Below are 72,089 nucleotides of genomic sequence, written 5' to 3' on the forward strand. Positions count from 1 at the left end.
AAGGTAAATCAGTCTTTTTACCAAAAAAAAAATATTTAAAATGTTTTTACCAAAAAAAATATTTAAAATTCCAATTATAGGGCAAATCAGTCTTTTTACCTTTATTTTGTACCTCACGTGCCTCACACAGTCACACGTGGTAAATTTAACGGTGCTGTGACAGAAAGTTGATGTAGGTACTACGTTGACAAGAAAATATAAGTCCAAGTATCACATTGATACGTTTAAAAGTTCAGGTATCATTTTGACAGTCATATGAGTCTCCAGACACTGTTCGTGTATTTTAAATGTCAGTTATAGGGCAAATCAGTCTTTTTACCTTCATTTTGTGTGTCACGTGCCTCACACGTGGTAAATTTAACAGTGTCGTGATGGAAAGTTGATGTAGGTACTACATTGACAAGAAAATATAAGTCCAGGTATTACATTGATACGTTTGAAAGTTCAGGTATCATTTTGACAGTCCTCAGAGTCTCCAGACACTGTTCGTGCATTTCCCCCTTTATTTTGGAGGCTTTTGATTGGTTGGATGACACAACAAGGCTTATATGGCATTATTTGATTGGTTGAAGCTGTGTGGAGCAACCAGATAATTCCTTGGAAATTAAAAGAAGATTCATGAAGCCTTTGTTGTCCCCTATATATACCCCACTCTCTCGACGTCTCACACCCCCTCTCCTCTCAGAAAAATTCCAACGTCCAAACTCTCTCTCTGCATTCTCTAGTTTCAAGTCTCTGCATTTTCAAACAAGGAGAGGAAGAAGAAGAAGAAGTCGTGAAGCTCCTAGCCGCCAACATTCACCTTGAAGACGTGAAGCCTTGAAGACTTGCTTCCAAGATTCAAGAGTCCAATGTCTCAAGCTCTCCATCTCCATCTCCATCTCCATTCACGGTGTAACCTTTTTGGTTTCTTTGTTTGAATTCGTATGAACTTGATTCTAGTTAACCTAACGTTTAGGGAAAAGTTTAAGCCCAATTTTATGTTTGAATAAAAATTTTGAATTCTATAAGTTGTGATTCTAAGTTGCTTATGTGAGTTTGTTCAATTGATTTTGCTTGATTGATATCTTTTATGTGTTAATCTTATTTGGGTCGACACTTATAGGATTTGCATGTAATTGGTGCTAGATTTAGGTTAATGATTGAACTAATAGTTTTGTAACCCTAAATCAAAAGTAGTAAAGGCTTTGGACAAAAGTCAAAATCAATTGAAGAGGACTGCAAATAGATGAACTTATTCATACTAGGTTGTGCACTCAAGTTGATAACCTTTCTCTATGCTTATTGCGTTGAACATGTATTGATTAGCTAGCTTTCTAGACTTTGATTGCATATTTAATAGGATTAATCTAGGTGCTTTCATTTAGATTAATTAGTTAAGGAAAGTAAAATATGGGAAATCATTTGCTTTGAATGTTTCACATGATCAACTTCTCTCTCATGACTTAGATGAACAACTATAGGATTTTAATTGAATTCAATCATATGGATTTGGTTTTGATTTTTGTTTCTTACATTCCACCCTTGTATATATGTTTGTACATTTTCTTTGTTTCATTTATTTTAATTTTTGAAACCCTAATTTTAAATCCCCCTTTATTTCGTTACTTTGTATATACCCTTCATTTTATTTTTGTAAATATTATACTTTGTACTTTTATTAATTCTTTATTTGTTTTACAATGATAGGTGTAATCACCGGTTAGAATGATCCCTATTTACCATATACTAACGATGACATTTTCAGGGTCAAATTGCGCGCTTACTTTTACCATATCAATGTCATTGTGGTGATAAATGCTTCCTATCAAGAGGAAAGAAGAGTGATTTCTTGGATTGGTTGAGATTACAAATGATTTGATTTGTCGTGGTTTGGATATTGCGTTTAGACTGCTGTTCGATTTGCAAACCCTTGCATCAGAAATCAGTGACTCCGATAATGGTTCATTTGCCTATTCGAAAGGTTTACCCTCTGAGCTTTTTTACGTGTTCAATCCCCTAACAGTAGAGTATATATGTCTGCCAGAACTCCTTAAAATGCTTCCCAATGTATTTTTTATGGCTTTGGGTGTGCGTCAACCTCAAAGGTGTATAAGATAGTGATTGGTATACCTCAACCAAATGAGAATTTGGAAGTTTTGGTCCATCCAATTCGGACTGATGAGTGGAGAAATGTAGCTACTACATCAATGCATCTCCCTACCCTTGAGGAAAGAGATGATTGCTTTGGAACATATGAAAGTGGGACTATCTATTGGTTAGGAAGTAATAGTGTGTTGTGGGGTTTTGATGCTGAGGAAGAGACTGATAGAGCCTTGGAACCTCCTACCCTTTTTGATATTACAAAAGAAGGAGATGTGGACTGTAAAAATATATATATATATATATATATATATATATTATTTCTGCATCTTGTATTACTCTTTTTGCATTGGACTTCATTTCAATTATTAGCACCTTATTTATTTCAATCATATTGTAGGAGAACTCATGTAAAGGAAAAATAACATTCTCTGCTATTGTACAACAACAAATCATTACAATTTACAGATAAACAATCTATGATGTATAACCAACCTGGACTAAGTAGGCAAGTAACAACCAAAATATTGTAGCCCCAACTTATTCTTTAAATGAACAAATCTAATCCAATCCTATACCCTATATTGTGAATAATTGCTCTCTAAAGAATCTCAAATATATAAAACAAGTGAAATCGGATTGGTTTGCAACCCAATCTCCCACACCAAAATAATCAAATCTATCACGCCCCGATTTTTAAACACAAATAAAAATCGATATATAACCCAATAATTATATATGCGTGATGGTTTAGCTATCAATACAGAATACCTGAAAAACTTTTTCCTTTTAAACCATATACAAACTGATGTCCTGAACCTACTATGTCAATACAGACCCGCTCCACCAAGTCAACTATTACACAAATTTACGAATTAAATTGCCACAAAAAAATAATAAGTAAATGCTCCTCAGAGCAACAACAACGGAAGTCTTTTCAACGGTAAAGTCACAAAATTGGTGCTACCTCAGCTTCAGCCCGATTTCCCTAACCTGCAGGATTTACCCATACACCATTGAATAGTGCACCGGGTTGCCACACAACAAATCCGGTAAGCTTATGAAAGCTTGTATGAGTAAACTCAAAACCACAAAGCAGAAACACATTCTTAAGTCACATCAATCTAAACAACAATAAGCACATAACTGACAACTACAACCATTTGTTTCATAACCTTCCATAACATGCTTACATAGGTCAACTCATGACTAAAACCACATGCTCAGATTCCTAACCTAGCATCCAATTACATAAATTCCAGTCAAGTGAAACCTCCTCAAGTAATGTTTGGAAATCTTTTGACACACAACGGCGAGTCATAAAGATTACACTCATTTCCTTCCCACCGGAAGCCTTTGTCATCAACATGACATCAAAGGTGAAAACAATGAATCATTTTCCTATTCTCACCAAAAAGCACAATCGTCACCACTATGGCCCTTAAGATTAATCTAACCATCAATCAATAAAATAAAGAAGAAAACAAGGAAATCACAATTCAAAAAAACCGAAACAATTCATAGTAACCCTTGAGTACAGTTTTAGTTCAGGAGGTCACATTAAGACAAGAAATTCAAGTCATAGTAATCATCATAACCCCACACTCTGACAGCTTGTAGGTAGCTCCGACCATCACAGCAGTCCTCTGGATCGTTGTTAACTTAATAACAATTCAACTCCGCTACCAAGCAGTCATCACACAGATTTCACCGGTCATCACACAAATAGCCATCATCCTACTGATCTTCACACAGATTTCGCCGGTCATCACAAAGATAGTAATCATCCAACTAATCATCACACAGATTTCGCCGGTCATAACATAGATAACAATCATCACACAGATTCATCACACTGATGTCATCAATTCATTACACAGATATTCCTACACAAGATTTATATGACAATCATCACAAAGATTCATCACACTAATGTCATCGATTCATTACACAGATATTCCTACACAAGCTTTACATGACAATCATCACAAAGATTCATCACACTGATGTCATCGATTCATCACACAGATATTCCTACACAAGCTACCATATCTTAAATCTCAATTAAGACTCATGGTATCTCAACACATGAAATTCTACAATCAAAACTCAATACACAATTTCACAATTCTTGAGCAATACTGAACTCATTTTCAAATATTGTTCACATCACAACGAAGCCACCAATACATATATATTTCAAGTAAATATATATATATATATATAATATATATATATACACACACATGTAATTATCCACTCAGGAATGCCACTAATACCAACTATAGTCATAGTTAACCTAATAACTCCAAGACAATATGGTAATTATGTTCATAACGAATATCTTGAGATATACTCACCTCTGAATCCCGCTGCATCTTCACACGCTAACCAAGAGAAGCACAAATCACCACAATCCGCTCAACACAAGTCTGTCAAGTACCTAAACACATACAGTCTTGATTCAGTGCACGAATCACAAAGTGATCAAAGTCCGGAACCCCCGTTTTGAACTAAAACCACAAAAGTGACGCCAATCGAGGAGAAACCACATTAGAGATGACCCAAAGTCTCCGAACACTTCTACAATCGATATGACAAAACCACAAGTGGATCGGATAGTTGGATCCTCACTGATTGAATAATCGAACAGTTCGAAACCGTAAAATCCCTAACATGCTCATACGATCTCCAAAAATTAAGTGTTGTATATCGAAATGCTCGTATCAACGAGTAGATCAAAATCAGGAACAGAAACTATCCCTGAGGTGGCTGGAAGACGCCAGAAACACCACCACAGTGGCGGCGCCGCCGCAAGCCCAAAGTCGAAATTTGACAAAACTTCAAACACAAAAGTTCTTCATCTCAACTCCAATTATAACTTTCATAACTACACCAAAGTCAAATTATAAGCCAAATTGTTGAATTTTACCTTAGAACAAAAAGGAGCCGATTGAACCCTAGATCTTCAAAGCTTCGATTCGTCCTCCACAAGTGAAATCGCTGCAACCCACCTTGAGAGAAACCTTCCCCAGCCTCTGGGCTACAAAATCCCTCAAGAAACATCAACTATGGTGGCCAGAATCGCCGACTCCGATCAAGGTGATTTTAGCTCCGGTGCGGCTTTTTCTCGTCGAAGATTCTCCTTCCACAGCTCGAATCTTGGTGAATTTCTTCCACAAACTTGTAGAGAAGATCGAGGCGAAAAAAAAAAAAACCACTTTGTTTGACATCCTATGGTGGCCAGACAGTGGAGAACGAAGCCGGCGAAGTGGAGAGGCGACTCAAGCTCAGGAGAGAGGAGAGAGAAAATATTTCCAAAAAGGGAAACTCTGATATTTTTCCAGAAATTTTCCTATTTAACCAAAATGGAAACTTTTTCCAATGGCCATAACTTCTTCATACGCACTCCGATTTCCGCATTCCGCATGTCCACGAACTCGTATCGACGCGCTCTACGACTTTTGTGAATGAAGTTTTCAGAGAAACCCAACGAATAAAAAGTCAACCTTTGCGACCACCCCTAAAATGACTCTTCCTGAATGATTATTCGTCCAAAACACTTACGCTACGTCCGCGAGCCACGAAACTGTCCAATAACCACAAATTAGATTCCGGAAAATTCTCAAAAAATAATAACGAAATTTCCGAGGTACTACAAAATCAAACACTACACATTTGTTATTCCCTAAGCAAACAACAAGATGCACATAACATTCCATTGATAAATACGAAAATACCTGCATTCACCCAAGAAATAGACATTATGTTTCATTCAGTCTAGTCATATAATTTTGCACTAAACATGAAAGGTTCAAAGAATTGTAGTGATTGCTAAATCAAGAAATCGATATGCAAAACAACAAGAGTTGAAGTTTAGATTGAATATGTCTTCACAAAAGAATCCTTTTAGAATTCAACTAAATGATAGAACCAGAGCATCTAAATGTTACTAGTAAAAAAAAAAACTGGAGTTTAGATTTAATATGTCTTCACTAAAGAATGCTCTTAAAATCAAACTATTTTGTTTGAATCATATTGTTCTTCTAAATAATAGAACCAGAGCATCTAAATGTTACTAGTAAAAAAAAAAACTGGAGTTTAGATTTAATATGTCTTCACTAAAGAATGCTCTTAAAATCAAACTATTTTGTTTGAATCATATTGTTCTTCTAAATAATAGAACCAGAGCATTTGAATGTTAATAGTTAAAAGGCACATATTTATGAAATTCTCAAATTAGAGAAACAAGTTACCTATGCAGTCATGTAACCTGCAAAGTTTAAATAAGGAAAACTATCAAAGAAGAAGAATATGGTGAAGGAGATAAATCAGGTGCTCTAGAAACACAAGTTTGTTATGCATGCTAAGATTGATTATACTACACAACCATTGTTACAGTTGTTGATGTTTCATAAAGGTTATTTGCCTGCTTTCACTCATGGGCTTATAAAAAATGTGCTTGGTAACATGACAACATCAACTAATGGAGCATTTGTCCATTATTCGATTTTTTCTTCCCTTACTGATGGTCTCCACGAGTTAAAGCCCCTAGTTGTCAAAACTACTAAAACGCTGGAGTACCCAGCTCAATCAATGTGAGGATTGACTTAAGATTGCATTTGACAAGGACCACAATGCATGTTTCTGCAATGAAATGTTTGCTGGAAAAGAGGGAGGTTGAGCACAAGTTTTTTAGTTTCGTATTTTGACACATTAGCTATAAAGCTTAGTTGTCTTTTATTTTTTTATGTTTCAACTAGTTTAACACCCAGTATGGCTCAAGTATTTGTACTGTATCTTAGAAGTTTGATGCAGGTGGATTGAATTTTAAATAAATAGAAAAAGATCATTTTATATTTAAAACAAATTTAAATAATGGCTAGTTTTTAATTGCTATTTTCTAATAGTTAGTTCTAACGGCTAGTACTTCTTCTATAAATATGAACAAATCATTAACTGCTATTTTCTAACTGCAAGTTTCCAACGGCTAATTTCTAATTGCTAGTTTACAATGGCTATTTTCTATAACGACTGGTACTTCTTCTATAAATAAGAGAAAATCATTCATCACTTTCTCTATCTCATTCTCATATTATCGATTTTTTAATTCCTCATTTATTTCTCATTTTGAAGCTATTTTTATGGCTCATCGTTCTATGGCTAGTCGCTATTTAGTTAATATGTACATGGAATAATGATGATGATATTGATGAAGAATATGAAGAATCGTTACTTGTTCGTATAGAAGAACATCTTCCCAACAACAGTAAAAAAGGAGAGGTTGTTAGGGTTCCATTATGGGCCATGGTATTGTTGATCGTGTTTTAATCCAGGGTCACGAAAGACTTTATCGTGACTACTTTGCCAATCCTCCAAAATATAGGGCTTGTCTCTTTTGAAGGAGGTTCAAAATGAAGCAAGTTTTTTTCTTTAAATTCATGATGTTGTGGTTGCACACGATATTTATTTTGTTCAAAGAAGGAATGCTGGTGAGCGTCTAGGTTTATCATTGCTTTAAAAGGTACAGCTGCTTTTTGAATGCTTGCTTATGATGTTCCAGCTGATTACATAGATGAGTATGTGCAGATTGGTGAAAGCACAGCTATAGAAAGTCTAAAAAGATCAGTCACATCAATTGTTGAAGTGTTTGACAATGAGTACATAAGATCGCCAAATAGTAATGACTTCACTAGGTTACTTGCAAAGGACGAAGAGCATGGCTTTCCTGGGATGTTGAGAAGCATTGATTGTATGCATTGAACGTAAAAAATTTTGCTTGGCATAGTATGTATACTATACATACCAAATTCATGAACCCACTATTATCAAGAAGTTGCAGCTTCACATGATCTTTGGATATGGCATATGACATCAATGAGTTAGAATGCTCATTTGTGTTTAATGTATAATTGAAGGACATGCTCCTCCTATTTGTTATAAAGTCGATGATAGATCATATGATATAGGATATTATCTTGCCAACAGTATATATCCATCGTGGGCAACATTAGTGAATATTATTCTCACAAGTAAATAAGAATGAACATTTTGCTAAGGAAAGATGTGGAGAGTGCATTCGGGGTGCTTCAAGTGCTTTTTGCAATTTTTGGGGGCCCAAAAAGATTTTGGGAGAAGGATACCCTAAAAGATATTATGAGCATGCATAATATGATTATTGAAGAAGAGCGTGACTACCCACCAAGATGTAGCACAAGGTAAGAAAATGCTTCCAAGTATCATATTAATGGTTCTAACAAGGGAAGAACACCATGAACACTATATATGTCCACACAATCTATGAAGAACAAGGCTTGAAGTATGAAACAAGAGTAGAGGATGAAGAGAAAGTGAAGTGGGTGTGGTTTTGATAAAACCCCCAAGCTTTCTGGAAGGAACCTAAGCTAAAAGAAGAGAGAAACTAAAACTGAATCATGAAAAATGAGAGAGAAGAGTTTCGTTCATCCAAAATGAGAGATGGGGGTTTTTATAGGATTAGGTCACTTGAAATGAAGGGTGGAAATCAAAAGAATTGATGGTTAGATGTAATGGACAAATGTGTAAGCATAAAATATGGATTTACTCTTTAACTCTACATAAAAATGACTTAGAAAACCCATATTTGGTGGAGGAGATAAAATAAGGGTAGGAGGGTCATTTAGCAAGGGAACAAGGAGAAAAGGGTCAACATCAAGCACATGGGTTTGTCATCTTGTCTTTTAAAATTCAAAAATCATAATCATCTTTCCCTCTAAGCATTAACCTGCTACTCTTTCATGTTAACCATCATGAGCTGCCATGCCAACCACATGCATGTCAAAAAGTGGCCAGGATTCTAGTGGTGCTGATTTTTGTCATTTTGCCCATATTTTTGCTCCCTTCTTCCTTCAATTAGATCTACCCAGACTTCAGAATTAGTCTTTGCCTTCTTCATACCAAATCTTCCTCCATCAGTGTAGATCATCCTGGTAACATTTTAGAGCTTAGTTCACTATGGTCTGGCCAAAAATGCTGTCGGAATCCGTACAGGTCCAGTTTTGCAATTTTCATCTTTTAATGCAGAAACTTGCACCAATATTTTGAAGGCCTTCCATTCCAAATTAGCTCTTGAACTCTTCATATGAAATGATCCTTAGGATTTCTAAAATATATCTCTAAAGTTTCAACAATTTGGAGTCATTTGATCTTGCTGCCGGCCCCTCCTTTCTTGTCTAGCTCGGTTTCTCCTAGCCGGAGTAGGAAAATGTGCTAACGTGACTTTTTAGTGCATTTCCATACTTCTCCATCATTTCCTAGCATGATAAGAAAAACATAATAGATATATATAAATAACCACAAAGGTTAAGAAAAAGTGAAAGATTAGGGGAATAATTACTAGGTAATTATGGACCTAAGAAGTACTTATGAGTTGGAAGAGTTTAGGGCAAAGAAATTAGAAAGTGAACACATAAAGGTAGAACAATTTATGTTGCTACTTGCCACTAAGCAAAAGCAAGTTATTCTTAGAGAAAAGGGAATTAAAATTCAGGCTTGAAGTGAGGATGCTAAAATAAGGGCCATGGATACTAGCGTCATGCCTCCAATTCAAGCAGAATACTTTATCAATCTTCATAAGGAAATCTTGGCAGAAAGAGCTGGTAGTGGTGGAAATCAATAGTCATTTGTTTTTGTTCTTTATTTTCAGTATTTCAAAATGCATTATCTTTTAGTTTTTCTTTTCAGTATTTTCAGTATTCCATGATGTACCTTGTTTATTTCAATTCAAATCTTTACTTTTGTTAAGAGACTCCAAACCTGAATATTACATCATGTACAAACAAAACCACATGCAAGTCCAAGAAGTATGCTGCTCATTAGTTCATTCTTTATGACAATTTACAATTATGGTTAAACAATTAAATATTGGAATAAAAGGTGTATCACATATTCACTTGAAATGAAATTCAATTAACTAGGACAAAGTTATTAGGTCTAGTTGGGCTGAAAAATTCATTAGTGATTGTATTGCTCAGAGTGTGCATTTTCATTTCAGCAACATAATTTGAAAACTTAAATAATAATAATTTGGAAATTTAATTGAGATCATTGTTACATGAACAAGAACTCAAATTACGAAATAGAACAGAATAATAATTTGAAAATTATTGCTTTCCATGTACTTTCTATAGGTGCTTGACAAGATCCTCTTGGAGTTGAATATGCATTTGTTTCTCTCTAATCCGATGATGATTTTCAATGAACTCCATTAGTGTTAGTGTATACTAAAGTGAAGCTAATATACATGAAATGCCAGCAACTCTATCATATAATTTTTTAATTTCATGCATTTGTCTTGGTCTACGAACACGCTCCCTTTCAATGAGTTTGGTACGGTTTGGTATTTTTTGTACCAAACCCATGGTAATCTTCCTCTCTCCTTACTCTTTCCTCTCTTTTCGTTTGATGTTTTATAAGTTTATGGGTTTGATGTATGTAAATATGAGTAGTACGTGAGTAGTGGATTTGGGGCTAGACCTAAGCCCTAGCCGAAATTGTGTATAAACATTATGTTTTGATGTAATTCATGAGCATGCTTTTGTATTTTTATGATGCTAGTTTACTTGTTCTTCATTTATGCTATTAGGAATCATGATCTATGTGTATGAATGTTGAAATCTCATGAAATAGGAGTTGTGAACTTAGCTTACTAAAAGCATGTGCAACATAGAAATGGTGATTTTACAATAACCAAGTAAATTGCTTGATTTCCTTTCAAATAGACCATAATGCATGTTTATGTGAACTTTGGTAAACCGATAACCAAGGAACGTTAGATTACATTTACATAGATTTTACCTTTAGCCGATAACCAAGGGATGGGTAAAAGGCAATGAGCATGTGGAATTGCTATTTCCAATAACCAAGGGTAGTTTAGTTCACATGTTAAAGCATATTTTTTTCTCGGTATCTCCTTGTTAAATCCGAGAAGGCCGGATTTCATCAAAAACATGACTATTTTGCATCTTATCACAAAGTTTGACATAATGGAGGCTAGGTGTGATGCCTTGGCTTCCCTCTTCATTCTTATATTGAAATCTCTTTCTTTATTTAGTTACTTTACATCCTTGTTCTTACTTTAATTTGCTGCCACTTTGAACCATTAAAAAATTGAATCACTACACAAACATTGTAAATATCATCTCCAGGAATCACAACCTCCAAAGGGTTTATGGTTTTTAGGCTTGTAGAAAGGTAGATGGCATGTGCTTTCTAGGTTTATTTTCGCTGTAATTTAGTTAGGTTGAGTTTCCCCCAATCCTTTAGATACGATACTTTACTTTTTCCCTTTACTAAAACTTAACCTTCTAATCTTGGGAGTAGGTAACATCACACAAATTTACACTTATTTTCATACTCATGATGCAACCAACAGTATTTTTTGAAGGTGTCTCATTTTTATTAACTTGTTCTTTGAATTTTTCCTTTTTGATCACTTCCTTTGCAGCCTTTCTCCCAATTGGCCTCTTCAAGGGTACAGGTTCAGGACCTTTTACATCATCATCTTCTAAATTGATTGAATCTGAAGTCTTACTAGAATGAGCCTTGAACTCTTTTCTTTCTTCGATTTCAATTTCGTTTGTTTTTTTTTTTATCCGATTTTGCTTTCGTCTCGATTTCTTTTTGTCTCGATAAAATCTGAGTTTGGTTTTCTGTACAGTTTGTTATTTCCGAATCATTGTGTTAATTTTGATTTGTGCTTCGTGAATTTGAGCTTTGATTATGTTCGATTAGCTATATTTTCTTGATTCTTAGTTTGTTGTGCAAAATTTGATCTATTTTTCGTTGTACTAAGGTTATATGATTCTGTTTTGAAATAATTTGATTCGTTTTTCTAGATTTTGATGAATTGATAACAAATTTAGGTGTGTTGGTGTGGATCAAGTTCATATTTGAGTGACAACTAGATATTGCAGATACTCGGATTTTGATCCTACATTATTCAACTTAAATTAATAAGATTTATAACTTCATTTCTTGAGGATCTGAAACCGGGATAGTCATCTATTTTTATAGAGTATATTTTATATACTGGAATGCGTTGTTAATCCTTCTTCAATTATGAATGCATTATTTCTATTATTTGGTCTCTATTCTTATCTTGTCACTTCTGCTGGATTTCATTCCCATACGCTTTTGTAGTCGTTTCTATGCAATTCCTTAAAGCTTTCCCTAAATTGTACTAAATTCTTAATGGTGTGCTATATTTTGTTGTTTGATGCACAGATGAGTACTATTTTTTGTGAAATTTCTTCTAAAAGGGATCGAACGATGTCGATATTGGAGGAATTCCGTGTAATGGTGGAAAACCTTGAGAAGTGGATACCACCATATACGATTATGAATTTTATCCATCAGCTAGTTTCAATCTCGTGTCAAGTAATTGTTTTTCCAGCTTTGTTGTCGGAGGCATATACAAGAGGAACCATCACTGTGAATAGTAGGAAGAATCTGGACAAGTTGTTCGAGTTTTTGGAGAATCCAAATCACATTGTCATTTCCTTAAGTGAAGGTATTTGTTTGTCAAGTTGTTTTAGATTTCTGAATTATTAGGTTTATTTATTGATTCGTTAAATAATAGTCCATCTGTAGTTCTCTGCAGGCCTTCAGTAATTACTGAGAAAAGGCCAGCATTGGCTCCAATTCAAGACTTCATGGCTAACTATCAGTATCACGTTAGTTGCGTATAATATTTTCAAGTTTTCTGTGTTTATGGCTATAAACTTATGAAATGTAGTTCCATATGTTAGAAAATGTCTACCCTGGACAGAATTTTAAATACTTTGTATAAAACATCAACTCTCCACTTAAACTACCCTTTTTTTTTCTTTTTTTTTTCAATTGGTAAGACTGTTACAGAGTAGAAGAGCTGAAAATTGCAATGAGTTGAAGGTTGTCCATTCTGGAAGTGAAGAATACGATAGATCTAAGTTGCTGAAGGATTTAATTTGGGAATTTATTAATAATCAAGCTCGACTTCACTAAAGGTTACTTGCTGAAGAGGTAAAGATCTGTCAGCAATTCAATGCAGAAGAGAGTGATGTTTCTAAAGCTTAGTTAGTTATGATGACTGATAAGTTATGCAGCCTTTTTTTTTTTAAGAATGAAGTTATGTTTCCTAAACAGTGAAACCTCCATGTAAAGCTAGTTATATTTCGTGCGTGTACTTCAAACTTGCCTAATTCTCTAATTTTAGAAAGGTGACACTGAGTTTTCTCGGGTTCTCAACACCTGATCTTCTATTGGTTTATGCTATATGTCCAATTCTTGTGAATTTGATGGAGACTCAATTTTGGCAGATGTTTATTTGTTAGTTATCAGCTTGCATTTGTTGATTTTTAACTTTTTTCTCACTGCACGCATAATCATCCACACACAAATAGATAAAATAACATAGATAAAAAAGCTGAGACTACCCAGCCAAATTTCAATATTAACATAGCAAAGCCCAGCACAAGGTCATTGTTCCCAAAAAAAAAAAAACCAAACAAAAACAAAGAAAGGTACAGAAACACATATCCCTAACAAGTACATCATAGCTTGGGGGAGTATTGCGCCAATTTCGCCTCTTGTCCATTGGTGAGCAAATTATTGATATAATTGTCTACTCCACTATTGTCTTCCATTGCTCGTGTGAAGGGGGCCTCCAATTTCTCGTTAAGGGTCTCTGGGTAGCTGCAACGAAACAATGGTCAAACAAATTCAAGGCAAGAACAACGAAATGGGAAAGAAAAAGAAAAAGAAAAGAAAAAATTCACTAGGAAGATGTGCTAACTTTCAATGCAAAACTTATTTAAATATATTTGTGTAATATTTAATCGGATTTTCATTCGCTAGTGTAATGATGCTACTTAGATTGGCTATTTCAGAGTTTAATTTATTTTAGTTTGTTTGTTTTTATTGATCTTTAAACAAAATGAAGCATCAATTATAATGTGAAGAAAATATTAGCCAAAGTAAAATGAGCATCTGGTAAAATACAAGGACCAAAAGGGTCAAAGGGATTGGCATGAACCATTTGACACGATAATGCCCTAGCGTCGCGGGGGGTTTCATGATCAGCATGATAATTTGATTGTCCTTGTTAACAAATTTGACTTTAATTGTAAAATTGCAACTCCATACAGTTCATCGACAAAATCAGTAGATATTAGTCATTAGGCACACTTATAACACCGTATACAAAAATTTACCAAACAATTTAGCAATGTTTTTATTAATCACAACATTTTTAAAGCACTATTTAACAAACATTGAGTTTTTTTTTTATAATTGATTATTCTCACAGCTAAGATTTTTCACCACTGATTTTTCTCACAATAATACTAAACTAAGCCTTCGAGTTAGAAAAGAAAGCCAAAAAAAATTTTCAAAAAATTCCATAAACAAACTAAGTCCATGAAAAATCTAAAGTCCATCAAAAATCTATATGTGGAAGGTAGTCGGGATTGTACAGGTTTCACGGTAGACCGGAACCAATACCTCGACTCTTCATGCTGCTGGTCCTGGATCGGAACCACATCTTCCTGTGAGTTCGAAAGCTCCCACCCTCCTCATACTGGATCAACTGTGGGGACAAACTATCATCATACTTCATATCTACATCATGATCATCATCATCATATACATATGAGCTGTGGACCGAATCATCATGTTGATGAGTAGGTTTCTCGATAATATGATTGTTGATCCCATGTTGCAGGTGCGCTAAAGAGCATCATCCAATACAAGTTCAAAAATGCCATGTTAGCAGTTGCAACATATTCCTGGAAAGGAAACTAGCCAGCAAATCGTAAAAAAAAAAAAAGACTTACCTCTTCTGCCATCACCATCATCGGACTCCCTATCTTTTAGAGAACTATCGATATCATCAACATACACATAGAAGCTATGGACCAAAGCATCATGATGATGCACAGGTATCTCGATCATGTCTTCGCTGATCCCAGTTTGCGGTTGCAATGAAGAGCTGACATCTAATACTAATTCAAAAATTTCATGTTAGTAGTTGCCACAAATCCCTACAAGGATACTGCCCATAAAATCAGGTATTTCGGTCAGAAAGCAATTCTCCAAGTCATCCAACGCTTCCAAATTAGGATCCCACTTTCTTTTTTGATTTTGAAGCAAGGTACGACAACTATTTACATCGAAACTTCTAAATCCAAGTTTGAATGGGCAAATATCAAGACAATGGTATACGAGGGGCTACCTGTGAAGCAAGTGAACCAAAATCCCCTGATATGTCCCTATCCGCTGCTGGTTCTTAATCGCCTCGGCGAGAAAGTCCTGAGAAAGCCTAAGGTAAGGCCTTCAAATAACCTGCAAAATACATATATTAAAAAAAATTATTATTAATATAAAAAATTTGTAAGTTAAAAATTTACAAGCTATAGGTAAGAAAGGTTTACATTGTCTGCATCATCCCAAAGTTCACCCATGAGCTCGTGGTACTTCTCCTCCTTGTTCTTGTTGCTAAGCATTGTGGAAATCGATGTTGCCCAGCCTATAGATAGAGGGAAACCCAAAGGTCTCTCAACATCATCGGGCTTGAACTGTTCCTTTCTAAATGTAGTGAGATGCTCTAGTGCCCAAACCATCAAAAAATACAAGTGGCCTTCTATTACCTCCTTCTTTTTGTCATGTTTACCCAAACAATAGTGCAAGTGTGCAAGCTTGCAAGCAACTAAATTTCCCATGCAAGGTTCCTTATTTCCCCAATGTCTGACAAATCCTCTAAATAGCTTAAAGTCGCAGTTTCATGCTCTATGGTCTGTAATAGTACCGTCCCTATGACATAGAGGACAAAGGCTTTAACATATTCACCAAATCTATCGTTGTTTACCTCTACATCATTGGATATAGTTTGGAATGCCTTTTGTAACCTTTCAAGCTTCACAGACTCACATGTTACCAAGTCGATGCCCCAACCCTTGTATGATAATGGACTGGTTGTTCTCTGGGTCTCTTTCAATTTTCACGTCTCCCTTTACCCTAGCTTGCCTTCTACCCAAAATCTAGTGATGTAAATGATGTCTTCTAAACCAAAAAATAAGGATTATTTGTTCCCAACTTTAAAACACATGCTTTCTTTGTCATATTATCTAACAAGAGCATCAAGCATTCTATTGTCATGGTGATTTCTGCCCAAAGTTTCTGCTAAACTATATAATTCAGGGAGCATCGTCCCCTCTAATGTCTCAAGGACCCTACGGTCAATATTCCATGCCAACAGCTTGCTAAATATTTCGTAGCAACAACTATTCTGTAAAAAAAAAAAATAATAAAAAATTACAATATAAGAAAAAGAACCTTGATATAACAAAAACAGTTCAAAATAAAGTAGACAATAATATACAAGGCTCATACAGTAAACTATGACCATATTACTTAGCCATTTACACAAGAGAACAAAACAAGAATCATAAGCCTCCATGTATATCCCACAGGTAGGGGTACTTAGATCACATTCAATCTAACCCTATCTATTTGAGAAATTGGAATCAGCTTAACATTGATGAAGTTGGAATCAATAATAAAGGTATAGTCATATATTTGTCTTACCAAACCACACCAAAACATTGTGCTGTAGAAAGGACAGATATCCTCTATAATTGACATAGCTTCATGAAATGATACAAGTTTCACAATACCACTAAGTAAAAAAATTTCTTAAATCTGGGGTGACTTAGGCTATGTTTGGTATGGCTGTACTTTTCAGAAAAGCTGGCTTCTGCTTATTTCTGAGAATAAGTAACTGAAAAGCAAAGCAGCTGAGTGATTGGTAAACTGGCTTTTTATAAGTGTTGTCAGTGGCAAAAGCAGTGGCAAAGTGTTTGGTAAACTCAAACTAACTTGTGCTTTTTGTTTGTGGAATGACCAAATTGGACATGAGAGATTATTTTCTTTGATTGTTTGGTAATACAATATTGTTCAAATGCTTTTGTTATTATTTTTAATCTTTTTGATGTCCTTATTAAGTTTTGTCAACTTTCAATTTTTATAAATCATGGTGACCATTGATTAATATTGGACAATTTTAAAAATAACTTATACAAATATATTATTAACATTAATGACAATCGGTTTCTGGTTCGCATCAAATAACCACAAAAAATATCATAACATATTCAAATGTTCACGTTATTACGTGCACTCATCAAACTTTGAGTAATGCTATTTCTTATTGTGTCAATTTCTTGTGCACCATCATTATGATATTCTTCTTCTACATCATCATCCATCTCTATCCCACCACTTGACCCATCACCTTCTCTTTCTTCACTGCGGACAAAATGTCTATCACGATGTGCATGTCTCCGTATATAATTATGAAGTGTCATGGTGGCAATAACAATCTTCACTTGCTTCTCAAATGAATAACCTTGCATGTCCTTTAAAATCTCCTTTTTTTTTTTTTTCCAAACTCCAAATGTGCGTTCTATAACGCTTTTAAGAGAAGAGTGTGCTTGGTTAAATACTTCTTTTTCATTTCTTGGTCTTACCTACGGTATTCTTGAAAATGTTGTCTTGGACCTTTGTAAGGTCCCAAAAACCCATTCATTTGAGGGTATCCCGAATCTACAACATAATATTTTTCTGCCAAATAAAGAAATATCAAAATTTTAACAAAACTTCATTCAAAACATCATAAAATTTGATCTAAAAATAACTATAATTAGATATAGTTACAGGGTGGAAGTTTCGGAAAATTCATTTCGGGATTTCGAAGAACCAATAGAAACACTCTTGTATCATTAGCAGACCCTTCCCATCCCGCACATGCAAAGATAAATTGTATATCAAAATTACATACCGCCATAACATTTTGTGTTGGTATTCCTTTTCTACCAATGAACGGTATTTGTTTTTGATGAGCTATTGAAGCCGGAATATGCACTCCATCAATAGCCCCGATGCAATCCTGTAAATAATTACGATATTTGTCAATTAATATAAGTAATTAAATTGTGAAATAATTTACAAGTAACACATGACAAATACCTTAAAATGAGGCATGTATTTGTTATCCCTCATTATCTCTGGTGCAGCACCATTAAATTCATTCTCCAACAACTTGATTATTTATTTACCTAGTTTACACAAATTATCTAGTGCTTGTCCAAAATATCTACAAATGGTTTCACCGGAATGTTGAAATCGTTCTCCTATTGACCTATTTCCACATCTTTATCCTAGGCACCACAATAACATTCCCACTACTTTAATATGACTTGTTCTGTTTGAACCCAACACCCCAAATTTAACTTCCAAATCACTACATAAACGATAAAATATTTCCTTTTGCATTCTAAAGACATTGTAACACTGACTGTCATTCCCTTATAATACTTCCATCATCCACTTATTACCTGTTTGAGAAGATACCATACACGGAGTTTTATGAACACAGTTCATGTAATAATGTTGAATGAGCATAGCATTAAGTTTTACACTTCGTAAAAATATCTCCTCCTCAACTTCATCTACTTTCGAATTGTTCATATTTCAATCCAAAAACCTGCAAATTTAAATGACTAAATTTGTAAATATGATAAATATAAACTAAATCATTAAAAAGCAGTAATGAACAAAAGATGTAAAGTACATTTTTATAATCCACATGCAGTATAATAATGTAGACTTTCAAACCAACCAATGAATATCCACATGATGAAAAACATGTAATAAAGTTCAATTCTCATAATTAAAAACATGTTGAAAGAAACACAAACATAAAACCTCAAACATAACATAAGACTATTTTTCGTTCACCTCAAATTTCAGCCACTCCAACTTCAAGTTAGGATCTTCCACAATACAATAAATCTCCCTCTTCTCCAGACTTAAAAACAGTCGAGTGGCAAAAAACCTGTCACGCACCGAATTTCAATCACAATAATGGGAACAAAATCAATCAAACACCAGGACTCTAAGCGTGATGGTTCGAACATCAAACAAAACAACTAAGAAAATTTTCCTTTAAACAAAGGCAACTAGCTATGTCCCAAACCCACAATGTAAAAACAGACTCTTTCTTTAGAGTCACATATTACATTACACAGAATTTGCGAATTAAATTGCGTTAACAATATAATAAGAAACCGCTCCTCAGAGCTTTCTACAGAGCGGAAGTCTTAACAATAGTAAAGCCACAAAATCAGCTTCCTACCCGATCAGCTGCTACAGAAGCTTCAGCCACGATTTTCCTAACCTGCACTATCAACCCCTACACGGTAGAATAGTGCACCGGGTTGCCACACAACAAATCCGAAAGCTTGTAAACTTATGAAAGCTTGTATGAGTAAACTCAAAACCACAAAGCAGAAACACATTCTTAAGTCACCTCAACCTAAACAACAATAAGCACATAACTCACAACTACAACTAAAACCGGTCTCTCTCCCCTTCAATTCTTTCCATAATTTCCAATGATCTTTGAGGGAATCCCATTTATTTTTCAGTTGTTTTCTAGTATATTCTTTTGTCGTTTCTTTAGTGAAATTACTGATTATATTCTCCCATCCCGCCGGATTAAAATGAGTATGTGGATGATTATTGTTATCCAACTCCTTGATACATAAGTCACAAAATACATCTACTAAACCCTCATTCCAAACAGCAGACTCTTTTCCCATCTAGCACAGATAAAAAGCATAATAAATGTTATGAAGAAAAGCTTTAGATGCATATAACAAGTACAGGTTATAGTATCTATTACTGCCCTACTTATGTTTTGGAATTTAACATGGAATCCTACAAGGTTTATCATGGATACTTTATATATAACAAGTACTGCCCTACTTCTACATATAACAAGTACAGCTCATGCATACAAGTAGAGAGAGAGAGAGAGAGAGAGAGACCGGGATGACCAAAGGAAGAGGGTATCAAATGTCATGGAGATCTCTAAAAGAAGCAGGAGAGACACATTTTCTCCCTCGGCATCAGAAAGTACAAGGGAAATAGCAATAAAGAGAATTAATTTCAGCCTATTCCTTTTTGTGAGTTCATATAGAAATCGAGATGACCAACAAGACCAATTTACAATGTTGATAATGTTATCTTTAAATACACTTCAATTAAGCCAACAATGGTAATTCCATCATACATGCTAAGATAACTTAGAATTCCTAGAATGTGAAGCAGGCATCTCAATCATCATCCCAAGACATATTGAAATCATGATGAAGTTACAACTTTCTGATATGAAGACTGGATTTATATATTGGAGGAAACATAGAAGTCAAGTAACCTAACCTCTTTGCCTAAATAATGTGTTGTATTCAAACTTATGAAATATCCCACGTCAAAGAAGTTTATGAAAGTATATTGTGCGCAATAAGTAGACAATTATGACTAATTGAGTGGCTTCATTGATAAGGCACTATATATATACAGAGACCGAGAGAGAGAGAGAGAGAGAGAGAGAGAGAGAGAGAGAGAGAGAGAGAGAGAGAGAGAGAGAGAGACAGAGAGAGAGAGACAGAGAGAGAGAGAGAGAGACAGAGAGAGAACCTCTAATTGTTCACTTTCAGCCTTTAGAACATCAATTAAATGTCGCAACTCCTTCACTTTAGCATTAGCTCTAGAAAATAAGGACTGCACCCAGAAACAAATGATTAGTAAATATCCACAAATGATATGATAACTATGCAGGATCTGCTGGCTACAAGATGCACTATAATACATAAACACAATAAATACATAATCTCAACTAGGAATATTAAGCAAATAAGATCCAGCTGTACAACATCTCAACTACTGAGACAACAGCATCCAAACAATAACATACATGCAGATCATCAATGTATTTGATATATGTTACACAAGCATTGCCTATTAACTTTAGTAAGGATCATGGCACAAAAATTCAATTAATGTTTCATTGAAACTGTAGCTACAAAGTTTAGACCTTGATTTAGAAGTTCTGTTACTCAATGGAGATGTTCCAAGTGTTCCCTTCCTATATGCTGACACTAAACAAGAGACCCTTTCCATGAAACTCCTGTAATATGGCAAAAGAGTTGAAAAGACAACAAAACTCTACTCTAAGACCTTGTCTTACTATGTGATACTGATGAACTCTCACAATTGAATAAGAGCATATGTCCAGTTAGTGCTACATCCAAAGTCTCACAAACTTGCTCACCGACTTGTTAAGTTAGAAGTACCGTACTTCTATAGATTTCTCAGCATGGCTTCTATTTTACAGTATAAGCTAACATCTATAGAGATTTAAGTTGTGTAAATCAAATAGATTACCAAGCTATGTCAGAACACATAAAATGAGGAGTTTTCATTTTGAAGTTACGTCCCAAAAGAAATTAGGTATTCTTCTCCAAGAATTGAAATGTATTTGGACACCCAACGAGGTAAAAAGGCGAGCTAGATGATTATAAGCCTACTAAGACCCTACTCCAATAAAGCCCAATGCCTTCAATGAGGCTTCCTTTTAGTGAAAAAAAAAAAAAGGAAAAGAAAAAAGGCAATAAAGAATGAACAAGTAAGGAAATATTCCCAATTCACTGTTCTAAGGCTACTCATACATTTGTGCTTAATGAAATTGTAAAAGATAGTTACTCTTTAACAAAATTCACCAAAATTATAGTATTGTAGCAAATATCATAATAAAAACGACCATTTCTAATAACCTGAACATAAGAGTTTTGGATAGTGATTGTTAGCTAGAGCAAATAATCCCTCTAGTTATAAGTTAGAACCAGCAAAGAATTCATAGAGACAAGAAGCAAAATCGTTTATAAAGACAAAATGAGATTAGTCTAAAGATGCATTCTTTGAAAGTAACATGAGCAAGCTAAGTAGAGTGCAAGTAATAGATAGCTGATTGGGATAGTAGTAATTTGCTCGTTTATGCAAAACATAATGAAGATGTTTGGTGATTAAGAACAACCCTCAGTAGATCTAGGAACAATACTCTATTCTACATAACCTTTTCCATCTTATTAGTCATTTTGATAGTTACAACTTTGTTTAAAAGTATATAAAATAAACTTTCATTTTATTCAGAGATAGCATTCTTAAGAGGAGCTCTGACACTACTACAAATCCAAATCTAATGATTTTCTTCTACTCACAAAAACATGCAAAACCCCGTCGGATCCACCCGCCAGATCTCAGCTAAGTCTTATGATTCTTTTCTCTCCTCTTGATTCTCGTCAATTTCAATTGCTACACATCACAATACCTAGTACACACACACACACACACATATGCTACAAATCACAATCTCTACCACTCATATTCGAAACTCAAAACGAAATTGATCTCAATTCAACAAAATCATCAAACTTTGAAACTGAAATAGATTAAAAATGAACCTGAATCAAATTGCCAAGGGGCCTTGCTTGATTGAGGCTTCGGTTTCCAACCCGAAATCCTGATGAGAAGCTACATAAGGCTGCGTCAGAGGGAGAGAGATCATGCGGCGTCTGTGATGAGGGAGAGAAGTTGATGCAGCGTAGGGATATGAGAAGGGTTTCATAGCAATGAGTAATTTCTTCAACCAATCAAGGGTAAATATCGGTATTATAGAAATTTCATTAATCTACAATCACTAGTGCCACAGTTCACTTCCGACTTCTGGCTTCTAAAAGCTGGGTTGATGCTGTCACGCCCCTGATTTTTAACACAAATAAAAATCGATATACAATCTCATAATTATACATGTGTGATCATTCAGTCATCAATATCAAATACCTGGAAACTTTTTCCCTTTAAACTACATACATATTGATGCCCCGAACCCACTATGTCAATATTGACCCGCTCCACAGAGTCATATATTACATAAGCTTACGAATTAAATTGTCAACAACAAAATAAAACGTAAATGCTCCTCAGAGCTTACTACAACGGAAGTTAAAAATAACGGTAAAGTCACAAAATTGTCTTCCTACCGTTAAGCTGCAAGCACGCTACCCCAACTTCAGCCACGATTATCCTGACCTGCAGGATTAACTCCTACACCGTTGAATAGTGTACCGGGTTGTCACACAACAAAACCGGTAAGCTTGTGAAAGTTTGCATGAGTAACTCAAAACAATCAACATAGCTCACACAGGAAATAAGGAAAACAACTCACACTTTGGTTCCTTAAAAACACACAACATAAAAAACAACTCACTCCTTGGTTTCTACCAAAGCGTAACATAGAAAGCAACTCACTCCTTGGTTTCTATCAAAGCATAACATAGAAAGCAACTCACACCTTGAATTCTATCAATCGTACCATAGAAAGCAACTCACACCTTGATTTCTATCAATTCGTTAATAAGGAAAACAACTTGCACCTTGTCCCCTTAAAAACCGTTAATAAGGAAGCAACTCACACCTTGTTCCCTAAAAACACGTAATCTCACGAGTTAGATATAACCTAGCACCGTTACCCCATGAATCACAAATGGCAGACAGACAAGAGCTCTAACTGAATTCGTAACCACTCGTCTGGCCAAAGACGTGATTACCTGATACTCTGCCCAAGGTCATAGACCTTCATTCCTCGGACTTCTTAGTACCTCGGAATAAAACATTGAAGAAGTCGCACAGGACTCAAAATGTTACACAAATCTCAACGCTTTTCAAAAAAAATCGAAATCAACATTTCCACAATCATTTGTTTTCCGAAAAGCCATGACACAAACAATAAAAAGCATCATTCATGCATATTGTTTTCATAAATCAACAAAATCCAACAAAACATATATATTTCACGTAAATATATATATATATATGTAGTCATCCGCTCAGGAATGCCTAGCTACTAATACCAACTATAGTTTGCAGTTAATAAACAACTCTCAAAACGATAAGGGTATTCCGTTCGTAAATGAACCTTGTGAGATTACTCACCTTGAAACTCCCGCTGCGTCTTCAATATAGAATAAAGCAGCCAAATAACCGTCCAAAAATACTTCGTTAAGTACCTAAGGAAGTACAGCCTTGATTAAGTCAACGAATCACAATTAAATAAAGTTTGAATCCCCAAATCGAACTAAAATCTCAAAGGTAAAGCCAAATTGAGGCGAAACCACTTCCGAGACCTCCCAAAGTCTCCTGAATACTTCCACGATCGATATGTCCAAACCACAAGTCGATCAAACGCTCGAATCCTTATGGATCGAATAAATCAACCGGTATGAAACCGTAAAAATCATAACAAATTCATACGAACTCCAAAAATTGCATATTATATATCGAAACGCTAGTATCGACGAGTAGAAGATATATAATACCAGAAACAGTCCCTTACATGGCCAGAACGCCACCACAGGCGGTTGCACACCGCCACCGGCCGAAACTCAATATTTCACAAAACTTCCAACATCAAAGATGTTCATCTCAACATGCTTATCAATTTTCATAATTAGCATGAAGTCAAAATCGAAGTGAAAAGGGTAGAAAACTACCTTGCAAGCCATGGATTACTGTTCAATCCAAGTTGAACCAAGTTTCACATGAATCGATCCAAACAACCACAACAGATCGATCCAGGAGGCTGCTGCGAGCTTCCCAAGCCTAGTTTGAAGCTTCACTGACGTCGGAGATTGGAGAACCGATCGGGTTTGAATACACATATCTTCGCCGCCTTCTAGCGCCGCCGTGGGTGAGAATCGCTACTAGAGGATGCCAGAGGGATGACTAGAGCAAGGAGGCGAACTGATCTAGAGAGTTTCACCTCCGGAGACCGCCAGAAAAGTCAGGTCGGGTTGGCCGGGTCCGGGTAAGGTTATACGGATATCTTCGATACTAAAGGTGCAGCCGAGAAAAAAAAGAGAGAGAAGAGGGCTTTCCGGAAATGGCAAATGGAAATTATGAAAGAATTTTCGGATTTTCTCTATTTATACTAAAACGGAAACTTTTTCCAAAAGCCATAACTTCCTCATACAAACTCTGATTGATGCGTTCTGCATGTTCACGAATTCGTATCAACGCGCTCTACAACTTTCGTGAAGGAAGTTTTCTGAGAATCCTGACGTATAAAAAGTCAAACTTCGCACGACCCTCTAAACTGTGAAATTCAAATAATTATACGTACGAAAACAATTCCACTTCACATACAACTTACGGATAAAGCACAATAACAATTATTCGTACAACTGGTCCATTATTAATTACGAAAATTAAATAACGAAAATCCAGGTCATCACAGTCTACCCTCAAAAGGAATTTTGTCCCGAAATTCACGCTTGCTGATCAATAAACAACTGTGGGTACTTCGATCTCATATCCGACTCCAATTCCCAAGAAGCATCAGCATCGTCATGGTGACTCCGCAATACCTTGACCAAGTCAACTTCCTTCCTTCGAAGTTGCTTTGTTGACCTATCCAAAATACGAACAGGTTCAACAACAAAGGTCGTATCCGCATGTACCTCAATCGTGCCATAATCGATCACATGTGACTCACCCTTGACATACTTCCTCAACATAGACACGTGGAACACATTATGCACACCAGACATACTAGGAGGTAAGGCAAGCCTATAAGCCAAATCTCCTACCCTCTCCAGAATTTCAAAAGGTCCGACAAACCTTGGTGATAGCTTCCCTTTCTTGCCAAATCTCACCACACCCTTCATGGGTGAGACCTTCAAGAACACATGATCACCTTCTTTAAACTCAACCTATCTCCTTTTCAAATCTGCATAACTCTTCTGTCTACTCTACGCTGTCTGAATCATGTCCTTAATAATCAAAATCTTGTCAGTAGTCTCCTGCACAATCTCAGGACACAATAATATCTTATCTCCTGCTTCTGCCCAGCAAATAGGAGATCTACATGGCCTACCATATACTCATATAGCGCCTCATATGGTGCAATGCCAATACTGGAGTGATAACTGTTGTTATATGAGAATTCAATCAATGGTAGATGATCCTCCCAACTTCCCTTGAAGTCCAACACACAGGCTCTCAACATATCGTCCATCACTTGGTTCACTCGCTCAGTCTGCCCATCATTTTGAGGGTGAAATGCCATACTCAAGTCTAAATCAGTTCCCATGGCCATTTAGAAACCGCTCCAAAATTTTGAAGTGAAACGAGCATCACGATCAGAAACAATTGACACAGGCACTCCATGAAGTTTCACGATCACCTCGATATAAAGCTCTCACAACGTGTCAACCGAATAAGTTACCGACACAGGAAGAAAGTGCGCCGACTTTGTCAGACGGTCAACGATCACCCACAATGCATCATGATTACGTTTGGACCTAGGCAGTCCAGTAACAAATCCATTGAGATCTGCTCCCATTTCCACACGGGAATAGGTAATGGCTTCAAAATACCTGCATGTCTCTGATGCTCAGCCTTCACACGTTGGCAAGTAAGACACTTGGAAGCATACCCTGCCACATCCCTTTTCATTCTATTCCACCAGAATTTCCTTTGCAAATCCCGATACATCTTGGTGCTTCAGGATGCACAGTATACCGCGATCGATGTCCCTTACAAAGAATCTCTCCCTTGAGGTCGACACGATCCTGAACATACAACCTATGTTTCATTCGCAAACCACCATCTGTTCCCACCGTCCACTCCGATGGAACACCAATGGACGAATCTGCAGCTAACTCTGCCAACTTCGCATGTGAGAACTTATCCTCTGTTTAACCCTGAATGATCCTGGAAATCAGGGTAGGCTGTACTGTGATACTTCCAGGGAAACTCCTATTCTCAACTCTTGCTTGTACAAGGTCAAACTCAGATGCAGTCTCTAACATAAGCCACTCCTGAACCATAACAGAAGCAACTATACCTCTGGGCTTCCTACTCAAAGCATCTGCCACTACATTGGACTTTCCTGGATGATACTCAAAGGTGACATCATAGTCTTTTATGAGCTCCATCCACCTTCTCTGTCTCATGTTCAACTCCTTCTGAGAGAACAGATACTTCAAACTCTTATGATCCGAAAAGAGTTCCAACTTCTCCCCCTACAAGTAATGCCTCCAAATTTTCAAGGCAAAAACAACTGCAGCCAACTCCAAATCATGAGTGGGGTAATTACGCTCATGAACCTTCAACTGTCTAGAGCCATAAGCGACAACGCCACCATGCTGCATCAACACACACCCCAAACCCTGATGAGACGCATCACTATAGATGACTAAACCACCACCACTCGTGCGAATAGTCAACACTGGGCTGTGGTCAATCTTCTCTTCAACTCATTGAATGCCCGCTCACATTCCTCAGTCCACACAAACTGGACCTCCTTCCTGGTCAACTTGGTCAAAGCCGAAGCTATACTAGCAAACCTTTCGATGAATCTCCGACAATAGCCCGCCAAACCCAGAAAACTATGTACCTCAGTAACTATAGTGGGTTGACCCCAGTTCATCACTGCTTCCACCTTAGAAGGATCCACAGAGACTCCATCCTTCGAAACTACATGACCAAGGAATTTGACCTCCTTTTGCCAAAATTCACACTTCTCGAATTTCACAAACAACTTCCTTTCTCTCAAAATCTGTAGCACAGTCTGCAGATGCTTATCATGATCCTCCAACGACTTGGAATAAATCAAAATATCATCTACGAACACTACCACGAACTTATCCAAGTACGGACTAAACATACGATTCATCAAGTCCATAAAGGCAGCAGGTTCATTGGTTAGACCAAAAGGCATGACAACAAACTCAAAGTGTCCATATCAGGTCCTAAAAGCAGTTTTAGGAACATCCTGTTCCTTCACCCTCAACTGGTGATATCCGGATCTCAAATCGATCTTCGAGAATACGGTAGCTTCCTTAAGCTGGTCAAACAAGTCATCAATCCTAGGTAAAGGGTACCTATTCTTGAACGTCACCTTGTTCAACTGCCGATAATCCACACACAACCGTAGTGAACCATCCTTCTTCCTCGCAAACACTACATTTGCACCCCAAGGAGAAGTACTAGGTCTAATGAACCCTTGCTCAAGTAAACCATCAATTTGATCCTTCAACTCTTTAAGTTCAACTGGTGCCATCAGAAAATGTGCCATGGATACAGGTGTAGTACCTGGTATCACATCGATAGTGAAATCCACTACCCTCCTTGGAGGTAACCCTGGTATGTCCTGAAACATATCACTGTACTCGGAAACTACAGCAATCTCTGCCATAATCGCAGCATAACTCACCGATTCCACATGAGCTAAGAATCCTGCCCTCAAAGCAGTATATGACCTAAGACACTGATAACGAAACACCGACTGTCCAGGCATATGAAATGACACTATCATTTCAAAATAATCAATCATGGCATGATTTGGCCTCAGCCAATCAACACACAAAATAACATTATACATATGATCTGCTAACACAATCAAGGTCGCGGTAAACTCCCTACCACCAATCACAATTGGGCATGCATCACAAAACATACACAACTCAAGGGAAACACCAAGTGGGGAAGTAACACACAAGGGTCTAGCAAGAGGCCTAGGAGTCAAACCTAACATATCAACCACAGAACTAGATATGAAAGTGTGGGACGTTCCCGTATCAAACAACACCCTAACAAAGAAATCAAATAAGGATAAGATACCTTCCACTCCGGTATTCTGCTGACCAATAGCAAACACCCTGGCCTGCCCCTGAGGCATTTGCCTCTGCTGGTTCCCTTGTCCCCTACCCTGCTGCTAGGTACAATCCCTGGAGAAATGCCCCGTCTGGCCACAAGTAAAGCACGCCAAGTTCTTTGGTTTTGTGCAAGCCTTAGCAGTATGGCCAATCTCTTTGCAGTTGTAACATCTCATGGGTGCTCCCTGCCCAATAGGTGCAACCCTGGCAATCCTAGGAGGTGCAGCCCTAGCCGGCGCCTGCTGATTAGTCATCTGCCTCTTCGAGAATCCACTTCAAATCCCAGATGCCTTACTGCTCCCCGCAGTTGCCTTTCCCTTCCTTTGGAAATCCCTCTTGGCCAATTCATGTTCCTGGAAAGTCAGGTTCTCCTGCTCAATGGCCATAGCCTTAGCGAAAATGAGCTCCACCATCTTCAGTTCTAGAACAGCGACATCGCGCCGGATCGAAGCATTCAATCCCCACTAAAACTTCATAGCCAGACTCCCCGCATCCATCTGTCTCACAAACCTATAAAGTCTCGAGAACTCCGCCTTATAATCCCTCACACTCATAGTCCACTGGACTAACGAGACGAATTCCCTTTCCAACTGCTCCCTCACCAAAGGCGAAAAGTACTTCTTCCTGAACAGTTCCACAAAACCATTCCAGGTCATGGTGGACACATCCATAAGTCTCTGTGTGTCATTCCACCACACCCGTGCATTACCTCGGAGCATAAATGTGGCAATCTTTCTCCTCTCAATGTCGTCGCAGACGACCATCTCGAAGTAGGCAATCTTTCTGCTAACATGTGATCCGTACCTCCCTAAAATGGGACTCCTCCCAGCCTCAAAATCTCCTTTGCCAACTTCAACAAACGAGTGGGATCTACAACATTCGCAACCTCCACAATAGGTGGAACAGGCAGGTCAACATTGGATGCCTCGACCTCATTCTCAAATATCTCTTCAACAGGAGGAGGAATCCTGCCCCTACCTCGGGCTCTACCCCTACCTCTGGGTCTACCTCGACCCCTAGCTCGGCCTCCTTGTGAATCCATCACCTTAGGAGCATAACAACCTGTGATTAATACTTGTACAACTTCCAACCACAAGTATAAGTTAATGTTATGACTAAATCAACCACAACACTACGTCAGAAGATACATGTCACGCCCCTGATTTTACACACATGAAAATCGATATATATAATCCCATAATTATACATGCGTGAACGTTCAGTCATCAATACAAATACCTGAAATCTTTTTCCCCTTAACTTACACACATATTGATGCCCTGAACCCTCAAGGTTAATATACACTCGCTCCATAGAGTTATATATTACACAAGCTTACGAATTAAATTGTCAACAACAAGATAAAACGTAAATGCTCCTCAGAGATCACTACAACGGAAGTCCAAATAACGGTAAAGTCACAAAATTTGCTTCCTACCGTTTAGCTGCAAATATGCAACCCCAACTTCAGCCCCGATTATCTTGACCTGCAGGATTAACCCCTACACCGTTTGAATGGTGCACCGGGTTGCCACACAACAAACCCGGTAAGCTTTTGCAAGCTCGTATGAGTAACTCAAACCACACACAACTCACACCAATCACGAGAATAACTCACATGAATCACGTTTAAATCAATAAACAAAGCACGAGATAAACTCACTCAAATCACGTTTAAATCAATAAACAAAGCACGAGATAAACTCACTCAAATCATGAGATAAACTCACACGTTTAAATGAATAAACAAACGCGTTTCAATCAAGAAACAAAGCACGAGATAAACTCACTCAAATCACGAGATAAACTCACACGTTTAAATGAATAAACAAGCACGGCGGACAGACTAGAGCTCTAACTGATCGTATTCACTAACCCGACCAAAGGCGTGAAGTCCCGATTTTCCCACCCACGATCCTCAACTCGTAAGTCTTTGGACCCGCGGTATAAATACCAAAACATTAAAGGAGTCACAATGGACCCAAAATGTTACACGAATCTAAAATGAAAGATTCCCCGTAATTGATCCCTATCAATTACTCCCGGTAAAAACTCATATTTGAATAAACCACCCGCGAACTAAAATGTTCCTCAAATACACAAATCTCAACGCTTTTCAAAACAAATCGAAATCAACATTTCCACAATCATTTGTTTTCCAAAAGCCACAACCCAAAACAATAAAAAGCACCATTTCATGCATATTGTTTCAAAATCCACAAACCACCAAAACACATATATTTCACGTAAATATATAAATACGTAGTCATCCGCTCAGGAATGCCTACTAATACCAACTATAGTTTGCAGTTAACTAAATAACTCTCAAAACGATAAAGGTAAGCCCGTTCGTGAATGAACTTCGTGAGATTACTCACCTCAGATTCCCGCTGCGTCTTCTATACAGAACCGAACTAACACTATCACCAACAACTCGTCCAATTCACCTTTAGAAGCACCTAATCACCAATGATCTCAAATCAGTAACGATTCACATTTGATTAAAGTTCGAAACCCCTATTTTGAACTAAAATCCCCAAAGTGGCGCCAATCGAGGCAAAACCACATCCGAGACCTCCCAAAGTCTCTGGAATACGTCCACGATCGATGTGACCAAACCACAAGTCGATCGGACGCTCAAATCCTCACGGACAGAATAATCGATCGGTATGAAACTGCAAAAATCATAACAATTCCATACGAACTCCAAAATTTGCATATTATATATCGAAACGCTCGTATCAACGAGTAGAACATATATAATACCAAAAACAGTTCCTTAAGTGGCCGGAACACCACCGGAACGCCACCACAGACGGTGGTGCACCGCCGCCAGCCAAAACTCAATATTTCACAAAGCTCCCAACATCAAAGTTCTTCATCTAAGCATGCTTGTGAATTCTCATAACTAGCTCGAAGTCAGAAAACAAGCTTAAGGGATCGAAAACTACCTCACAAGCCGTGAACAGTAATCCCAACTGAGTTGATCGAAGTTTCACGTGAATCGATCCAAACAACCACCAAGGATCGATCAACGAGGCTGCTCTGAGCTCAACCAAGATGACTTGAAGCCTCGCCGACGTCGGAACAAGGATTTCCGACCGGGTCCGAAAACGCCAACCTGCACCGCCTTCTACCGTCGCCACCACCGAGAATCGGTGCTAGAGGACACCACAGGGACGACCAGACGGAGGAGACGAACTGATCTGGAAAGTTTCGTCGCCGGAGACCGCCGCAGTTCGCCGGAAAAGTCGGATCGGATCGTCCGGGTTTGGGTCGGGTCAGCCGAATAATTTTGATTCTGAAGGTGCGAACGAGAGAGAAGAGAGAGAAAGGAAATAGTTTCCGGAAAAGGAAATTATGAAAATAGTAAGTTTCTCCTTCGGGAAACTTCTATTTATACCAAAATGGAAATTTCTTCCAATGGCCATAACTTTCTCATACGAACTCCGATTCTCGCGTTCCACATATCCACGAACTCGTATCGACGCGCTCTACAACTTTTGTGAAGGAAGTTTTTGGAGAATCCCAACGAATAAAAATTCAACCTTGAGCCCCCCCTAAAGTCATACCTTTCAAATAGAAATTCGTCCGAAACACTTCCGCTCCATCCACGAGCCACGAAACCGTCCAACAACCATAAATTAGATTCCGGAAATTCCTCGGAAAATAAATACGAATTTCCGGGGCATCACAATACAATTCTATCCCCTATGAAATCAAGAGTTAAATCTAAAGGTCCTCATTCCTCAAGAGATTATAACTCCTAGAAGCTACTTTAAGCTCCTACACTATGTTCACTAAGCCAACACTACCCTGAAGACTCACATTCCAACGCTCATTGCATACTCAATGACTATATCAATACCGAAGAGTATACGATGGGGATCCGCTGCAGACGGGCCATCACTCGAGGAGTACTGATTGTCACCAAATATGCACCTTACGCTCTGATACCAAACTGTCACGCCCCTGATTTTAACACAAATAAAAATAGATATACAATCCCATAATTATACATGCGTGATCGTTCAGTCATCAATATCAAATACCTGGAAACTTTTTCCCTTTAAACTATATACATATTGATGCCCCGAACCCACTATGTCAATATTGACCCGCTCACAAAATCATATATTACATAAGCTTACAAATTAAATTGTCAACAACAAAATAAAACGTAAATGCTCCTCAGAGCTTACTACAACGGAAGTTAAAAATAACGGTAAAGTCACAAAATTGTCTTCCTACCGTTAAGCTGCAAGTACGCTACCCCAAGTTCAGCCATGATTATCCTGACCTGCAGGATTAACCCCTACACCGTTGAATAGTGTACCGGGTTGTCACACAACAAACCCGGTAAGCTTGTGAAAGTTCGTATGAGTAACTCAAAACAATCAACATAGCTCACACAGGAAATAAGGAAAACAACTCACACTTTGGTTCCTTAAAAACACGCAACATAGAAAACAACTCACTCCTTGGTTTCTATCAAAGCGTAACATAGAAAACAACTCACTCCTTAGTTTCTATCAAAGCGTAACATAGAAAGCAACTCACAGCGTAACATAGAAAGCAACTCACACCTTGAATTCTATCAATCCTACCATAGAAAGCAACTCACACCTAGATTTCTATAAATTCGTTAATAAGGAAAACAATTGCACCTTGTCCCTTTAAAAACCGTTAATAAGGAAGCAACTCACACCTTGTTCCCTAAAAACACGTAATCTCATGAGTTAGATATAACCTAGCACCGTTACCCCATGAATCACAAATGGCAGACAGACAAGAGCTCTAACTGAATTCGTAACCACTCATCCGGCCAAAGACGTGATTACCTGATATTCTGCCCAAGGTCATAGACCTTCATTCCTCGGACTTCTCAGTACCTCGGAATAAAACATTAAAGAAGTCGCACAGGACTCAAAATGTTACACAAATTTCAACACTTTTCAAAATAAATCGAAATCAACATTTCCACAATCATTTGTTTTCTGAAAAGCCATAACACAAACAATAAAAAGCATCATTCATGCATATTGTTTTCATAAATCAACAAAATCCAACAAAACATATATATTTCACGTATATATATACACACACACACACGTAGTCATCCACTCAGGAATGCCTAGCTACTAATACCAACTATAGTTTGCAGTTAATAAATAACTCTCAAAACGATAAGGGTATTCCGTTCGTAAATGAACCTTGTGAGATTACTCACCTCGAAACTCTCGATGTGTCTTCAATATAGAACAAAGCAGCTAATCCACAAAATAACCGTCCAAAAAATACTTCGTCAAGTACCTAAGGAAGTACAACCTTGATTTAAGTCAACGAATCACAATTAAATAAAGTTCGAATCCCCAAATCGAACTAAAATCTCAAAGTAAAGCCAGATTGAGGTGAAACCACTTCAGAGACCTCCCAAAGTCTCCGAAATACTTCCACGATCGATATGTCCAAACCACAAGTCGATCGAACGCTCGCATCCTCACGGATCGAATAAATTAACCGGTATGAAACCGTAAAAATCATAACAAATTCATACGAACTCCAAAAATTGCATATTATATATCGAAATGCTTGTATCGACGAGTAGAAGATATATAATACCAGAAACAGTCCCTTACATGGCTGAAACGCCGCCAAAATGTCGGTACAGGTGGTGGCGCACCGCCGCTTGCCAAAACTCAATATGTCACAAAACTTCCAACATCAAAGATATTCATCTCAGCATGCTTATCAATTTTCATAACTAGCATGAAGTCAAAATCAAAGTGAAAAGTGTCGAAAACTACCTCGCAAGCCGTGGAATACTGTTCAATCCGAGTTGAACCAAGTTTCACATGAATCGATCCAAACAACCACCACAGATCGATCTTCCCAAGCTTGGTTTGAAGTCTCGCCGACGTTGGAGATAGGAGAACTGATAAAGTACGAATACACGAATCTTCTCCGCCTTCTAGCGCCGCCGTGGGTGAGAATGGCTGCTAGAGGATGCCAGAGGGACGACAGGAGCAAGGAGGCAAACTGATCTGGAGAGTTTCACCGCTGGAGCAAGCTGGAAAAGTCAGGTCGGGTTGGCCGGGTCCGGGTCGGGTCGGGTCGTATGGATATCTTCGATACTGAAGGTGCAGTCGAGAGAGAAGAGGGCTTTCCGGAAATGGCATTTGGAAATTATGAAACAATTTTCGGATTTTCTCTATTTATACTAAAATGAAAACTTTTTCCGAAAGCCATAACTTCCTCATACGAACTCCGATTGACGCATTTTTCATTTCCACGAACTCGTATCGACGCGCTCTACAATTTTTGTGAAGGAAGTTTTCTGAGAATCCCTACGTATAAAAGTCAAACTTCGCATGACCCCCTAAACTGTGAAATTCGAATAATTATACGTACGAAAACCATTCCACTTCTCTTACAACTTACAGATAAGGCACAATAACTATTATTTGTACAACTGGTTCATTATTTATTACCAAAATTAAATAACGAAAATCCAGGTCATCACAGATGCTGCTTCCGCTTTTCAATGGAAGCCACAGCAGCTTCTGGAAAAAGCTGCTCACAAGCTTGGTTACCAAACGCTTATCGTCTTCCGCTTATAAGCGGGAGAGCAAAAAAGCCCCCCCAAATGCAGAGTCAAAAGGAAAAAGACAAAGACAGTGGAAAATGAACACAATCACATATGCCTTTTTGCACAACGCAGGGACATCCTCTTCAATAGCATGACTATTTACTTCTTTGTAAGGTTGATAGAACAGTATATTACGATTTTAAAACATTCAAGAATACAGCACATCCCAAATATTGCAATTAGTTTGATATAGAGCAGTAGCTAAAGATATTACTAGTTAAACTGAAAACAAGATATTTCTTGGGAATGAGGAAATTGTAAGTTGAAAGTTGAAATGTTGGAAAATTCGATTCACAATTTTTCAACTTTCAAGAAAAATCAAAATTTGAAGAGTTTTTTTTTTTTTCCTTCAAAGAGTGCAACTTAAATATTATTTAACTTTATGGTAACCCCCTCTCACCTCAACACTTCCTCAGTGACTGGTTTCGGGTTCAAGCTAAGGTATTGTTCCTTCAACTCTTTAATGGTGCTCTTGGTTTCCAATTCTGCTGCATTTCAATTTGAGTTTAATTTCTCTCTTCATTTTAATCATTTACAAGTACATATTCTAAGTCTAAATTGAATCAGAGCTTTTCTTCTCATTCATTTCGTGCTTGATATCACCTATGTGATGCTTAGCATGACATGCCTGCCTTGAAATCAAACTCATAAGACTATAATAGTTCTGATGAACAGTCACTCACTTTTGACAGTTAAAAGGCATATTCATGAACCTTCCATTTTGATACAACTTGATAACCAGTTATACATTCTATTTTAATGTATTTAAATTTAAACTGGTGTCTGGTTTCAATCCTAAATTAGGAGTTTAGGAAATATCATTTTCAAATCCTCGGATTGATGGTGATAATAATTCAATAACTATGATATCCAAACCTGGAATGGGTGATAATAATGCTTGATCATTGATCCTTGATTATTATTTTTTTCAAAAAAGTTTGAATTTGAGTTTTATAGCTTCTGTTTGAACTCTTGGTAATGGTGAATTACTGAATTTGTGATCTTTGCATTTTGTGTTCTATTGTAAATGGAGGTTTTACTGTTTTAGTGTTCTACTTGAATGAATGAATGAATGAATGCAGACTTGTTTGAAGTTAATTTTTGGTTGTTTCAAAGGCATCGATTAATTAGAATTTCTTTTGTTGAATTGTTCAAATGAGCTGAAGGCTTCGAGAGGTCAATTTGGAGAATTGGAAGAAAACTTTAGAATTGTTGGTTTTGGGTGTCTATTATTTTTGGATTCTTAATTGCAGGTAATGAATGAGATTAAAGAAGAATGCATTTTCCATTTCTTTTTTTGGCTTTTGCTTTTCCCTTTGTGTTTCCTTGTCTGTACACACGCTCCTTCCAAAATGAGTGACCATGATGAATGATATGGATTGAAAATGATATGGAAGTTTAGGAAGTGATTCAATGCATTCAAATAGTTTTCTTTCCTTTTACACACGCTGTCCCTTTGCTTTTGCTTATGGGTGCTGCTATTGCCACCCTACTATTTTCTTAGTTCACCCTACAAAAATTAGAATTATTAAAAGACTATATTACCTAAGTGCAAAATGACTAATAAGTACACTAATTTTCTAAAATACAAATCTGTAAGGAAAACTAAATACATAACTAATTAATTTAAATACAAAGACTACTTAATTTCTCGTTTGATAACATCAATCTTCATCTTCTCCACCCAAATTAAAATTTAGGGTTAAAGACTTGTTACTCCTCATACTTTTCCCTTAAAAACAGTTTAGTACTTATTCTCCCTAACACTCACACAACAGGTCCTAAAATGACTATTATACCCTTCACTTCCTTTTTTTAAAAATTTTTCTCTCTTTTTGTTTTTAAACTCTCTCTCTCTCTCTCTCTCAAATCTCGAAATACAAAGGGTTTAGTTTTCTTCCAAATCAAGATCAAGAACCAAAGAGCATTACATACACAAACTCAATATAAAAATCCAAAGCGGAGAACCAAAAATCCATCAATCATTGTCCGAAATGTCTCATACCCAGTAAACGAAAATGAGTGTTCTTGAATACCTAGAAAAATTAAAAACAAAAAAACAAACAACAACAAAAAAAAAAAAAAAATTATAAAAATTAAAAATTATAAAAAGAGGAAGTGAGGGGTATAATAGTCATTTTAGGACCTGTTGTGTGAGAATTAGAGAGAATAAGGACTAAACTGTTTAATTTTAAAAATTTGAACAAAACTGTTTTTAAGAGAAAAGTATGAGGAGTAACAAGTATTTAGTCCTAAAATTTATTACCATTTCTTTTTGTCTTTTTGTTGCCTCCTCATCGTTAATTCGTTATTCAATTCGTAAAACTATTAGTGTTACTTTCATCAAAATCTTTGCAATGCCCTTTATGAACGCTGAAAGTAAAAAAATTTAAAACACGAAAAAAAAAAATCAATCTTTTTTTCATTGCTCATAGTTGTTGACTTACTAATCTTTTGACATGGATTGAAATAGACGAACATTGAAACTAAAAAAAAATTTAAAAAAAATGAAAGTAAATCAGATTATAATTTCATTAGGAGACTTTAATATATGTTAGTTTTTTTTATCGATATAAATTGTACTTACATAAGCATTTGCAAGCATAATTAGCTATAATGAGCCATGCTCATGATACCGCCAGCGGTACCAACTACCGCCAACTGTGTGACCTACGAAAACACAGCCAAGCAGGCTACCGCCTGAGCCCTGGCTCACCCCCAGATCACCGCTGACGCGCCGCGCCAAAAAAGCATCAGCAGCTCCAGAAGCTGGGAACTGAAGCACATCAGTCCCACATCGAAAACATGGAAGAGCTCAGCCTCTTCCCCACCCATAAAAGGTTCTCTCCTCTCTCTCCTCATTAATTACGCATTGACTACTTACCTACTGTTATTCTGTCAATATAAATACATTGACTAACTTGGGCATCGGAAAAGTGAAGACCGCCCAGCGCGGTCTCCCTCTGATGCCGCTTTGTATTTCACTTGATAGGTAGCGGAAGCTCTGAGAATATTGCAAGTATCGGTCCGCCCATCGGATCAACGTTAACAAAGACTTGGGCTACCGCTCAAATCTTAAACATTAACATAAATTAAATAAGAGATTTTAGTTTTAAAAAAATTTAATTGGATATGTCATAAAAGGATATTTCTAGAAACAAAAATGGGTTAGTTAAGTAAATTTAATCATTGAAATTAATATATAGGGTGTAATGAGCACGTATGGTGAACAAAGAAAATGGTAGGGTGGCAATAGCCGCTCCCCTTTCTTATTTTTCTTTTCTTTTCAAGATCTAAGTTTTTCTCCCTGATCTCTTTTTCCTTATTTTTTGTAATGGTGATATTGGGAAGGCAAGAAATGAGCAAATGAAAGGGTTTCCTTGAATTTCTTTGAGCGATTTCAACTGGCATTGCATCACTGAACTTTTACCTTTTTTTTTGGCGTTCAAGTAGCCATGAAACTTTGATCCATTTTCTCATGTTTCTCCTCTAGGCTGCCTGTAATGAAGAAGAATGAAATGATGCAAAAAACAAAAGTTTGGAAGTGGAAGTGCAAGCATTGAGTGAGAACTTCAGAAAACTGGAAGTGGAAAATGGTGAAACAGAAAAAGGTGCAAATGAAGCGAAAGAAAGTGAAATAGAAAAGGATGCAAATGTCGTGATCTATTAGACTCAAGCTGACAAGTATAATACACCTCTTAATGAGAGGAACATAATGCGGTTGAGAAAGCATTTTCTTCAGCAGATGAGTACGTAGTAATGCCTATGTTGTTTCCTAGTAAGTTAGTATATTTGAAACTCTAATATTCTTTGGGTACTTCCATGCAACGAGGTCCTGGCATGGTAACTTATAAGCACTTAAAAGTAGAAATCACTAGTAAAGATTTGCAGTGCCTTAAACCATGCATATGGTTGGACGATGAGGTGATTTTAAATCACAATCTATCAAATTACTATGGGTTATTATTATTAATAACAACAAAGATGTGTCTTTCTTCGATACATTTTGTTCTTGATAGTGGGTAGATACTTTAACAGCTGGTGTTATTAATTGATCCATGTATACTTCTTTTCTCTAGGTCATAAATGTCTACTTTCAGTTGCGGAAAGAGAGAGAGAAAAGAGATCCCAATAAGTTTTTGAAATGTCATTTCTTTTGCACGTTTTTCTACAACAAGGTTTAAGACACTACCACTTTTTTTTCTTCTTCTTCTTCTTCAACATGTAATCTCATTTATCACTCAATTCAATAGCCCGTTTATATACCACAAATGGTTCTCTCTCCAGTGGCTCTATGCATAGACATTTTACTATAACTTCTTGTGGACTTTATATTGCAGTTAATCAATGGGGAAAAGGGCTATAACTCTGTTCGAACATGGACTAGTAAAACATAATCTGGGATACAGCCTCATCGATTGTGACAAAGTAATTCATTTTACAGTCTCTTGCTATATATATATATATATATATATATATATATATATGCTGGAGTTACATTGTGGAGGAAATAGAATCTATCAAAATCGACTGTAGGATGTTATCATGATAAAAATAAATGATTATGGTCAAAATTTCAGCTATTTTCGTTGTTGTTTGGGTCTTGATCTAGTAGTCAACCTTAAACCCTAAATATCACATAAAACTAATATGCTCATAACCGCTCATTCGAAACTTCTTTTTTTGATCTATCAACTCTTACAATCTCGTGGGTATGAGCTATATCAGCTTATATAAAAAATTTGGAAAGTTTATGTTCTCATGGTTCAGCTCCCCTTAGGGAAGTATAAGCTTATAAAGGATTGACCGCTTTGTTTGATGTCAAAATGACGGCGGATAGGAGTAATTTTTACATAGTACCTATGAATACGCTATAAATAGATGGGTAATGTCAAATTTATTGATTTTCAATTTCAATTTTATGAATCGTACAAAATCTTTTTACTAACTATACCCTTTAAAGGACAAGACAGTCAATTGATACAATGCATGGAAAAACAACCGTTGGATGTTAAAATTACATTATTTCAATTTTCCAGTCCAAAGTTGATCCAATTTCATCTATGTTTTGACCTCGATCCCCTAAATCAATCTGATACATCTTTATAACCCTATTTTTATCATCTACACTCTTCAAAGGGCAAGACCATCAACAAAAATAAAGCTTGAGACACTTATCGTTGGATGCGAGAATTACATTATTTTAGGCTTTTTGCTTCGAAATTGGTCTATGTTTCGACCCCAATCCCTAAGTTAACCGAATAAGCCTTTATAACTAACTACACCCTTCAAAAGACAAGACCATCAACGGATACAAAAATTGAGAAAATGACCGTTGGATATGATAATTACATTATTTTGGGCGTTTAGTCCAAAATTGATCTAATTTTGTCTATGTTTCGACCCCGATCCTCTAGGTCAACCAAATAAGTCTTTATAACCAACTCCACCCTTCAAAGGGTAAGACCGTCAATGGATACAAGGCTTGGGAAAATGACCGTTTGATGTAATAATTACATTATTTTAGACTTTCGGTCCAAAATTGATCTAATTTGGTCTATGTTTCGACCCCGATCTCCTAGGTCAACCGAATAACACTTTTTAACCCTATTTCTATTCACTATACTCTTCAAAGGGCAAGACCGTTAACGGATACAAGACATGAGCTACCAACCATTGAATGTGATAATTACATTATTTTGGATATAAAAATTAAATTATTTTTAGCTACCTATGTACAAAAATTGGGGAAAGATCATACTTTAAAATATGCATTATTTTTTTTTCCATAATTTTTAAAGGGCTGATGTGGTTTTTCAGGAAAAAAAAAAACATAAGTTTGATTACTAATTCAGGTAACAAAACGTAGTTTACAGTTTATTAAGAAAAAATATATATATAAAAAATATTTAAAAAGGAAAAAAAAAAAAAACAAAGGAGCTGGAGGTGGTTCGAACCTGGCCCCCATCAAGTTTAGCTATGCCTTAACCACTGCACCAACCAATGTCAAGAGCAACGCTTACTTCCGCTTTAAGAAATTTGTATTATTTTACCTGAGCTGGGTTACCCAGAACATTCGCTCATTCTTCGACCTCCTTCAAATCAACTTCATATTCAAATCTGGGTTTTGGATGGTTATTTCATAATCTTATATTCAAACTTCCATCTTACCACGCAATTGGCATAAAATTAAGGAGAACCCAATTGTATTACTGTCAGTTAACCTGAAAATTCGAGTAGAACTTTTAATTCAATTGTCTGGTATTCGCACCAACATCAATTTAGGTTTTTGATGTTGTTCAATACAAGAATTTGATAAAAGTTCATACTTAATATGAGCGAGGAGATGTTTGACTGATCCAAGATCAACGCCGCTATTGTCTGCAATCTGGTCCCGCTCCACAACTACAGCCTCTCCTCCTCCCAATCTAAACCTTCTTCACGACAATTCAGGACCTCCCAATCTATTGTATTGTAGTAGTTTTCTCCTGTTGTTTTCTCCTACCTCGCTTCTCCAGTTCACGATCTCTCTACACATGTAAGCAAAACAATAGGTTGCAAACTGTTACTCTTTTTTTCACCTTTGTAAATTTATCGTGGGACCCAGATCTCTTCCTAAACTTTAAAAACTCTTGCAGGTAACCGGTTGACACAAATGGACGGACATGATTGCTGCAAGCAATTGGACGGACAGAAAGAGTGCTGATGTGGACAAGCACTCTATGCTCGGAGCAGGCCAGAATTTTCGGGAAGATCTGTAGAAAAAGGTACTGTCTACTTCGTCTTTGTTAATTAACCAGATAAAGTTCCGTGGAAATAGCCAGGGACGTAGCTGTGCCTAGGGCTACTTGGGCTGTAGCCCAAGGAAGATTTTGGGCCAAAAGTTGCCAAGTATATGTATAGCCCAAATTAAAAAAATTACACTAAGTCTCAACACTTTGTGTCTCAGACTCCAATCCCCGTCTATCTGAGAAGTGAGAATCAATTACGCAATCACCGAGCCATCTCCCTCAGAGGCTCGGTCTTGCCAGTTTGACTTCCTCAATCCCTCACCGCGAATCCCTCAGACGATGATAGTATTGGAAGGGAGCATTGGAGCAATTTGGTTGGGGATTTTATATCCTCAAGTCTTCATCTTGTGAGTTTAATTTGGTTCTAATCTTCTCCTATGATAGAGTTTCATCTTACATTAATGCTATGTCTATATTGATGCCTTAATGTCTATGCTATTCTATGTGCCTATGTCTATTTTGATGCTCTGTGCCTATGATTGTAATTTTTAATTTACGGGGTGTTGGTTTTATGTCTCCCCCCCCCTCCCCCCCCAATTGTATGTTTTTTTAATAATGAAAGCGTGAGGAACAGCCTCCCAATGGATTCCAAACCTCAAAACAAAAATTGAGTTCTTCACAAAATTTTTCTATAGCTAAAATTAGCCAAACGCAAACTCAATTCCTGGATACGTCCCTGGAAATAGCATGTCGATTTCTGGATGAATTGTTCATCCGCAAATCACTGATAATACCAATGGTTCTCTTCCAACTTTCTATTGTTTTCTTAAGTTTTCTTGTTGAGTGAGTAGTTTGAGGTGAATTTCTGGTCATTAATTTTAGCCTTTGTTTTATACCATGTTGTTTTCCAATATAATTAAAATAAAAACACGTAAAGAGCTCCTGCTGAAAATGTTGTCATCAAATGTTGTTTTCTGTTTCGACGTAAATGAATGCTCAAACGACCTATGGAGTGATCGCTAAATGTTCTTCCAATACAATTATATAAAACTTGTGAAGACCTCTGCTGACAATAAAATGTTGGCACATATATTAGTTTTAATAGATTAATACTTGATGAACCACGTTTTTAGATACCACATACATCTCACCTTATGTGGCTGATGATGCTTGGCATAGCTCTTCTGGTCATGCGGGTTATGATGATATCTTTAGAGATTTGAGCGGTGGTATTATGGCTGCCTTTTATTCTAATCTTAATATTCGGAGCTCTGTGGCAGCGAAGATTATGGTAATCATTAAGGTTATTGATCAGTTAGCTTGGGTACGGGATTGAAACATATATGGTTACTACTTACAAGTTGACTTAATTGGCTCTTGTTCTTTCATTTCTTCATTCTCCTCAAGTGGTGGATGTCCCCCAAATCTTATTCACTCTTATTGTATAGATGATTATATGGGGCTGGCCAATTTTCAATTTCGTTAGTTTCACTTCCTTCTTGTATTTCTCATTTGTTTTATTTTCTGATTGCTTTCTCTCGAGGGATGAGCTAGGTGTAGGCTATTCCTCTGTTTGTAAAAATGATTACTTGGGAGTTGGGACAGCCCAATGTCCGTAAAGTTAATTTTTCAACATAATTAAAACAAAAGGTTTGGAAGACTGTTGTCATGACCTCGCCTGAAATAGTTAAAATAAATCTCGTAAGAAACCTCCCCGACAAACAATTCGTTTGACAAAACTTGTTTTCCAGTATAATGAGAAATAAAAACGTTAGACGATCTTCGATAAATGCAAGCCCGCCTCCCAAAGGTCTCCGGCGTGTGGACATTCACAATGGTGGTGGTGATTTGGATTAATCAAGGTGTAGTTGATGGTGCTGTTTATAATAATACTCCTGGGGAGCTACCAATACCACAAAAAGCAATACACAGCAAGAAACCAATCTTGTCCCACAAGAGTCAGCAAATCAGGAATTAACAGGGTCTTTTACAAGTTACAACAAATTTATTGGACCACCAATTCCAAAAGACTGGAAACTGAACACGGAGAGCAATACAACAAGAAGGAAAAAGGGCACCAAATTACACACAATTTTCAATGGCATAAACCTTATTTGTTGGATACTTGGATCATAAACTAAGTGAACTTCCCTGCCTCGTACTCTCTGGGACCGCCATTTTTCATGAAGTCCAAGAGCAATGAGGAGCTTTCAACAATTCCCTTATACTCATACTCATTCCACCATTTCATAAAACTGCTCTTCTTCAAGAAAATCTCAGGTGACACTGCATAATTCTTGAGAGCATTCCACACGTAGTCCTCAAACTCTTTCAACTTCCTTTTGTCATCAGTAGTTAGTCCTCCATTCTTCAACAAGATGAGAGCTTCCTCAACACGCGCCCAGAAACAAGAATCATCATTCAAACTAGAACCCACGTTCTCTCTTTTGGATTTGCTTGGGCCAGATTCTGGTTTTTCTTCTTGTTTCTGTGTTTCCTGCTTCTTCTTCTTTTCTTTCTCCTGGTTCTCCTGATACCATTCCTCCAACAGAGTAAAATGTTTAGGCCTTTTCCCAGCCGCAGTTTGGTAATTTTTACCCCCATCCTTATAGTAGTCTGCAATGTGAAGTGGTTCAACCATTCCTCTGTAGTTTGTGCCTGCATAAAGCCAACGAACCCGAAAGTGAGCTCCTTCTAACTGGGGCTTGTTCTCTACTTCTGTGACAGAGTCCTCCCAGTAATTCATGAGCTTCTTCTTAAACCCGGTAACCATATTGTCAGATTGATTGCCCATGTTTCTGTACAAGTCATAGTATCCAATATTTTGACGTTTGGCGTCCTTCTTGTACCACTCCAAGAAGGCCATGTGAATTTTCATTTCATTCAATTTATTGTCAGAATCTGAGTTCTTCTTCTTCTGAATTAATAACTTTGTTTCATGTTTTTTCATCTTCCTGACCAGATTGTCAGTATCCTGGGACTGTTGCTGTTGCAATGATAACATTTTAGTAATAAGTTGAAGAAAAAGTTTAGAAAAATATATCATATTCTTATCATAGTTTGATTTTTTCTTCTCTATCACTCCACACCAAATATAGAAATACATAAAGAATGACGATATTTTCTGTAAATTTCAGTGAGATCATATGTTACCAGTGAGACTACTCCAATTGCTAGGAGTTGTGTGATTATGCTAGCTTGAAGCGGATGGCTTTGCCCTTCAATGGACTTGAAAATATTACATAATGCCTTCCACTTGAGATCCTCCAAAATTTGTCCATAAGAAAACCCCAAATTAGGATCTTGAGTTTGAGAATTGGTTGTCACAAATTGTTCCGAAATGAAATCCGGGTCCTCAGAGCAAGCACAACCCGAAGCCGAGCACAACAAGAATGTTCCAAACGGCTTATAAGCACCAGTAGTTGTATTTTGGGACATAAAGATTTTCGGTGTATGATCTTGGTCGGAGACTATATGCAAGAAGCAAGACTTCCAAGTTGAGAATTCTAGCACACATTTTCGAAGGTGTTCATCGCCAACAAGTGGAGAACCGAAAGTAATGCAAAGGGGGCGTTTGGTTTTCGACAAGTTGAGGCCTTGTAGCAACCATAAGGTGAAGAGTGTAGCCACACTACCTCCCAAAAATTGTCCAGTGATGATTATTAATGGTGGGGTTTTGCTCTTGCTGTTCTCTACCAGCTGAAACATTGTAAAGGTTACTTACACGTCAGAATGATAATGAAGCAGAACAAGAGGCAAGCAAGTTATGTTGAATCTTTACAAATACTTGTGAAACTAACTCAGATAACTAATTTAGTTGTTAGCTTCTCACAACCAACCTTATTTTTCAGGAGGAGGAGGTCATTATAATGCGACTGGAATAGTTTGATAGCTGCTTCATTGATGGAGAAAACTGGATTGCTTTTGTTGCACAAAAATTCAAAGTGAGCAAAATCTTTTGACGAAACCAAGCCTTCTTGTCCCTGAAGAGAGCCAGGTGGAGTGCCAAAAGCTATGACGATTGGATTTTCTGGCTGGATTATTTCATTGTACAAGGATGGCTCTGCATTTGGATCAACCTGTCTTTGTTGCTCAATCGCACACCATGCCTGGTGTACCGGATCAGAGTTCACCACAAAATTCCCCGATTCTAAGCCGCTGCTAAACCTACCATCATCAAGAACATAAGTTAAACATAGTCAATATGGGAAGTGAAAATAAAATAACAGAACCCAGCAAAGAACCGGTGGTCACTACTTGAAAATGATAAGAAAATCGAAGCACAGTGGACTCAGATATGGTGAACAATCACAAAAACCAGCTTGAAAAAGAAAGGAAAACAAAAACAAAAATAGCATCAATGGACATTACGTACTGGTTTTGGATGGTCATCTTCAAGCTTTCTGGGATATGCTTAGAGAGACAGCAGAATGGTCATATATATATAGTTATATAGTTGGATCATTTACCTAAACCAACAACCCCCATGAAACTTACTGAAATGTACGAAGCACAGGAAGTCTTCGTCTTCGTCAAGCACGTCAAAAGTTCTTTATTATTTTGTGTCTGAAACCAAGAAATTTCATGAAAGCATCATAGGAAGACGAAGACCGAAGACCTTAGCTAGATACAAGATGCTTTCCTTGGCTAGATACAAGATGCTTTCCCTGTCCGTATCTCTCTCTAATAAGTTTACGTCTCCGCACACAAGTTCGTACGCAAATCACTATTACTATACAGAGAAATTATTCTATAGTCTTAGACGGTAACATCTGTTATTTTTTGCTGGAACGACTTTTGTCACAGAAGAACATATTTTACTCAAATTTCGAAGACTTCTTTATATAAGCACTTTCAGATGTAAGCACCAGGCAATTACTTCTTCAAAAACCAATTTGATTGTCTTAAACAGTTAAAAATCCCAGGTCGTTTTGGTTCTTAAACTACATTTTCCTGACCATAAATTAAATTTAATTACAGATCGATCAATGATCTGTAACGAATATAACTGGTTAAACTAATTAATCAACTCGTATTTGGGTGTGCCAAAATTTCCATCGAATTTGTACAGCCTTTGGCGAACACTTGGAAAATCCCCTTGCTCTGAATATCGCAGATAGCAAAGCAAGACCAATTATCAGAAAAAAAATGAGAAGCTGTAACAGGTGGCCTTCGAACATAAAGCTCAGCTTTACGGAAAACTGATGAGCGCAATATCCTAATTTAACATGCTTTAAATTGCTTTCCGAGAAGAACGCTCCACAGAACCAATACAGATATCCTTCGTGTATACGTTTGTGAGTGCGAAAAGCAACAGAACAAAGACAGCTTGAGCACTCATGATTCCAAAATGGCTGATGCTGTTACCAATTTCCATCCAACTCCCTGTATTCTGGACTTGTTATCGATCAAAAGTCAGCAAAGTTTGTAACATAACAGAGCCTTCATCTACATTGAGTATGTATAGAAATGCAGTGTCTTGCCCACAGATTTATAACTAAGAAATTAGTATCTTTATCTGTTTAACAATTACTTTATTCAGGAAATTCTCCTACATTAAAATACAAAAATGCAAATGACATTTCATGTACAAGGAACTGAAGACCAATGAGATGGCATAATTTTATTTGAAGAATATAGTAACCCTACCAGGAAGAAGAAATGCATAGTCATAACGTCTGAAAACAATATAACGAGAAAATAGCATCCCAATCATGGAAGTCGGTTCATCTTTGTTATTGCACTGAATAAGCATCTGCATTTTAATCCACCAAAAATAAGGTTAAAAATTTTCATTCATAGAAAACCAATTCAGCATTCTCACACAATAACTATGTAACATTAAACCATATAATAACAGGGTAGCTCAAGCCAGGAGAAAATATAAGTACAAGCTATAACTATTTGATAACTTGCTCACATTTTCTTATGGCTTAATGCTATAACCAGTTGTAAACACCTATCACACACAAAATTGTGATTGTACTTACATGACAAGCAGAAATGGAATGAATAGCTTGAAGATGAGTAACGCTGCCATAAGAAAAGGCTGCAATAAGAGAAAACAATATCAGCTAAGTAGCACAACTCTGCAAATAATTTGATTCAACAAAAATTCAACCTTCACTTACGCTGAAGACAGTAATGAACCGATAGACTGATGAGATTTCGAAACTTGCGATACTTGCAAAATTTCCCGTTCCGAAGAAGGCAACATTAAACAAGACCATCTAAAGACACAAACTCCATTAGCAACATACTTATCAAATCACGAGTCATGACCAGTAAAAATATGAAAACCACTATGCGATGTAAATGAATTCCACTTATACAACAGTCAGATACTTTTTATCAAACCTTTGAGGTCAATCATCAGCGTAATGAGTTTGAATCGTTTGATATGATTCCTTCAACAAGACTATCAGTACTAGCTAAATTTATTTGTGCAAATTAATAATTGATAGGTGGCAACAAGCCTTACTTTTCCAATTCACAGTTTTCTCAATATATATTGCCACTTTCACAAGATCTTATCAGACTTAATTCATAAGAAGCAACGTCACAGAGATCACTAATACGTACATGTAAGGGTCTCTGAAACTTCATTTGGAAAAGCAAATTGGAAAAAAAAATTCAAAATTCATGAAGATATAATTTAAGAAACCATAGCACCATACAAATATTAAAGGAATTCTGATGTCAGACAGCTCCAAGTATCGACCATCAACTATGGCATCGTCCTCCATATTGTTAAAGGAACTTGACAACCTTTTCACCTTACTTGAGTAAATAAGAGTGATTTCAAATAGTATCCAAGCCATGAGTACAAGAGCAAAAGCACCATAGAAGACAGCTTCATATCTGCATAAGTTTTGAGAATTAACCAAAACATTAAGACAAATCCATCCTAATATCATGCATATCACAAAGCTGTTGAAGACAAAGATGAGAGGTAACACATAAATCGCCTGTACCCGATAGATAATAGAAGAAATGTGAGCGCAAAGCCAAGAAATATGGACGTAAGCCGGGACAAGAGACCATTTGCTGAAAATAATGGAAGTACCATCGAGGGACCTATGAGAAGACAAAATAATAGATGAGTACAATATGTCGAATTCACTTTTACTGTTACTTGGGCATTGAAATATATCAATTAGTATACCAACCACACAGAATTGATTAAATAAATATAATAAATTATTAAATAATTATAATAAACTAAGTTTTGAAAAGAAAAAAAAAATTGTAGAGCAAAAAGTATAACATGATTTTTTAGGAGCTTAAAAGGAATGAAAAGGAGAAAAGAACAAAAGTTAGATGTTGGATGTATAGTAACGCTCAAAACTATAATGTAAAACACCAAAATGCTACTCTAAGAGCATACCGGCAATGGACCAATTTATAATCTGGTGCCAGACATGCAATTCTTGGTTCTCTGTTCTATGAGATGTTGATATTGACACCATCACAGATGATAATCCAACCAAAAGAACCTAATTATATCCAAGACAAAAAAACAGAAAAAAAGCAAATCTTTAGATCAGTGGAGTTACATTAAACATTAAATTCATACCAACAGAGGGCTGAGACAAGTGAAGCACCTGTAATTGAAAGAGCATGGGGAACTTGGATTTCTTTGCATCACTATTACAGATAGTAAGCCAAAACTTGTTTCCTTCAGTATGCTGATCTAGAAACCTCCCAGCTGCTCCGATCAAAATAATCATAACCCCACTCCAAATTCTGCAGACATGATATTTCACAAACACAGACATAATTGTTATGGCCAACCCAAATGCTACTAATATGCATCAAACTCAAGATAGTTAATACAGTAAAGTTGTCCATTTATCTTAACAAGCTCAAAATCTTACTGAGTAGTTATACGGCAATCAGATTCAATTCTTATCTTACACAAACCTGATAAAGCATACCATAGCTAATTTAAGTTCTTGAAACTAGTTCATTTTGCCCATAAGCTGATGTGAGAAAGGCATTGTTTGAATTCAAGATTGTGCTAACTTTAATTCTTTGTTAGTTAATAAGTCTGCAACTATTTGAAAATTCAATTGTCACAAGCACACACACTGAACAAACATTCAACAAGAGCTCACTTACACTAGATTATTATTATCCGGAATTTCCGCTGGCATCAAATGTCAGATACTGATAAGAACCAGCATGCACCACAAACAAAGAATGGAATCCCAGATCTCCATGGAATTGACTTGAAAAGATAAAGAAAGGCTATGACCCCCACAGTCAGAAAACACCATGTGTAGAGCTTCCTCTCGGTGAAGCTATTCACCTGCAGAAATTACCAACTTATGGTTCAGAATTTTAAAATACCACTTTACCAGGGCTTGCAGCAGTATGATTAATAAGTTTCACTTCAATACCAGATATTCAAGTATGAATACTGAGACAGCACAGGCGGCTCCAACTTTTGTGAAATAATTTATTTCTCTTCCATGTAACTGTTTCCATAATGCTTTTATGAACCGATATTCACTAGATATTTGTGTCCACAAAAATACTGTCATTGTTGTGTATGCATGGTAAAGAGGAGGAGCCTGCTCCATGAACAGTATGACCCTAAGTAGTCCCAGAAACAAGCATCCACAAAGTTGTACCTGCCAAAAATAATGAGATATTTTAGTTAAATTTTATAGTTAGAAAATTTAAAATTTATAGACCTTCAAGTTTGGTATATTCATAAAATTTTTCGAACTTTTTTTTTTTTTTTGGAAGGAAAATATATCCCTGTTTTTCTGTGAACTTCTTCAATTAATAACACAATTACTGGTTACACAAGATCAAGCTTACACAAACATTACTTTTCTGGTATAATCTGTCAAGTGATCTGCTTGCTCCTTTGTCAATATATCCCCTGCCAATGACGTGTAAGATTGCAACACATGGAGAACAATATAGGTCATCCAACCAATATACCCAAGAATAATTACAGTCATGAGCATCAGCCAATCATAAGTTTGAAAATAACGAAGTCCTTGCAGTGCCAAGTCTCGGAGATTTTCAGATAGTTTCCTTGCAGCTTCATAGTCTCCATTAGATATATGATCCTCAATCTGATCCAAGAGGGTTGAATAATGGCCCAATGGTTTGAAAGGCTTAAAATATAATGAAGTTGCCTCCTTGGTTTCTAATTTTGTCAAGAAAATCAACATCAATAAAAATTCAGTACCACCTCCTCTCCTTCCAAAGATCCTCAGTGGAATCAGATATAGTAAATAAGGCCTAGTTGCAACCCACATCAGTTATCTAAATAAAGATATAAAAAAAGGATACGTGATTTCCGAACAAATTGATTGAGAACTTGCTTTGTATTGGCTAGAACAGCTTCAACTTCATCTGTCTGGATTATGAAACAAAAATAACAATAATCTATCAGTATTCTACCCAATTATAATCTAGTTGGACAAATCTAACTAATCAATAGAATTACATAGCCCAAATCACAAGAAGATGGGGAGAAAAAATAGTTGGACACTGCTTTACCAGTAGGACAATGGAATTGAAGATATGTACTTTTACTTCTTTTTTTCTTTCTTGATAAGTTATACAAATACAAGAACAATGTTGGCAAAGATATAAGAGGTAACACTTTTAACCATTTACAACAAATAGAAAAAGTCCTTCGAATAGACTGACTAACCTTTTTCATGTCTATGTAATCAAGGGGTAAACTCCCGACCGAGTTTACAGGACATGGCAATCCAAGAAGTGTTGACTGCAAGAAAAAGTGAATCAGCAAATAAGAGTGATAAAACTTGAGGTTAGTTCAAATGGACAACAAAAATAGGGGAAAAACAAATTGTACAACCATGAGAGGTGCGATATCAGTTTGATTGACATCCACCCTTTCAATGCCATGAAGGCCCCATTCTTTAGGCGTTGGCGTGTCATGCATATGGTCATCAACAAAACGAGTACCACAATCAGAATGTCCATCTCCATGGCTGCTGCTGGAAATAGGCTTTGGGTGTTTAACACCTGCTCCCCAAACAACAAGGGGAGTATCGGTGTTTGAAGGATGTCCATCTCCGTGGCTACCTATGCACAAAATTAAAACACATAAGAACGTTATGAGGGGAAAACCAGCACAAAGAAGAATCCTTTTCTGGGGTTGGAGAAGTTTATTATATAAGTAATGCAGAATCATAATAATAATAGCTTGGGGAGAACAATGAAGCAATACACTTCTCTAGCAAAAGCTTCCAACCTTTATCATGCATTCCATGATCAGCAGTAAATACGTATGCTGTACGATTGTCCTTGTAGTAATCTTCAAGAAGATTATAAACCCTTTCAGCTATACTGTCAACAACCGCAACATTATTGAGATAGATGGAGGAAGAGGGGGCGATGTGCATGACCATTTGAATCACAACCAAGTAGGTGCAAAAACACTAGAAGATTATCCTGTAAAAGTAACTCCTTCAACTTTGGGTCCTCTTGGACCTAATCATTAGGCTCTGACATTGATCAAACGACCACTCATCCAGAAAGGAGGCATCTGCATCAACACGTCTAAATTAATAAAGAGCAAGAATCTGGTGCCTGTATATGTAAACTCCTATCATTTCTACACTTACAATCACACCTACATCATCATTTCGGTATTTACTTTAAACATGTTCGAAGACAGAATGATAAGTAATTAACAAAAATGTAACTTTTACTACTAAATGAACTCAATTGCAAATTCAAATAACTCGAAAAGTAAACACAATGAGCTCAAGTTACGAAATCAAACCAGTAGCAAAGTCTTCGAAATCATGAGGATAACTGTTCCAAGTAGTGTGAGGCAATGCAGCACAGAAAATTGGAACTATATCCGGACTACCATACGAAAACGTATGCCAGCTCCGGTTAAACACCGAATCAAATTCAACAGGAAACAACTCCTACATCTCATCAACACCTACATCTCCTGCAAAACAACTCCTACATCTCATCAACACCGCCATTGTTATCTCTAACAAAAACACTGAAACAACAACTAGGTCATACCTTTCGTAACAGCACTCGGATCCTCATAGAAGCCAGCAATAATCGCCACGTGTCCCGGCCTGGACTGAGTCGGCGGCCGAGCATGAGAGACTCCCCACCGGCCTCTCTCCTTGACCACGCTCCTCAGAAACGGCGCTCTGAACTTTCCGGCCGCGAAGAACTTATCCGCTCGGAGACCGCCAGCTTTGAAATTCCGGAAAACCACTCGTCAAAATCCGCAACTCAAAAAAATTGACTGAGAAGAAGAAGAGAGGTGAGAAACGACGACGTACCGACGACAAGCCATTTCTCTTTCGTCTTCAGCCATTTTCTCCTGACGCTCAAGTTCACTACTTTCCGGCTTCTGCTGCTTTCTTCTACCTCTCTCCCTCCCATTTCTCTGAGACTCTTTGCCTCCGCCGGCGTTCAACAACTCCTTTCCGTTTGCGCTCTTTTTTTTCTGGAAAAAAAGGAAAGAAGTAGCGGGCCGGGCCTGGGTCGGGTGGTTTTTCGGGTCAAGGCCCGGGATCTGATTGGGTATTAATCTTATAGGGAGAGGTTTTTTGCTTGGTCAAAATAGAAAATTTAGGTAGGAAGAAAGTTGAGATTGAAGAGAGGCATTTGCTCCTACATTTTGGGGAGAGAGAGTGGCTTCTTGTTCTCTACTTTTACTGTTCTGAGCTCCATAGATCTCAGTTTATTACACTAGATTTGAGTTTCGAATGACGTAACATCTGTTTTGAACTTTTGATAAATCATACACTATTTATTTTGAATTAGTTTATAAATATGCTAAGTTATTTAAAAATAAAAATGAGGACATAGTATGTGAGAAATATATGACTTGAATTTGCAATTGTTAGCATTTTCTTTCACCATGTAATTTTTTTTCCCTTGAAAATATGATAGAAAATTACAAAGAGCTAGGATTCCCTTGGATTTTATATGAGACTTTAACGAAAAGTTGTATCCTTGTTATACGAGGAGAGAAATGATTACACCACATACTGCTTTGGGAATAAGTTTGGCTTAATTTAGCAAAATGATATGCTACCATACATTTTGGTTTCTCTGTAAATACGATGAAAAAAAATGGTTGTAAAACTTAAAGTCAAGTACTAATATCTTGCAAAAGTGTGGACAAGAAGAGATGTCCTTCTGTAATCAATAATTTTGGTGTTTTGAAGTAAAAAGTTGAGGATTAAATTTAGCAACTAAAATCGCAAAGACCTAATACGTACAGTAGTGGAACTCTATTTATAACTTAGTTAAATAACGTACACTTAACAACAATCAACGGACTCTTAGTCATATAATAAGATGTTGCTCATTTAATACGTACACAATCTCAAGTTTTATAATATGTATACTTTTATTAATGATCGATCGACGACATATACTCAACTAATCAGTAGTAAAATGAAATGCTTTAGTTAATTGATATCAATCATGGGCACTTATGGCCGTGATACTCCATATCAGTATAGCACTTGCCACACTTATCCATGTTGGCGCCATATTCTCCCGGTGGAACACATTTGCACCGGCTACAGCACTTCATACACAACCTCCTGCATATCTTCCTGTGTGGTTCTACTCTACACCTCGCTGCACACAACGGCATGCAATCTGCAACAAAATTGAACTAAATAAATTGGAACTTGAAAAAATAATTACAACTGTTAAAGTGGAGATGGTATTTTTGTTCATATAGGTACCTCTATGAGTATTCACAATGGGAGTGGACGATGTTGCGGGTGGTGTTGCTTGTGCACAAATGACTGGCGAGGGTGCTTCGGGAATGCCCGGATATAGCCACATACTTAATAAACTTTGGGACTGGTGACTGGCGGGTGGTTTTACTTGTGCACAGGTAACCGGTGTGGGCGACCGTGGTAGAGTAGCAATGGGCTGATTTAGCAGTAACGGTGATGATTCGGGTGCTTTAGGAACATTGCGCGGATATAGCCACGTACCGAGTAAACTTTGGCGTTCACTTTGATCCTGTTCGAACGCAACACAAAAGGATATAATTGATCCAAACATATTGAATAGGACTAACTGAGAATAAACGAAAGATTAATAATAGGGTAAAATTATATTACGATATGCCTACCTTCTTCTTGACTTTCTCGTGATCATCATAGCATGAGACCTACGAAAATGATCGAGGATATATATCAAAGAACCGCAACACTAATTGTAAAAGGAAGAATGAACACGAAAATATAACGAAAGATTAATTACCCTAGTAGCGACAAGGAGAACAGAGGCACAAAGAATAAGCATAGCTTTGAAAGCCATTACGGAGAAGACGATGAGAATATGTGTGCGCCTTTATATAGTGTCGAAAACTAGAAAATAAGGAGCAGAAAATCCGGTAAAGATAAGCCCCATGCCAGCTGATGATTCATGAATTGTGAAACATAAGTCATGGCTTGCTGTCCAAAATCTGACTTAAGAGTTTGAACCTTAATTTTTTCTCCATATATGTATGCACTAGACTACATGAAACATCTACATGCATTTCTTATAAGAGTATGTCTCACTAAATCAATTGGTACCAACATTGTACCCGAACCTAACTAAATTGCATCAAACTTTCACATTTTCATTTGCAATTGCTTGCCTAGCTATTTGACCTTCCTGATTTTTTGTTTATGGGAGCTTGCTTTTCCTGCTTTTGTTGCAAAAGGCCAATACAAAGTTAAGAACCTTTTTGGGGCAGGAGAAATGAAGATCGACCTTGAACAGCGTTATTATCCACGGAGATTGCAATTGGTGCAAATTCTAGCATAATTTTGTTTCTTTCAACTTCCATGTTTGGATTAATCCAGTCCATTTTTTGCTATAAAATGTACCGATATCCTTATATTCATTTTAACTTCAACAAGCAGGATAGCATCCACAGTGCTGTGGGTTTGTTTGTTTGATGCAGCATTTTCAATCTAACATTATTACGTTTTGTTTGAACTTTTAATGACCCAGACTATAGCTTAAAGAGCTTCATATTAGAAATTTGTAATAACTATTATCCCAAATTGATGCTCAGCACACATTATATTCTTTGCGGCAGGTAATTAAATGTTCTTATTCAGAATGTAGAATGTACTAACAAATAAAGAGAGATAGGAAGAACACATAAATCAACACTCCAAAGCAGTTGGCCATCCTAAATTGGCATTCAAAGGACATGCAAGCTTAAAGCTGGATTGCACACAACTGTGCAACCAAAATTTTTAGGTTGAATAAACATAATTGAAACATATATAAGAACATACCTTTTTTTTTTTTCGTTCTAAAACACTCACGGTGGGCAACAATATCACAAATCACAAACATAGTTCTGTTCAAAGCTTCTTGCAGTTATGCCACTCCATGACACTTATTATGCAACCAAGTGATTTCCAAACCAACCAAAACTTAATCCTAAGGCCCTAAACCATTCATGTAGAACTCTCTTGCTAGCCATTTTAGTCACTACCCTATACTGTAATCATGCCTCCCGTAAACGGGACAAGTTATGGTACCGTGATGTTTATCATGCAATCACTTTGCATCTACTTTAGCAAAAATTACAACCTTGAGAACAAAATTATCATATGCATTTACACTATTTAAATATAACTAAACCAAAATTACAACATTGACAACAAATTTGTTCAAAAACTTAAAACAAGGTCATAGGTGGTATAATTATCATTAATAGAACGAAGATTATATACAAAATATGACTCACGTTACCACTCTGACAACGTACCAATTTGTTCTTACATTTATAATTGTTTGTATGACATACATGTACGTATCATAAAAATTTTCCCCGTGAACCATTCAACTGAAACAAAAAGGAGGAAAAAAGCTATAGCAGTTGATAAAATTGCTTCAAGAATCAAGATGTTGTCATGAACCGCTACCATAACCACCCACCCCTCATTAGAATTACCTGCATTGATCGTAATAATGCCTTCAGATCAGCATTCTCAGCCGTCAAGTCTTGATTTTTGGCCTCATAAGCATCCACTCCCAAACTAAAGAAATCGACCAAGCTGCGTACAATCTTTTTATAAAAATCATGATTAGTCTTCTTTTCGGTCCATGTCCCCCGCTGCTAGCTCTCTTCTTTATGTTTTCATGTAATATTAGGAAAAATTAGGTGGATGAATATGAAATTGTGTAGGCTTGTACGAAATTCAGCTAATTAGTACCTGAAGCAAATTCATTATCTCCATGCCTGATCTAGATTCCTTCTTTTCCTTCATCAACACTTGGTTTAGCCTCTCCTGATATTATAAAAGCATGACTAGCTCATACTTTTCAAATCATGTAATCAGTCATGTATGAAATTCTTTTTTGAAACATAAATACCCAAATGTTGTCCTAAAAGTAGATAATAGATTTAAAATATAAAGTACCTACAGCTTCACGTACTCCTTTTCTTGTTTCTTCTTCTCATGCATTTGTTGTGTCTTTTAATCACTTCTCAAGATCCTAAACTATATCATCTTAACAACAAAAACTCATTTAACAAATTCAAAGGCAACCAATTTGGAAGCGATTAGAAACACGATAGAAAAATTATAAGGATTTTATGTTTTGAGTCTCTATAATAGAATTTTATTTTTTATTTTTAGAAGAATTGTTTTTTTTAAAAAAATTATTATTATTTTTTATGATAAAGCAATCTAGGGTTCACATCCAAAACCAATTAGCAATGGATGGAGTGACTCAAACCCTTATAAACTATGACGACCTAAAAATTTTAACACTTTCTAAAAAATAATAATAATAATAATAATAAGTTTAATTTTAATTATTGTGCTAAACTATTTGTTTAAATATTGTTTATATATATATATATATATATATATATATATATATATAGTATAGAGCTGAATTTTACTTGTTTGGGTTAAGTAAATAGAGTTTAGCCCAAAAGATTTGGCCCAAAACTCAAACCCAAGTAGCTTAACAGCTGATAGAATAAACTCCACAACAAAACCAAATCAAACAACGCCTAAACTCAAAGCATTGTCCCGTCTCTTCATCGGCTTCCTCACCCCCATATTCTCCTCCATCTGATATACCAGCCACCGCCTTAGGAAAGTACAAAGGACATAGCCGCCGCCATGGGTAAGTAGGAGGTGTCAACAGCCTTGGAAATCAAGTTTCAAATTTGGTGATTCCCCAAAGCTATAAAGCTAGAGCTGGAACCCTAGAATTAGGAGCTGGAACTCTAGAAATCTGGAGGTGGCAAGTCTAGTACCTATATGGGTAAGATTGCAATTAGAATATCTATCTTGCTTTCTACGTTTTCACCTCCTTTCCAGACACTATAAATAGGCTAAACCATCTATGCTTTCCATACAGTTCCTTGAGTTGCTAGATACATAGATAAACCAGGGAGAGAGAGAAAAAAAGAGGGTTTTGGTATCTTAGAAGTGGAGGAGTAAAAAGTCAGGTGTGATTCTTTTATTTTTGATTTGATGAGTTCTTTGTGGTTTTGATGGTTAATGCAATTTGGAAATTGGGTTATGTTCATAGGTTATTATAAGACCTGGGGATTCTTGATGATAGAAGAAGTTACAATAGAGATGAAGTTTAGTTAGGAATAAAGTTGTTGTTACTGGAACAACTAGAACTAATTATTTTCTCATCTTCTATTTGATTTCACTAGTTTTCTGGAAAATAGTTTATATCTTTTGTCTTTGAATTGATCCAAATTAGAATTTGAAATCACTTTGTATCTGGTTTGTTGTTTCCTTTAGTCATTAGAATTTTTGGAAGACATAGATTAATAGAATCTGATTTGAGAAGAGTCAAGAACCAAGTAGGAAACATATGCAGTTTTAAAGTTGAATTTAGAAAGCCTTCACTCATCCTTTAAAGCTTTGTTGTAAGTGTGGTTTCTTTTCTTTGACACTTTAGAATGTCTATTTTCAGTATTGAAAGTTTTGCACAAATTGGTGTTGTACAAAGTACATTAAAACTGATGAGTTTAGCACACAGTAGCAGTTTCTGCAGAAAAATGTGGGACTGTAGCTGAACTTTAAAAATTCATAACTAATTCTAGGAAAATTGTTTTCAGATGATTCAAATTTCGAAAGTTTCTTTAGGATGTCAGCTACACATCGTTAGAAGACCTTGAAAGCAGATTTTAAACATATTTTTACAGTTTTAAACATTAAGGTGACTGGGTCAGAAAACTGCAGTATTTCAGTTTGTCAAGTAAAAACATGTTTTGGTCAAAATAACTCACTGCTAAGATTTTCATAGTATGTTAGCTGAGTTTTGCTTTAATTCTTTGTGTGTGGAACTAATGAATTCTATCCTTGCAATAGGAACTTGTTTTCATCCGGATGCTTAACGTGAAAATCAATCGAGGTAGGGGAAAAACTTGGGGAGCCTCTATGTTTGACAGGACCCGCCCCGGATTTCACCTTGAAATCCGAAGAGGCCCTGCGGGGCCCACTTTAGAAGAAATTCTACCAAAAATTTGACAAAACTTCCCCTAAAAATGGACAACCCAAAACCTGTAGAAAAACATCTACACTTCTAAATCATCCATCCTTATTCTCCTGGAGCCACCCTGCTCCCTATATCACAACATCTCTCATTTCATAAACAATTCTGAATTTAAGAATATTAATCTCATAGGTTATCAGAGCAATCTAATGTACAGGCGTACAAGAGAATAGAAAACAAGATAAATGACCGATGCTTTTATAATGCGGAAGCTATGACAGCTATGCCTCAACCCCAAGTACGCTCGACCTCAAGCTAAACTGGCCTGCAAACTGGGCATTTAAAACCGAAGGGCCCAGGGGAAAACATTTAAAATCCGTTAGAGTGAGTGGACGAAAAATAAGTACTTTCAGATGTATAAGTAAAACTTAATGCTTTCCCAAGTTATTCTCTAAAATCTCGCATGCAGTAACAATCTTGAAAACACTCTTAATCATCCTCTTTACTGAAATCTCAATCACGTAACAAGAACATCTTGAAACCTCTTAAAATCTCATCCTCAATCCTTATAAAAACATCCTTTTCATGAGGCTCGTTTGATGACTAGAAAGGACTGCTGTCTAGTCATCTCATGCCATCTAGGAGGGACTGCCACCCAAATGACGCATCGGAAGGGACTGCCAACCGGAATAGGAGGCGGTGGATAGAAGGGACTGCCAACTAGCCACAAGTAGTAGACGGGACTGCCGACTAACCACAGGTAGTAGACGGGACTGCCGACTAACTACCTCATGTCATCTGGAATGGACTGCCAACCAGGTGACGCATCGGATGGGACTGCCAACCGGGCTGTAGTCTGGAAGGGACTGCCAACCAGACTATTACCTAGAAGGGACTACCAACTAGGTAAGATACGCATGCGCCAAAACTGGCCTCCTTAATAAACTGAATAGCCTCCTCAAGAAACTGAAAATAACCTCAAAATCTCAATAAATCCTCGAAAACATCCTCGAAAGCATAAAATCAAATACTCTGTAAATCAATAAATGCTTTCGGAAAGAAAACTCAATCTAACTTCAAAGCTGATAAGTACGGAGCTCAAAGCTCAATAAATCTCGATAAATCAATCATGCTCAAATATTCGATGAAACATTCGTACTCGTGAATCCTCATAAAAACCGATATTCGAAATCCAAAAATTCTCATAATATTTTCTGAATCAGTCACTTCCCGAAAATCATTTCTCAACTCAATAACTCTTGAATAACTATCTCAAAAATCTACTAAAAGCCCTCGGGAATGAATTTTAATACTAATCTCGTAATTCATAAATAAATCTCGATAAACTAAATCTCATAAAACCATAAAACTCAATAATTCAAATTATAAATTAAATCTCAATCGGAAAATGCTAATATACTGCATGCACAATTAATTTAAAATAAATGTCCACTCACAGTACTATTTAGCTGACCATGCATACGAGTTCCTTCGTCGAGCAATAGCTCGGTACGTCGCCCTGTACACAATTATTTGTACATAAATAATTACCGGACGGAAAATAATTTTACGATAATCAATAATTAAGTCTTAAAACCCAAAACCTCAACTTCTCCAATTCTCTTCCACATCCAACCAAACTTCACCAACACTGCCCACTCGTCGATTTCAGACTATATAACAATTATGGAGGAAATCCGACAACCGGATTCACGATTAACATTAATCGAAATCCAAATCTTTAGAAATTTATAACCGATTCAAAACTCCACCAATCCTCACCAAACTTCATATATAAGCTCTAAGATAATTATAGAATTCAACTAGCCAGAAATTGAAATTAAAAAGCTACCCTAGCCGCCGCTACCGCCGCCCACAGTGGCGGCGCCGCCGCCGTTGCCACCAACTCTAATGGCCACCAAAATTTGGCAGTAGCACCTTCTCAACACACACATTAATTCTTTCAACTACAACAAAGCCAGAAAATGGCTAGAACTACCTCAACAATTAAGGTGAAGATTATACCCGAAACGTGAACAGTGTCAAGAATTTCAAACCTTTGATTCGTCGATTTTTCCTTTGATTCGTGGAACAAGGCTTGGAGGAATATCATCCACGTCTCGAGGCGCATCGATCAAGTTCAAAAATGCCGCCGGAGATGGCCGGAATCTGGAAAATTTTCCAGAAAACCCGAGCTGCTACAGTGAACTTGTTGGCTTCGATTCGTCGTCTATGGTGAATGATAGGGTGCAAGGCATATATAGATAGAAACCTTGTTTCAAGACAAAGAGATGGACACCAATTTCATGGCCATAAGTGGCCGGACGAGGCGGTAGCGACGCCGGAAAGTTACGTCGGCGAGAGGAAGAAAACTGGAAATTTTCGGGGCTTTCCCGAAATGGAAAGTCCAGATTTCTATTTATAGACATGAATTCCACAAAATTACAAAACTACCACTAACTTAAAACCCTTATAACTTCTTCGTTACTACTCCGATTTTTACGTACCACATATGCACGCGCTCGGTTTAACGTACTCTACAACTTTCATGAAGGAAATTTTCTCAAATTTTGACCTGAACAAAAAGTCAACTTTTAGGGCCCCCTAAAAGCATTGAAACGACAGTAAAAGTGAAAGTAAAAGTTGTTTACCGTCCAAATGACTAGTAAACCGGTGAATTCGGGTTCGGGACGTCACAATGTTTGCATTGGATGGTTGCTTACATGATTGTATTGGATGGTTGTGCACATGATTATATGCATTTATGTCCTCTGTTTCTGTTTGTTTGGTATGGCTGAATAGTGAATACACTTACATATTCAAAGTATTTGTGCATCAATAAGACATGAAGTATAAGGGTGGTGATGGTAATGTGAATATGCTATTAGAATGAGTATGTTGGTTTATCTTTTGCGTAGTTGAGTCTATAACCTCAGCAGGTACCAAATCTCAGGTATGCCCACTTGTTAATGTGCACTTAGTATAGGATATTGAAAGGGTAATTCGGGACTGGCGAAAGGGGAATAGACAAGATGACTAGCAAAAGAGGGTTAGGGGGATTGATTTTGGGTGGGGGTTAGTTCACATTGTTGAATACTCTGAGTCACCTTCGTGGTAAAATACATGGTATGGGACATGTAGGTTCAGTTTATTTTACAATGTGGATTATCGGGAATAGATAGTAGTTGCATCCATTCATTATTGTTATTCTAACTATGATTTTCAAAGAGGTTTATTTCTCCTACTGGGCAATGTTTGCTCACCCCTTTTTATCTTTTGCAGGTGATGAATAAATAAGTTTGAAGTTATTTTAATGCAAGGGTGTTTTTTTTATAGTGTAATATACATGTGTGTTATTGTAATCATGCTTGGGTTCCTAGACAAGAACTTGGAATATAGTTGACCTTTTGTTGTAAATGTTGGTGTAACCCCTCTTGTAATAAATGTTGTGTTTCAATTTCGGAAACTCGTCTAGTATCGTTCTTTTCCAATTATTCATATTTCGATCTCGGAAATTTATTTCCATGATTGGAGTATGAGTTGCATCTCAAAAAAAAAAAAAATTGGGATGTGACATAAACCCATAAGCAAGGTCCCATTTTTCCCATGTGGGATGTATATATTCTCAACACGCGCCCCGCACGTGTGGCGAATTTTCAAGCCATACACGTGGACAACTTTGGGTGACGTGGAGCCCGTGTGGCCGTTAGGCATGCACATGTGGGTAACCTGGCTCTGATACCATGATAAAGTAATCTGGGGTTCACATCCAAAACCAATTGGCAATGGATGGAGTGACCCAAACCCTTATAAACCCATAAGCAAGGTCCCATTTTTCCCATATGGAATGTATACATTCTCAACATAACCCCCAAATTCAGTTTCTCCCTCTACCATGGATCCTTGCTCGAAGCTTGAGTTTTTTGAATTTGCAGTTGTTCTGTTCCGGAATCTGAAAGTCATCGATATTAAGCTTCCATTTTCCAATTCGAGTGCGGACAAGCAATTCCCTCCACTGGAATTTGAGTGCGGATTCATCTCCATGGTTTGATACAATCACAGAGAGTTTGGTAATCTCTTTCTGATTCACTCATCTCTACTCGTTATTCATCTGCTCTCTGCAATTGTTGTTGCTCCGATTCACTATACTGCTGATGTGCTAGTCTATTATAGTATTATGGGATCTTGCCTAAGTCGTTTTTGTTTCATCCGTCTACTTTGCACATCATTATGATGAAGTATATTGATAGAATATTTGAAGAAGAATTGAATTTTGAAGAAAAAGAAGAAGAAGAATTGATTGGATTTTGAAGTAGAAGAATTAGTTGTAAATATGTGTGAAAGAACAATTGAGTGAATTTTGCAGAAGAAGAATTGGTTGAATTTGAAGAAGTAGATGATTAGTTGTACATAGTTTGAAGAATGAAAGAAGAAGAGTTGAGTTGAATTTTGAAGTATTGGTTGAATTTTTGAAGAAGAAGAATTAAGTGAATGTTATAGAATAAGATTTAGTTGAATATTGAAGTTTTTTTTAAATCTGGAACAAGAATCTTTGAAGAAGAATTAAGTAAATGTTACAGAAGAAGACTAAAGTTGAATATTGCAGTTTGTTTTCTTTTCTTGATGGATGGTTCTGACTTGACAAGTTGGATGGTAGAAGATGTCAGCTCATGGTGTTTTGGATTGTGAGAATGGCTCTAGTGTGAAGGAAGTCTCTGAATTGAAGATTTTGGTGAAATTGATTCTGGGTTTGTAAGTGATGAGATGCCTAAATCTGGGTTTGTGTTGTGGTAGTGAAGAATTGGATGTGGTAGATAAGGCTGAGATTTATCTCACTAACAAAAGAAAAGTAGTATGGAGGCATCTTTTTTTTTTTTTTTTTTTTTTTTTTTTTTTTTTTTTTATGGTGATCAATCTATGATGCAGTATAGATCTAATGATGGTGTATTTCATTCTGACCTGGTGGAGATATCACTATTGGTGAGTTACTTAAAAAGAAAGCTTGATGATGCTCTAATCATGATACTTGAATTTGAAGAATGTCTTTAGAAGTGTTAAGGTAAACAAATTGGATTAATTAATACCAAGAGAAGTTGTGTCTAGACATATGAATAAAATTTATTTTAATATTATTAATTATTTTTATAAGCTCAATAATAGTATTGTTTAGCTTGATGAAATATGAATTCCTAACACGGAAGCTCTACTTTCCCTCCTTGGTCCACTTAGTCATCCAGCATCAATTTTGACAATTGCGTTGCAAAAGACTTCTCGAGGAGGATGAGGGAAGACCCAAAGAAGGCACGCACAATTAATCCGTCTTTTTCTGAGCCAAATGACGTTGAAGGCCCAAAAACTCCACCTCTTCAGCCTCTTACTTCTAATTTCGAACTAGGTCCTGTTAATCAGGTTGCATGAGTCCGCACCAGAGCCACTTGTGGACGTGGTCTGCGCGATAGTCCGAGTCGGGGCCGTGGTTTGGGTGCTTCCTTTGCTTTACTAGATCAAACTCAACAGGTTAGTAATGCTTTTGAGTTGCTTGGTACTATTACTATGGTATCTACTTTGGTGCATACTTCCACTGAGCCTCCCCACTCTCATCAATCACAACCTCGGCTAGTGGAACCTACTGGACTCTCTACCTGTAGAGGCAGGGGACAAGGACGTTGAGGTCGTCCTAGACGGGGAAGCAACATCAGTTCCGATGCCATAGAAAGAAATGTCACTACATCCTTGGGAGATGCATGAGTACCTATGGTGACTACAACTCCTCAAGTTTTCGTTCTGGGAACAGCAGCAACTATGTCATATTCAGTCGTTCCTCCCACTTTGGTAGCTCATCCATCACCTGAGCAATCTAATTGCTTTGGTGGCTGGCAAGAAGCCACAAGATCCCCATGAGGGTGTTGGCCTGGAATTGTCAGGGCTTGGGGCAGCCACTGACTTGTAAAAACTTAAGACGTTTGTGTAAAAAACATGCCCTATCCCTCCTCTTTTTTATGGAAACCAGGCAATCTGGAAAAAAAAAAAAAAACATGGAGTTTTGGCGTGTACAGTTGAAGTTTGACCATCTTTTGACTGTAAATCCAGTTGGACCTGGGTCTGGGGGGATTAGCTTTGTTGTGGAATAATGATGTTCATGTGTCTGTAATATACCAGTCTAAATACTATGTACATACCTCTGTGTCCTTTGTAAGCTTGTCTTTTCAATGTAATATAACTTGGCTCTATGGTACTCCTCATGATAGTGAAAAGGTTTGGTTTTGGCAATCCATGATCAGAAAGTTTGAAGCTTCCACAGTACCTTGGTTGTGCATTGGGGAATTCAACAAAATACTCTCCTCTCAGGAAAAATGGGGTGGCAACCCACAGCCACAATGGAGACTGAACCTTTTTCAACAATTTGTTTCTCACACAGAATTAACAGACCTCCATTTTCATGGCCCTCAATTCACATGGTATCGTATACAACATGGTGATGTATTCGTTAAAGAGAGAATTGATCGTTGTATGGCCAATTCAGCATGGCTCTCTGCTCAGTCTACATCTCAAGTTTTTCATCTTCCCAAGGTGGGATCAGATCATAGACCATTATTGATGGATATCAACCCATCTTCCTCTCCTCGAATTAGACTCTTTAGATTTGAATCGATTTGGTTGACCAATCTCGAATGTTTTTCCCTGATTGATCAAGCTTGGCAACCGGATACTGGGAGTGATCCTCTACTACAGTGGGTCCGAAATCTTCGACGTTGCAAATCCACACTCCTCACTTGGGCAAAGACTGGTTTTCCCAACTCATCACAACAAATCAACACTCTCATGTCAGAACTTGATCATCTGCATCAGTCAACCTCTCCAACGGCTAGTTCTGAAATACATCAGCTCAAGACCCAAATTGATCATCTTTGGCATCAACGATCTAGAATCTCTTGGTTAACAGCTGGTGATCAAAACACCAAATTCTTCCATCAATCTGCTATTCGAAGAAGACATATCAATACCATTTTGAGATTACGTAATGCGACTGGCAAATGGCTTTCCCAAGAGACTGAGATCAGAAGTTCATTACAACAATACTACCAATCTCTTTTCACTACATCGGGTCCCCGTGATTGGAATGGTATACTCTGATAAGTCAAAGGAAATTGATAATGCAGATCTTACATCAATATCAGCTCTTAAAGAGTGAATCATTCTCTTAAAGGCTGTATCAATGTCTTTATTTCTTTTGTATTAATTAGCTTGATTCTAGTTCTCTGATTTTATAACCGTTACTATCATTGATGTATAGAAACTCAATTTGTATAATCACACATTCATTGTATATGGACACAACTGTAATATAAATAGAAAAGCAATCTCAAGTTTGAGGTGTGCAATCCAATTACAAAATCATTGTCTTTCATGGTATCACAGCCCTAGTCTAATGACATAAATATTTTTTTCCTTCCTCCCATTCTCTTGTTACGATGACTACAGCACTAGTTGCTACTCCACACCGTGTTGGCCACGATGGAGGTCATGGTTTTCCTTTCCCACCCTCTACTCATGGTGCCCTTACTCGTTGTGTCTCTGCATCCCTCCCATCATCATCTTCCTCTAATGGTCGTAACTTTGGGCACGGTTCCTCTATCCTTGGACAACCACCTTCACATGTTCCTACAATGTCTCGTATGGGCTCCCCTTCTCAACCTCACTCCACTACTACCACCCGCTACTCTTGTCAAATTTGTGGAAGGGCTGGCCATTCCGCCATTGATTGCTATAACCGGATGGATCTTGCCTATAAGGGTCGTGTTCCTACTTAGCGCCTTTCTACCATGGCGGCTCATGCTTCCCCATCTGCTTCCAATAATTCTTGGCTATTAGATACTGGTGCCAACACTCACATCACTTCAAACCTGGGCAATCTAGTCCACCCTGTGGAGTATCATGGACATACAACACATTGGTTCATCTTCCTTCTCTACTCCCTCTACTTCCTTTACATTACATAATGTTTACCATTGTCCTCAAGCGTCAACAAATTTGATCTCTGTTAACCGGTTTCTCAATGATAATAATTGTTATATGCTTATGCCTTTTATGTGAAGGACTTAACGACGGGGAGGACCCTTTTGCACGGGGCGAGTAGTAATGGTCTCTATCCTATCAAGTTTTCACCAAATCTTCCAAATAATCGTGCTTTTGCATTTTTTAGTTTTCGGGTCAATGCACAGTTATGGCATTCACGCCTCGGTCATCCAGCTTCACCGGTTTTGAAGCAACTTCTGCATAATGGCAATTTGCCAATCTCAGGGTCAAATAATATTTCCTTTTGTGAGTCATGTCAATTGGACAAAGCTAAACACTTGCCCTTTCATATGTCAGAGTCTATTTCCCTTTTTCCATTTCAATTGGTTCATTCAGATGTGTGGTCTTCTTCTTGTCTATCAATTCAAGGATTTAAATATTATATTGTGTTTGTAGATGATTTTTCTCGATATTCCTAGATCTTCCCAATGAAATTTAAATATGACGCCTATTCTATCTTTGTTGACTTTTATACTTACATTCACAATCAGTTTAATTGTTCAATTAAATCTTTGCAAACTGATGGTGGTGGTGAATATGTTAATGGCAATTTAAAAAAGTTTTTGGCTTCCAAAGGATTTCATCACCGCCTTTCTTGCCCTCATCACCATCAACAAAATGGACTTGCTGAACGCAAACATCGACATCTTCTTGATACTGCCCTTACTTTTCTTGCTCATGCATCAATGCCATCCCAATATTGGGTTGAGGCAATTAATACTGCACTTTTTATTATTAATCGTTTGCCCACTAAAGTCCTACAATTCTCTTCTCCTTATGAAAAATTATTTCAGCATTCGCCTACATATGACTTCTTTCGTACATTTGGATGTGCTTGCTTCCATGTTTGCGTCCCTATAATACACACAAACTTGCTTTTCGGTCCAAACAATGTGTTTTTCTTGGTTATTCTTTAAGTCATGGTGGGTATAGGTGTCTAGATCCAGTCACAGGAAGAGTCTACTTGTCTAAAAATGTTATCTTTAATGAAACTTGTTTCCCTTTTCGTGAGAACATTACTACTACTGCTCTTGCACAAGACTCCTCGTCAGCATTCCTAGAGATTATCCCATCTACTTCATCTCCTCCACAAACTTCAAATTCTAATAGATGTGTTAAGTTGGACCAAAATGATTTTCTTAAGTCCTGAACTTATACTTGACATTTGAATTCAAAACTAAATCATATATGAATATATACTTAGGTTCTACACAATGTCGGGTTCATTAAGTTTTTCTTACAATCTCCCACTGAACTTGACATTGTTTAGAAACTAAAGTATATATGATTTAGCTACTAAAGTGTGCGCACTTTGAATTCAACTCACATCAAACAATCTGTTTCAAAATTCTGTCAATTATGGTCAACTACAAGGAATCAAAGAATGTCATGATGAATTAGAAAAGCATCAGCATTCCAAGATCACAATGCAGCATACATAATCACATGAATTACCTCAAAATATAGTAACATAACATATGCCTAATCCATAATCCATAACGATCGTTCATAATATAAGCATATGTTGTCCTGCCAGAATTTCTAATAACATAGAATTGGCAACCATATATTTCACACTACTTAATATTGTCAATCTGCAAGATTTGCTATTCATTGGTAGCTTGCTGAATTTGTACAACTTGAGTATGCTGAAAGATAATAAGGTGAATTTCCATAAATGTAGGTGAACTTTACTGATCAATTTAGTCTAAATAATGAAAACAACTCTATACAATGATAAGTAAGAATGATAAACATCCAACTAACCTCGTATAAGTTATATTTTCCATGCTTTTCTTCAGAAAAGCATTCTTGGGGCACTAGTCTTCATGAAACTAATCTGCTTTAGACATTGTTGACTCTCCTTTTGTTTCCTTCAAATACCAAATGTTGTTGCTAGAAAACAACATATCATCAACATTCATGATCAGAAAATGAAGTTTCTCCCATGGGTCTTTAGAGATATACAATCATCCAAATTGTTTTTGGAGAACCAAACTCAGTGATCATCGATCTTCCACAAAAACTTCAAGCTACAGCATTTTAATTTCTGCATTTTCCATTATTCATAGACTGCATTGCATACTTAAATTTTTCTCCATTGTTTAGGACTGATCTATTACTGCAGTCCTGTGCTAGGATTGATATATTGCTGCAATCCTAATCTGGAACTAATACGCTGCTGTCTTGAAAGATAAACCACTTCTTCATTTCACTAGCTACTTGTGATGAGGATATGGAGCTCAGCAATAACACCCAATATGCCTAAAGGCTCTATTTCTATATGAGCTGTTTATGCCTCCATCTGATGTCCTTTCACCCTTGAGATCTTCTTGTCAGCATAGCTTCAGCATTAATTGATCCTTCAGAGCTTTCTTCCTCCCTTTTTTTTATCAATGAATTTAACCACCAAAATGACTCTTAACTTAGCAATCCAGCTTTGCTAAATAGGGTTGTATGATCATTTCTTTGTATCATTAGCTACTTGTGTCTATTCTGCATCCATTTATGAACCATTTGCTGCTATAATATCCTCCACCAAACTATTATCAGCCTAGGAGTAGTTTGATCCAACTTGATCCTCTTCATGGAATATCTCTTATAGAATTTTCATCTAATAAGGGTCTTTTACCATCCATGCTCTCTGCCAAAGATACAACATGTACATAAAAGAAGAATTTAGATGAGAAGGTTTGCTCAAAATCTCATTATTCTTCAGTACATTCACCTTCTGGTTCTTTCTTTGCTACTTCCCTGTATCCAATCTAATCTCTTCAAAGTATTTTTCCATCAAGTGTTTCTCTTGCCCAAATTTCACACTGGATAGAATCTTCTATGACAAGTCAATAGCCTGATCAAAACCATTCTCTCCTCCACAGCGAACACTCACCACATTTATTATTTTGGCATACAGACATTGATCGAATTTTTCTGACCCACCAAGCACAGTTTTGAAGTCCGCTGATCCTGTCAGTATTAATCTTGCAACATTAGGTTGGTTGGTGGCAGGGTTAGTAAAAGTCTTAGTGACATTTTCTGCTGCTACAACAATATAGTTGTGGCATGCCCCCTCTCTAAGATTATCAAAACAAAGAGATGATTGCCCCTTCTTGCCTGTTTCTTTGGGAGATCAACATGAGAATCTTCCAACATATCTGTTGATATAATTATCTTTTCTCATCACTGGTTCCACTAACAACAGTCTTGATGGTTGTCTTGAAAATTGCTTCACTCTTATGCTTAGAGTTAGGCTCCAAAGACAACTATGTGAAGTCTTGAAAATAACCAAATAACCACCAATTCAAAGCCAAAATAGTATGTGTATTCCCCACTTCTATTCTAAATCTAAGCTCCCAAGAACAAATAGAGAAAACCAACACCACCAATGAAAATTGTCGAGACTATTAATTTGCTAACTTGAAAAGCCTAGATAACAAGCTGAAACATGAACTCATTTTGATGACTTCATAAACATACTGAACAAGAGCACCACAAGAAGATTTATGTCTAGGAAATTATCAACGCATGATTGATGCCTGAAGAAGGAGGAGTCAGAAACTGAAATCTAGAACTCTCAATTTCCATATGTCCCACAAAATAAGGTTCATAAGTCCTCCATCATCTTTTTAGTTACTCTAGACCTCTATGCTCTTCTTACTCAAACTTTGGACCCTTCCAAACGTGTACCTTTTCTTTCCTTGATGAACTCCCCTAATATTGCCTTGTTCTTTCAAGCTATACTGAACACTAATATTTCTGTGCAAAATATAACTAGGATATTGCAATCCCAGAATTCCAGAAAACAAAAACTTGAAGAACAACAAACTTACTTGAAGAACTGGATTCGTTAATTTTTAATGCATCTCCTTTCTGTTATTTGCTGCTCTCAGATGGATTTCCTTCAACGCATGATCATAATCTTGTACTCCCAAGTTCAGCTCAATGTCAATTTACCATTTTCCGAAATTTTAGTCATCCTATAGTTCAACCTGATTGATGCTCAAAGGAAAATGTCTATATGTATATGAAGTTGATCAGTAAAATCATTCTAGTTTATCATAATACTAGAACTGTTTGTATGTCCCAAATAAAATGAAAATTCATGATTTGAACATTCATTTCACACCAAATACATATGTTTAGAAAATAGAACTCAACCATTTTCAAGATTTTGACATCCTTTGAAGTGTACTAATCTCTAATGGTATCTGAATGTTCAATTTTCATCATATACAAAATCAAGAACCAAATGTTTGATACCAAACTTCTTTGGAAATAGGGATCAAATTAAATTTTAAGTTACTTGATTTTATTGTTGAAAACCAAACAAGACAGTCAATCTCCTTTACACTAAGCCATTTACACTAAGCCATTTTGACAGCATTTAGCATCTAAGAAGCTTTAATTGACTTTATATCAACAATGTGATCATGACCA

At 36.9% G+C, this 72,089-nt stretch overlaps 3 protein-coding genes and 1 pseudogene across 4 annotated transcripts; all 4 read right to left on the minus strand.

Annotated features, from left to right (window-relative positions):
* Positions 1 to 27,280: 27,280 nt before the first annotated feature.
* On the minus strand, positions 27,281 to 28,738 carry LOC121050647. The gene is made up of 3 exons (XM_040511435.1): positions 28,681 to 28,738; positions 27,990 to 28,587; positions 27,281 to 27,716 (listed from the first exon to the last, which is right to left on the minus strand). Exons 1-3 carry the CDS (start codon positions 28,736 to 28,738, stop codon positions 27,281 to 27,283), a joined length of 1,092 nt encoding a protein of 363 aa, XP_040367369.1.
* A 15,288-nt stretch (positions 28,739 to 44,026) lies between these two features.
* Positions 44,027 to 46,823, minus strand: LOC112177883 (senescence-associated carboxylesterase 101). 2 transcript variants are annotated; one of them, XM_040510609.1, is made up of 4 exons: positions 46,471 to 46,823; positions 45,935 to 46,262; positions 45,249 to 45,794; positions 44,027 to 45,075 (listed from the first exon to the last, which is right to left on the minus strand). In XM_040510609.1, the coding sequence occupies exons 1-4, from the start codon at positions 46,485 to 46,487 to the stop codon at positions 44,233 to 44,235; spliced, it is 1,734 nt and encodes a 577-aa protein (XP_040366543.1). In that variant the 5' UTR covers positions 46,488 to 46,823; the 3' UTR covers positions 44,027 to 44,232. The 2 variants fall into 2 exon arrangements, with proteins under 2 accessions (XP_040366543.1, XP_040366542.1); XM_040510608.1 differs by having other exon boundaries at positions 44,027 to 45,081; positions 46,471 to 46,817.
* A 284-nt stretch (positions 46,824 to 47,107) lies between these two features.
* LOC112176862 lies at positions 47,108 to 53,159 on the minus strand (annotated as a pseudogene).
* A 1,233-nt stretch (positions 53,160 to 54,392) lies between these two features.
* Positions 54,393 to 55,407, minus strand: LOC121050415 (gibberellin-regulated protein 14-like). The gene is made up of 4 exons (XM_040510211.1): positions 55,359 to 55,407; positions 55,228 to 55,266; positions 54,830 to 55,115; positions 54,393 to 54,740 (listed from the first exon to the last, which is right to left on the minus strand). The coding sequence occupies exons 1-4, from the start codon at positions 55,398 to 55,400 to the stop codon at positions 54,559 to 54,561; spliced, it is 549 nt and encodes a 182-aa protein (XP_040366145.1). The 5' UTR covers positions 55,401 to 55,407; the 3' UTR covers positions 54,393 to 54,558.
* Positions 55,408 to 72,089: the final 16,682 nt, after the last annotated feature.

The sequence above is a fragment of the Rosa chinensis genome, chromosome 7, assembly GCF_002994745.2.
Source record: "Rosa chinensis cultivar Old Blush chromosome 7, RchiOBHm-V2, whole genome shotgun sequence".
Classification (NCBI taxonomy): domain Eukaryota; kingdom Viridiplantae; phylum Streptophyta; class Magnoliopsida; order Rosales; family Rosaceae; genus Rosa; species Rosa chinensis.

What these genes read in the sequence shown, in the direction of transcription:
- LOC121050415 (XM_040510211.1), bottom strand. Translation starts at nt 55,400, where the DNA reads ATGCTTATTCTTTGTGCCTCTGTTCTCCTTGTCGCTACTAGG. An exon ending in TTCTCCTTGTCGCTACTAGG is followed by an intron (nt 55,267 to 55,358) that starts GTAATTAATCTT and finishes TCATTTTCGTAG; the next exon opens with GTCTCATGCTATGATGATCA. An exon ending in ACGAGAAAGTCAAGAAGAAG is followed by an intron (nt 55,116 to 55,227) that starts GTAGGCATATCG and finishes GCGTTCGAACAG; the next exon opens with GATCAAAGTGAACGCCAAAG.
- LOC121050647 (XM_040511435.1), bottom strand. Translation starts at nt 28,738, where the DNA reads ATGCCTCAGGGGCAGGCCAGGGTGTTTGCTATTGGTCAGCAGAATACC. An exon ending in GCAGAATACCGGAGTGGAAG is followed by an intron (nt 28,588 to 28,680) that starts GTATCTTATCCT and finishes TTGATATGTTAG; the next exon opens with GTTTGACTCCTAGGCCTCTT. An exon ending in AAGAAGGATGGTTCACTACG is followed by an intron (nt 27,717 to 27,989) that starts GTTGTGTGTGGA and finishes TCGTATGTTTAG; the next exon opens with TCCGTACTTGGATAAGTTCG.
- LOC112177883 (XM_040510608.1), bottom strand. An exon ending in TCCTCCTCCTGAAAAATAAG is followed by an intron (nt 45,795 to 45,934) that starts GTTGGTTGTGAG and finishes ACAATGTTTCAG; the next exon opens with CTGGTAGAGAACAGCAAGAG. An exon ending in CAATTGGAGTAGTCTCACTG is followed by an intron (nt 45,082 to 45,248) that starts GTAACATATGAT and finishes TCATTGCAACAG; the next exon opens with CAACAGTCCCAGGATACTGA.